General features: G+C 48.0%; 1 protein-coding gene across 6 annotated transcripts; it reads right to left on the reverse strand.

Annotated features, from left to right (window-relative positions):
- Window positions 1–17,676: 17,676 nt before the first annotated feature.
- RBBP6 (RB binding protein 6, ubiquitin ligase) lies at window positions 17,677–49,917 on the reverse strand. Of its 6 annotated transcripts, XM_072878548.1 has the most exons (18): window positions 49,224–49,917; window positions 41,436–41,535; window positions 39,420–39,458; window positions 38,724–38,760; window positions 33,841–33,885; window positions 31,355–31,443; window positions 31,140–31,236; window positions 30,174–30,313; window positions 29,074–29,246; window positions 28,215–28,318; window positions 27,464–27,825; window positions 26,283–26,379; window positions 26,126–26,204; window positions 25,970–26,027; window positions 24,439–24,804; window positions 23,980–24,081; window positions 20,798–22,546; window positions 17,677–19,668 (listed from the first exon to the last, which is right to left on the reverse strand). In XM_072878548.1, the coding sequence occupies exons 1-18, from the start codon at window positions 49,387–49,389 to the stop codon at window positions 18,099–18,101; spliced, it is 5,373 nt and encodes a 1,790-aa protein (XP_072734649.1). In that variant the 5' UTR covers window positions 49,390–49,917; the 3' UTR covers window positions 17,677–18,098. The 6 variants fall into 6 exon arrangements, with proteins under 6 accessions (XP_072734649.1, XP_072734651.1, XP_072734652.1 ...); XM_072878550.1 differs by lacking the exon at window positions 39,420–39,458; XM_072878551.1 differs by lacking the exon at window positions 33,841–33,885.
- Between the last annotated feature and the right edge of the window lie 21,560 nt (window positions 49,918–71,477).

Genomic DNA, 71,477 nt, shown 5'->3' on the forward strand with positions numbered 1-71,477 from the left:
CCCTCACGCTGCCACCCACTGAGGTGACACATATCTCCTTGATGCTCGAGGGCCCGGGAGGGCAGGACTCAACAACTCCGGTGCTGTCAGCGTGGGGGTGAGTCGGTACAGGGGGAGCCAGAGCCCACGGAGTGGGGTCCCCAGGGTGCCGCTCACGGCCTCCCTCCGTGCACAGGCTGTGGATGGAGCAGGAGCTCCTGCACCAGTGCAGGTTTGCAGCCCCCTCCCCACGCCGCTGCTGGGGTGCCCAGGACGTGGCGGACGCAACCGAAAACAAATGCGGGGGCTCGGGTGCAGCCCACACCTTTGCCCCGGCCAGCCACACCGGCCCCGCGGCTGCTTTGCCCACGTCCCGCGCCGCACCCCAGCCTCTCGCTGCAGAGCCACGGCATCAGCCGGCCACCCGTGCCCGCTGGGCTCCCCGCTCTGCCTGCAGCTAAATGCAGGGCGGGCAGCGGAGAGGGCGGGGGCCACCCTCCCCAGGGAGCGGGAACGCCTTCCCACGCCTGCCTGCATGCTGCGGGCAGGTTGCCGGCAGCGCCGCTCCAAAAGGTTGAACGCGGGCCAGGGCAGGGATGATGCTGGGATGCGGCAGAGCAGGGCCCGGTGGGCACGTGGTGCCAGGAGCATGGTGGGGACATCTCACCTACCTGCTCTGCCGGCGGAAGGGGAAGGAGCGGAGCGTGCCCTCTCCTCCGTGGGGAGAGGGGTCCCCGCGTGCTTGGCCGGCGCTGCCCCCGCACGAAGCAACCCGGGCGGACGCCGGGTACGGGCTCATTCGTGGAGGCGAAAGGGAGCGGCCGGCTGGAGACCCGGCATTTTCAGGAGCTTTTCTTCCCTCTCGGCAGAGATGAAGGAGCGCCCCGGCTTCATCTGTCACTCCAGCGCTGCTGCACCGAGCCATAGGCGCTGTGTTATGTCCTTGAGACACAGACCGATGCCATCTGGGCAAAATGCCACGAGATCCCTGGAGACCGGGGAGTATCGCGCTGCATCCGAGAGCCGCACAGAGCGCCGAGCACGCCGCCGCGATCAACAAACATTAACTGCTTTGTGGCTGGGGCGAAGCGCGGGAGCAGGGGGTGCGCGGGGGGACGGCTCGGCAGGGAACCGGGGGGGCTGGCACAGGGTTAACCCCGCGCTGGGCGTTCCTGCGGCGAGGGCAGCTCCCACGCACGGCTGGGGGGCAGCGGGCAGGTCTCGGTGGGGCCGGCAGGACGCGGAGCACTGATGCACCTCGAGGCTACAGGACACGGATGCTCGGAGGCCTCCATCGCCGTCTCCGCGCCAGTGGTGCTCGTGGATGCTCTGCCCTGGGGGGTTTCACAGCTCCCCTGCGAGGCTGTCTGGGCACACGGGGCTGCCTGAGCGTCCCCTCCCACAGCCGCCCCACAGGCGGTGGCCATGCCTCCACCACGGAGGGGAAGTCATCCAAGGGATATGTGCACCGGTCGTGTTGGCATGGGGGGACCAAATGCCCCGACCTGCCCAGATGAGCAGGAGCAAAGAGGCACCCAGAGGGTTTGTCCCCAGTCGCGGGAGCGTCCCCGAGCCTCAGGCAGCAGCTGAAGGGCAGGTACCCACCCCTTGCTCCTCCTCGCCTTCGCGTGGCTGACGTCCCGCACGTGGTGCCAGCCGAGCCCCTGCCACGGAGCACCACGGCCGTGGGTGACCAGCAGGCACAGCCACAAACAAGCAGCTCCAGTGTGCAGGTCCCCACCGGCACCCCAGCCACGGAGAGATTAAAAGAAAAGCAAACGAGGCACCGAAACCGAAGGAGGAGCGAAGCCATTCAGCGCAGAGGGATCTCCGGTGCTTTTCCCGAGGCACGGGGCAGCGCCAGCGGCTCTGCCAGCGTCCCCAGCCCTGGCTGTGCTCTGCGCTGGCACAGGGCAGGCGGCAGCCGGAGCTGGGGAGCCGCATGCTGCACGAGGCAGGGCAGGTTTGCACAGACACCCCACTCCCTTCTCCCGGGAGACACCCAGGAAGAGTAATCTTCCCTAATTTATGGCAAATCTTCCCTGATTTAGGGAGTGTAAACCCCTCCAGGTTCCGGCTCCAGAGCAGCCGCCGCTGTGAGGCCAGCAGCTGGGCAGCCGTGTGTCGAGAACTGTTCCTTACACCGAGCTTTACTTTTTGTTGCTTGGCACTGAAACTTCAGTAGGAGATTTTTACAGTTGTTGCATCCTCCCCGCTCTTTGGGGAGGAGAAGCTCCGGAGAACAGCCCGCTCCCACTGCCTGCACTGATGAGCGGACTCAAATCCCCATCAGCCGGCTGGAGGGCACCTGGCAAAGCAGAGCGCACGTGGCCACGGCGAGCACCGGGACCAGGGCGAGCCCTGGGCTCATCCTGCAGCCCCTCCCGCGCAGTGGGACAAACCACCCCGGATCAGCCCCCGGTAACGACGCTTCGCAGCAAATCGCACCTTCGGCCTCTCCTGGAGCAACCCTCGGTCACTGCATCTACCAGGGAACTGCAGCCCACTAAGAGGGGAGACCAGAGGAGAAAAGGCCTGACCCGCTCAGCTGCCGAAGAGCCTTACGCTGCCCCGATGTGCCCGGCATCCCCGCCGTGCCCGGCACCCTGCCGTGCCCGTTCCCTGCCCGCAGCCACCCACGGCCACGGGTGCAGCAGGAGCCCAGCACAGCACGGCGAGGGAGACGGGGGCAGCGCGAGGCAAATTGCTTCCGTATTTTAAAAAGGAGAAAATTCAATATTTGGGGGAACAAAAGTAATGCGAGATAAGTACTAGTCCTGGCAACCCGAAGGATACTTCAGGCTCCGTAAGAGGCATTATTCAGAGCGGGCTGGTTTAACGTCTGCAGTGCTGAGTTATTGCTGAGGCAGACCCAGCCTGTCCATATTAATTTTTATGGGTTGATTTGTATCCGTTTCTCTTTTTGTTTATGAATTTGAGCCCTCACTAGGAGCAGACGACGTCCCCCGCACAGAGCCTCCCCAGAGCCGCAGGTCCGGCTGCCTTCACCCAGGGACTGCAGCAGCACGAGGGTCCGACACGGCGATGCCCGCAGGAGCGATCTTGGTCCCTGCGACACCTGAGCCAGCTGCACCCGAAACCGAAATCGTTCCATTTCTCCGTCACAGCTGACATCTGCCCCGACTGCCTTCGTGCGAGACCGAGATCAATTTAAAAATCAGACTTCAAACAAATTGCAACCAAAGCAGCCCTGTGCCGTCCCTCACTGCAGAATTCCTTCCCCCCTTGCTCAACACCCCACGCGCGAGACCTCGAACCTGGTCCAACACCAGGGCAGCGGGCAGAGGAGCGGGGTGCTGCACGGCGTGCGCCTGGCCGCCGGCGGGGAGGGTGCTGCCCATGGCCCGGGGCAGGGACAGCCGCCCCAGAGCCACCGGCAGGGCCCTGCTCGGCACCACGGGAGAAGCCCCGTCCTCCTGGCCCTGCACAACCCCCGTACAACGGGGACCTGGGTCTGTGTGGGGTGTGAGGAATCCCCGGGGGAGCCAAGGGCCATCCCCGCCCGGCCGAGACTTTACGAAAAGGGCAGTGGGAGTGAGCTGGAACGGGAAAATGTCAGATAAAGCCGAGGTTGAACGAGTGAAGGGAACCGGAGTCTTTTTGTTTCTCCAGTCCTCCTGCTGCACTTGCCGTGGCCGGCGGGCTCAGCTCCCGGGGTGCTGCTCCCCAGGAGCACTGCGCTCCCCCGCTGCCTCCGCCCGGGACCCTTCCTCGCCCTCTGCCCCGAGGGGTCTCGGTGGAGGCAGAGCCGCGGGTCGCACCTCTTACCTGTTCCTCTCTGCTCCGGAGATCCCCGGTTACATTTTCCTGGGCATGATTTGACAATTCTTCCATTACCTGCATCGAAAGACAACACAAGCTCACTCGGCTGGAGGATGGCGGGTCTCTCCTCGCCGCCAGCCGCCCCAGTGGCCCTGCAGCCAGCAAAGAAGCCGGAGGCTCTCATGGGGTGCAGAGCACCCGGCCCTGCCCGCTGCCCCCAGCCTCGGGCATGCAGACCCCCTGGCCTAGGGGCAATGGGGAAAAGCAGCAGCAACACCCCAAAGCCTCATCTCGGTAGCCCACTGGCCAGTGACAGCGCAGCTTTGACATGGCCAAAACCTGATAAGGTGAGAAAAACGTTTTCTGACCAACCCTGAGCATTTACGGGTGCTCTGCGCCGTGGGAAGCCACGTCTGCTCCGAGCAGCTCGGGCTGAGGATGGGCTCAGATCGCACCCGGCTGTGGCCAACACAGGGCATCCAGCCGAGCCTCCGTATCCCTTTCCTACCCAGGCCCTACAAGAAATAGTGGTGCTGATGGAAGGGATTTCACCGAATCTCCCTAAATTAGAAGGGTTTAGAAGCCAAATATTTCTGCACTTACTCTCAAGAATGGCACTTGAGGTGGGAGGTTTCCTTTCCCTTGCTTGGCACTTCAGATCCCGACGTTATATGCTAAGACAGAAGAAGTGAAACGTTAAAAGCACGCTTGAGGGACGGGGACACGCGCCCTGCACGGACCTGGGAGCTGCCGGGGGACCGGGCAGCGCCAGCATCGGGGTGCTGGGCACAGGGGCCCCTCTCCTGCCCCCGCCACCAAGGCTGCACGCAGACGTCCGTCTGTCCAGCCGGAGACCCTGCTTTCCCACTCCACCACCTTCCCAACGCAGGACCCGCTCCTCCCCGCCCTGCCTGCGTCTCACACGTCCTTGGTCACCGCTGCTGTGAAATGGGCACATGGAGGATTTCCTGCAGCCCTGGAAAGAACCACTGCGTATAATTAAAATGTACATCCAGTTAATTACTGATAATAATGTATTTCCCTCTCCAATACAGGCTTCTAGCAAAGCTTTTGCTGAGGACAGCAAAGCAAAATGCTTTGTTTCCATTAGTTTTTTTAAAGCGAAAAAGCCTAATTTGTCTTAACATGACACCAAAAGCCAGCAAAACATTCGTCGGCTCCAGCCTGTGCTCACTAACAATATCTTTGCAGTCACATACCGAGGAGATTCAATTATCTGGCAGAACATGTCCCAAAGGCATTTAGATAATTGCAAACATAAGTACAAAATCTGCCACTAATTATTAAAGAAATACCAAATAAGGAGACCAAATGATAGAAAAGTAGCATTGCTGGGTGCAAAAACCATTCACACATGCTGAAGGGACGGTGTTTTCACAGGGGCGCGTCTCTGCGATGCTGAGAAAGCCCGGACGCTGCCGCGCTGGGGGAAAGGCACCGCCGCCGCAGCCCCTCGCCCGGCCGCAGCCCCAGCCCCTCGCCCGGCCGCAGCAGGGCAGGGGGGGCTGCAAGGGGCCGGGGAGCAAGCCAGACCCCCTCTTCCTGCACAAAACCAGCTGAGCTGAGCAAATAGGGGAAAAATGGTCCAAGGGGCAACGTGAGGGGTGGGGGACGAGGTTCCCCGGCACCAGCCCCGCAGCCTGAAACGCACCTTTGGGTGAACCCCAAACCCCCCGGGGCAGCCCCGGCCGAGGCAGCCTCCAGGCACTGCTGCTCCCAGGCACAGAGGTCCTCCACGCACCGAGCATCACGGTGGGATTTACCCCCTTACACCTAGATTTACTTTGTATTTTCTTTAGAACTGCATGCTCTTTCCATCAACATTTTGGGAAGCAACAGTTCCCTGAGCAGAGATTCAGGAGCAGGGAGACGCTGGCAAAGCGGCCGGGGGCTGCTGCACCATTGCTGCCTCCTTCCCCTCCCCAATTACCTTTTGCACAACGCGATGCAGAGACAAGACCCGCGTTCTGCGGTACCCACAGTGACATTTCTGTTACCTACCCTGCGATAACAGCAATTACGCTGAATATAGGTCATAAATGATTTTTGTTGAATATTCAGCAGCTTGAATCAGAAAACAGTCACATACAAATGGATGGTTTTCCTATCTATCTCCTCTGTGTAATAGCTACAGATTTCCTTCCAATACGCCAGGCAGCAACAGCAGAAGCATACAAGACGCTCATTAGACGACATCAAAACATACATCAGAGCTTCAGCGTATCCCACACCGAAGAGCAATCCTGACCAGGGAGGAAAGCACTGCTTCGCTGCAAACATACACTCATCCCAGGCTCTAGTCTTCCTTGTAGCTTTTAAAAGAAAGGCTGTTTCAATAACCTAATGCGGGGCTGCTGGGCTCAGTCCTCTGGGATGCCCAGTACCTTCCTACCTGCTCCTTCCCGTCAGCCTTCCCGAGCTGCCGGGGCCCTCACAGTCCTCGGGGGACACGAGCCGACATCCGGAAGGGGCCCCGATGTCAAAGAAGGATCCCAAACGTAACCCTGGCCCCTCTTAAGTCAACATGAGTTTGGATGCTGCATTGAGCAGAGGCAGGATTTCATGCTGGCTGTCTGGGACCGTCCTGCCGCCCTGCCCGTGGCACAGCGGAGAAATCCCGAAGCCCAGGAGAGCCTCTGCTCGCCCGGCCCAGCGGCAGCGCGGCGGGTCGGGATGCTGCACCCAGGTGCCCGCGGAGCATCGCCTGCCTGGCTCTGTCCCGACCCGCGGGATGGCAGAGCATCGGCAGTAGGTGGAAAGTTGCAGCTGTCAAGAGCTGGTATTTCCAGCTCCAAGGAGAAGTTGGATGCTGTTTAACTGAGATTTATTTTTAAAAAAAAAAAAAGAGAGAGAGAGAAACAAGAAGAAAAAAGGAACAAACACCAGCCCCACACTATGATTTGAAATGAGAATGTGTCTGCTTATAATTCAGTGCAACTGCTGGTTATCGTTGCTATCTATAATTACGGACGGCTTTTCATCCCTTGAGGTTCAGCTTTCTTGCCACCAGTCTTCCGAGTCCAGTCATTTATCCTTCCCGTGCTTGCAGACGCTCTTTGGATCTGTTCTCTCTTTGCCCCTCCAACTCCTCAAGGCACACCGGGGTCTGACCGGCTGCAGGACAGTCACAGACGAGACCTTCAGCCCTGCCAGGCTCCAACAAGAAACGCGAAAGATCTCTTTGGAAACAGCACGAAGCTCCCATTTCGCCCTCTCCGCTGCCTGCCTGGTGCGTGGCCGGGAGAGCCGTCCCTTAGCGCAGAGCTGCGCTCCCAGCCGGGGAAGGAGCAGGAGCACAAGCGATGATGCTCCACGCGCCGCCGAGCCGAGGGACTTGGAAGGAAGCCCATGTTTGAGGGCTCCTAAAGGGAAAGCAGCTTCTCCATGACAGCGTTTTGGCAAAAACAGCGTTATTTAAATACAACAGTTTCTTCCGTCAAAGTAAATAATAATTAAGTAAACCCAATTAAAATCAGGAACGCTCCAAAATATTCTCAGAAGCGTCTGAGCGTTTGACTCGGCTCCTCGCGGGAGGAGCACGGGCTCGTTTCAGAGCTGGAGGACTCGGTGGGCAGGGGACGTGGCCAGCGACCGCCAAGCACCGGGGCTGGGCACGGGTGCACTCGCAGGAGCGGCCAGCGGGTTGGGGCTGCAGGCGGGACGCGCCGGGGGTGCCTCTGCCTCCTCCCCCCCGGGGCCGCCACACGTCAGCCCGTCTCAGCTTCCAAGCGCGGTTTGCTCCCGGCCCTCGGGGTGGAGGACACAAACTCTCAACACGGACAGCCTGAACGCAACCGGCAGACGAGCAGCTCCGGGGGCACAGCCCAGCCCTGGGCACCCTTGCACCTTCAGGCTACCCCGCGTCCGCAGGGCAGAGCGGGAGCTGCCCTGGCCGTCCGCACCTCTGCCCCGTGCCCCGGATTAGGGCCAGCTGGGGGAGATGTCCAGGAATCAGCCAAAACACCCAGGGAGGGATCCTGAATGCATCGGAAGAGGGACCCGCGTGCATCCACCTCTGCCGGGCTCGGCTGCCGGGCTCGGGGCTGCAGACCGGGCAGGGGACGCTGCGAGAGCCGAGGGCATGCGCGTCCACGAGGCACATAGCACCGAGCAGGATGTATGTCAAACAGAACATAATTATATCTCTGCGGTGACTATTTTTTCACCGTGTCCTCATTTCCATGCCATCCTTAAAACAATGCAGAGTGTTTTCATCTGCGACACAGAGTTATTTCATTTGCTCAGGCATCCTTTTGTCGAAAAGGAGCTCTCCTTTCATCAGCATATTAATAATAATTAATAATAATAATAATAAAAGAAACCAAGCTCTTTTTTTTTGAGAATGTCCTTAAAAAGCCCAGGCATTTTGGAGAGATGCCAAGGTGCTTCCTGAGCTGCGCTCAGAGCAGGACTGCGGGCAGGAAGCCTCCCGCCTCATTTAGTCTCTGCTTTGGTTCTCAGCTTGCAGAAAATTGATGAAGGCTGCTGGCTTGGCACCTACAGACGTCAGATACGTCTGCAGACATCTTTCTTTATTTTCCTGTGAAAACATCACGATGCGTCTGTGCTGACGGCAACACTGAAAACAAACAAAAAAACCCCCCTACCTCCAGCAGATCCCAACCCAACGAGCTGCCGGGGTGATGCCAGAGCCGGCCACCCCGCAAGGCCTCAGCCAGGGCTGACCCGCACGGCCAGGGACCACCGAGGGCACGGGCTGAGCCCTGAGCGGCAACCCAAGGCTGGGAGGGCAGCCGCCGCGGGCAGCCACGGCCGGCAGCACCGCCGTGCAAAGGCAGATCGCGTTCAATCCTCGCCTGGCCTCGCCTTTACCAATCAACAGTCAGCCAGCATGACAAATAATTGTTTGCAGCTGTCATTAGCTGAAAACAAGGCAAATCTGCATATGCTTAATCTTAATTAGGCAGACTTGGCAAGGAGCCCTTGCTCGTTGCTACCAAACAACCATTTCACTCACAAAAGGGCGACAAAAGCCCAGGCGCGCGCACTCACACACACGAAACGTGGATGGGAAAACCGCCTGCAAAAGCCTCATCCTGCCCCGGCCCTGCGGAGGGGCGACGGGGCGGGAGGGTGCCTGGCCAGAGCTGCCCGTCCCGCCTCCCCCCGCCGCCAGCCCGGCCCGGATGGGATGCACAATAGCAGAGCTGATACAAATTAAAGCCGAGAAATTTCACCACCGAATGCATCGTTGCTGATTATTCAACCCTCGTTTACCTCTCGAAGGAGCGGGCGCTGACGGACCTCGCGGAGGCATTTCCACTCGAGGAAGAGGAGAGGAGGGTTGGAAGGACCCGCCGGGGCGGGCTCTGCCGGCAGCCTGGCGCGGGAGCAGAGCTGGATTAGGGCTTTGAATTTGTGAGCGAAGCCCTCGCTGCGTCGGGAGGGAAACCGGGTCACGGGCTCGGCAGCGAGCGCGTTCAGCCCCTCGTGCCCGGCGGTGACGTCAGCCCTGCCGAGCCGGGGCAGCACCGGTGCCGAGCGTCCCCGCGGTTCAGCAAACGCAGCCGAAGCCCCGGAGTCCTGCCAGGCACCCTGTCCTCCACACAGCATCTTCCCTTTCATCACATCCTCCTCCAAAACCCTCCCGCCGCCTCCCCTGCCCAGAGGAGCCTGGCACAACCCAACGGGGTGTTCTTTTGCTGTTGCACGGACGATGAATGCAGCCGTGATGGGTCTGGAAAGGCGTCATCCCCCACGCGCCGCAGAGCTGGGACCGTCTACGAGGGCACTGCGGTGCACCTGGCACCCGCGCTGCCGGCACGCCGGCACCACGTGCCCCGCACACCCGCCCCGGGCCAGGCACTGCCAACTCATCCGTTGCACGCACGATGAGCTGCGACGAGCCCACGTGCAAATCACCGGCCCCGAGTCGGTGCCCTCAGCCCACGAGCTCTTACCTGGGAGCTGACGGGCAGCAGAGCGAGCGGAGGCACCGACACCCTGCGTCCTCGCGGCACGCCCGGCGGGGAGATGCTCGCCGGCGGAAGGAAGCGAGCCGTCAAGGAGGCTTGAAGGTGTTGGCACACAGCATCTGGGTAAAAAGATGTAAAGTCAGACCGGGAACAGGAAAAGAAGTTTCCTGCAAAGAAACACCGTGCTGGTGGGAGACAAAGAAGATGCCCCAGAGCAGCACGGGGGGTGAATCTCCCCGAGACCCGCGGGAGGGGGCTCAGCACCTCCGCCCCCCCGGCATTCCGGTTTGCCTTTCCAGTCCGGCCGGTGGGAGAGGCATGCCGGTGTCCGGCCGAGGCGGCCGGCCGGGTCGGTGCCATTGCCTTGTTTGCTCGTTTGTCTGGTTTGGTTTTGTGCCAGGGAAGAGCCAACGGGACTGAACGTTGCTGGAGAAGCGGTGTAACGCCAGGGATGGGCTGCAGGTAAATGCTTGGAGAGCCACCAAATATTTAGCAAAAAAGCCCAACAAGGTAGATTTTGGGCAAAAACAAGCTTGTTGTTTTATAAGCTGGTGCCCCCCTGGACAAGGCAGTGAGAAGCGGCTGCGCTGGCTTTGCAGTGCCTAATTTTATGCTTTTATCAATTTACAGTATATTCTACACAGAGGGGAATTAAAATAAGGCTGGGAATCATCAAAACATTTCACTTTTAATTGAAATTGACTCCAAGATTATACATTAGGGAGGCTCAATGAAAGACATTACACCCAAGCAAACTACTCTACCGGCTGTCTTTAAGAAAATACCAGCGTGTCGGCTCGCCGCGCGGCCCCGGCTGCGGGGGGATCGGCGCAGCTGCGGGCTGGGCAGAGCGCTCGACAGACGCCGACAAAACCTCGTGAACAGCTTTAGTTCGGCAAAAAGCACAGAGGTTTGAATGTTTAAAGCAGAAACCTCCCAGTGCTTTAAATAACTGTAATTAATGTATTCAATGCAAGCGGCGTCAAAAACTAAGGAGTGACAGATAACGAGGAGCCCACGGCTTCCCGTTTGGCATCCAGAGAGAGAAATCCATCTGCAGACGTTTAAAACATTAAATGTGTTTCGGAAGAGACAACGACTGCTGTATTATTTTATTCTGCCTTCACATGTAATGTGTTTTTCAGCTAGAGAGGAACAGATAAAGATAAATGCACGTTTCAGGTGTAAGAGCACGTTGTACAGACTGCAGCCCGTCTGCAAGGACCACAGCTGCGGTAGAAAAGAAACAGAGATAAGGAAGAGGCGTTATCTTCATAAAATATTTCCTATCAGATTATATTTACAAATAATTTGAGCACATGGATGGGGACTGGGCGGGAGGATGGTCTGGACAATAAAAATAGATACGGGAAATAGAAAAGAAGATGTGAAATTCGTAACTGGAAGTAAAGACCGTGTCCCTTCTGAAGTTACAGGCTAATGCATTAAATACCTGCCCCTCTCAGGGTGGTGGGGGAATGGGAAAGTCTGGGCTGTTTCTCCTGTTTCTCATGTATTTGATCCTCTGACATTATCAGAAAAGATTTAATCAATATTGCTGCTGAAAATTGTATTACAAAAAAAAAAAAATTAAACCTCAGCTCAGCAATGTTTTGTACAGGTCCGTAAAAACAATTTAAAGTACTGGCTTAGATTCCAATCAAAATGTAAATTGCAACAAAAATCCTAACTTAATCATTTGCAAAGCAAGACTTAAAAAAAAAAAAAAAGGATCTTACACACTTGCTCTGTAAGCGTAAGCAATTCAGGGGCTGACTCTGCCCAGGCGGATTTGCGCAGCATTCACAAAGCTGGAGATTTCTGCTGTTACCTCCACAGAGGAATTCTGCAAACCCACGAATCGCTCACACAGTGCAATTCCACAGCCGTAAACGGGGCTAAATAGCTTAGAAATTAAACAGCGAGTGGAAAAAGCCCTGAAGTTTCCCAAACACAAAACTGTTTGCAATTTTTCACTTCGGTTCGAAATCACTAACTTGTTCCAGTGAATTTTCCCAGCTCCAGAGACCGATCGCAGGAAATTTCAGCGGTGTTTCACTGGGCAGCGCGGGCAGAGCTGCTGGCTGGCAGGTGGGAGAAGGCTGTGTCTGTCCCCTGGCTGGACGGGCGAGACCAGGGTTCGAGGTGGCAAAACCAACGCCTTCCGTTTGCAAAACCCGCCGCATCGCGTGATCGCAAGTTGGGTGTCGTTCGGGTAGGAACCGCTCACGCCGGGAGTGGAGGAGCTCGGGGCCGGGGCGCGCACCCGGCCGTGCGGAGGGAGCAGAGGGACCCCCCACCCCCCCGCCGGCCATGGGGGGGGGCTGCTTCCCCGGCCAGAAACGGGGACCGTGTCTGCGTGGGTCACCTCTTAGACCATGGGCCGTAATTAGGAGCTGAGCAGCGTGACGAGGCAGCCCCGTGGCTTTTGCACCCCAGCCCCATCCCCAGGGGTGGTGGGGCCCCAGAAGCAAGCCGGGGAGGGGGTGGTCAGGGCTGCCACGTCCCCACCAGCCCTCCTACGGGGCTGGGACAAGAGCTTTGCCCCAGGACCACTCTTCTCCCTGTCTCCGTAAGTCAGCTCCGTCCCTTGCTGCCAGCCCAGCCAGACCTCCCAGGGACTGGAACCCTGGCACCCCACAGCCACCCCCAACCACCCTCCCAGCTGGAGCCCGGCTTCCCTGTGCAAGCCCTGGATTAATCGTCTTGGAGCTGGAGAGCAGGCGAAGCTGTCCTCCAACTGGTCACGAGCTTTACTGCCTGTTTCTTGAACAGTTAATTACTCATCAACCCCGGGCAGGAGTCCAGCTCCACTCCCCTGCCCCAGCCGCGCCACGCTGGGACCCGTTGGGACCCTCGCCGCCGTCACGCAGCAGAGCGGCTACGTGAGAGTGATGCTGCCAGAGCCGGCAGAGCCCCAATAGCTTCCAGCAGCCCCCACCGCCGAGCGCCGCTCTCCCTTTTTAACTAGGGAGCCTCCTTCCCCCGAAAGGTGCGCTCCCCCACCAGCTCACCCAGCATCCCCCAGCCCAGCGGGACTCCCGAAAGCTCCAGGCTTTGATTATCTCTTCCTTTTTAATTAGTCTCATTCAGAGGTGTTGCCTCCTTCAACCTTGGGCTGCCCTTGCTTTCTCTTTCCTGGCCCGTTAACTGAACCTGGGGCAGCAGCTGCCTCCCCCAGCCACGGGCTGGTGCCCACCAGGAGGTCACCTTCCCTGCCCGGTCCCCTCCTCGCCAGCCACTGACGCTGGAGCAGCCCTGGGGTGCGACCGCTGCCCAGACCTGGCCCCGCTCCCCGGCCGGCTGCGCCCCACGTCCTGCTCCAGCCGGGTTTGCAGATGGAATAGCTTGACGGCTGCTGTAGTCATGCAGGATCTGTGCCGAGTGGACGGCTAAGCTCACAATATGATTATTTTATATTAAAATTCTTCCTATGGAACCCAGTTCCAGGGCAACGATGCAAAAAGCAAATCTCAGTTGATCCCATTTCAATATAAAACCCAGCCTCTGAAAAACAAGCCCCTCAGCTTGCTACGCCAGAATACAAGAAGCAGTTTGGCAACCATTTCTTTAAAAGCTATGCTTTCTGCCTGGCATTTAGGTTCAGTCAGGAACTTCAAAAAAAGTTCAATAACAAACCCCACAGTCTTGGAAGATACCAGGCTGCATACAGAAATTAATCTCTATTTCCCTCCTTCCACAAACCCCAGTATCTGACCCCAGATGATGAGTGGGGTTTGCTGCACGTCTAAGCCCTTTAGGGTGCAGATCGTTACACGGACAGGACAGGTACGTGCTGCTTTTGCTATTTCAGAAAACCTACCAGATACTAAAGAATACACAATAGTGCCTTCAACTATGGTGGCTGACCTGTGGGGTGACAGGGGACTGCGAGGTACATCAAACCCCTGACAGCCAGATGCTTCCCACCCAGAGTAAACATCAAGATTTTGTAGACTCAGACCCTCTTTGGGACCTCTTCTCAGCACCAGGGTTTGCCTCTGCAAGCCCTGGGAACCGAGGACCGACAGCAAAGAACAGCGTTCTTCTGGTCTTTCAGTTATCCAAGCTGCAGCTGCACGTACCGTGGAGCCTCTCCGTTCGTTCTGGCTAACTGTGGCGATTTGGGATTTTGCACGTTACTGTTTCTTTTTCAGTGATACTATCAGTCACAGACTCAAATTACCTGTTTCATTCTTTGCTCTGGGGCAGACCAGGTGCCCAGTGCGTTCGTCTCCATCACCTCTAAGGAAGGAACCCTTCTGCTTCCTACAGCATCTCCCCTAACCCACCGTTCACTTCTTTGGCTGTTTCCCATCAGACAATACAACCCACGCGAACAACTGACAAAATTCCCACCACCCTCTTCCTAATCACACCTACAAAAACCATTTGGAATCAGAAAAAGCAGTTGGCAGAAGCTGTCAAGAATTCAGCTCACGCAACCCCCCTCTCCCAGACTCCCGGGGTACGCCTGCCTTCTGCTCAGCGCAGGAGGGTCTGCAGCCGCCGGCAGAACCAGCCCAGCCCTTTACCGTCCTGACTGAACATCGCTATTGAAGCCTACCCCAAGTTTCGCTTCCTGCACCCTCAGGCTTCGTACTTCCACGTCAAAGCCCAGGATCGATCCCTACCCCACGCACGGAGCGTCCCAGCCGCCCGGGCACGGCAAGGGTCCCACGCGCGCTCTCCCGGCTCTGCAAGTCTCCGTCTCGTTCCCAGAGGCGTAGGGAGCGACACGGCTGCGAAGCTTCAGGCTGAGGGCAGGAACGCCAGCCCTCCAACCGCCTGGGCAAGCCCAACCGTTGAGAGGCACTACAGAAACCACGGGCACCACCACCACCACGTGTTCCAAGAGAAAGCGGCTTCACCTCCATTTCGCAAGGAGCCCACGTGTGAACGCTATGCCGGAGCGTTCACGTGCGACAGCACCAGCAGCCGGTTCTCACCCGCGGCAGAGCTGATTTCCACCCCATGCTCTCGCAACCCGGGTTTGCGGAGACAGGGCCACGTCCAGCTCTTGTTCTTCAGTTTGCTAATGACCGTTCTTCATCCTATTATCTCCCCTATCATCTCCCATGTGTTCATATGCTATAAAATATGCAGCCAAATTTGGACCGATATTACAACGAACATGTAAATACATTCCAGGTAGGTACAAGGCTTGCTCTTCAGTCACCCGAGACCTAACGCCATCCCTCAGTTTCCAAAAAGCGCTTCAGCCGGTACCTTTACTGTTCGAGTAGAAGTTTTATCTGAACATTGTTTAACAGTCTCTTCTCTAGCCCGTGATCCTTGTGTTCTACTAAACCAAATTTCCCTAAAGCTGGTTACAATCAACCTTTTCTGGTGAAGACTAAGGAAAAGCCCGTTTGCCGCTCCTGTTCCAGCCGTTACTTGTTCGCTCCCATTAAACGATGGATGTAAGCTTTTCCTTCCCAGCCTTTCCTTTTAAAATGCAAACCAGTTTCTTAATTTTCTCTCTACCCATGCACGACATCATCCTGCGTCTTATGCCCTCGTCTTCTTTTTCAGAGTTCCTTTAGTTCAGAGCTGTGGATGACAACCTACGAGCCTGTTGCCCACTTTGGGGCAGTTTCTCTTTGGTCATTTCCACTTAAGGAAATGGAGGCAAGATATCTAAGAAAAGGGATAACAAAAATAAATGGATTTTCAAACCACCTTCTTTCCTGCCTGAGCTTTTCCAGCTGAAGAGTTGCTGCCTCTCGGCGTGTTCGAACCGTTCCGACACATTCAGCCTCAACTGAAGATGGGCGATGAGGTGTGCTGGCCCAAGGGTTCTCTGCACACAGATGTAGGGATCTGTGATCATTTCCGTGGAACGGACCGCGCTTACCTTCAGCGGATGAGCAAGCAGTATTGTTCCCGAAGGAACACACTACATTTACTCAGTCCACATCTGTTTCTTACATCTGAACGACGGTCAGAACCTACCCGGCTCTGCAGCATGCCTGCCTTCACCGCGGTTCAAACCACCTTCACTGTATTTCACCACCTGAAGGCAAATGCGTTCCAGGAGCGTTCACCCTCACCCAGAGCCCTGTTCGGACACATCCCTTCACGCTACTGTAGGCACTGTGTAAAAACATCAGCAATTCAGCCAAGAAGACTTCTAAACGTGACTGTAAGTAAAAATCACCTATTGGGGCCTGAGCACAACTGCATTCCAGGTGTCCAGCTCAAAAGAACTTGGAAAAAAGTAATTGTAAGAAACTCCACGTGCAAGGTAAACTAAATTCATAGGAGACTGAAAAATCATCAGTAATGCTGCTATAGTGCTCTGAAAACAGAGAGTTTAACTGAGCATTAAGAGAGGCATCGACTACGGCTTTTTCAGCACAAGGTTATATAAAAATACACAATTTTGCCCGCTTTTATGGAGCTAATCCATAAAGCAATGTCCAAAATCTTACTTCCATGCAAATTTACTAATTATTCTGAACCTTGATCCTAAAGCATACTTAACACATTCCAACTCAAGTAAGAATCCCGTTTCACCGAGTCCTAAATTTTCTGTGTTTCATTAGGCCAAAAGTATGTTCGCAGAAGACAGCGCAAAATCCATCTCTTTTCAGCGGCCCCACCATCACGAGCACAGACCATGTGCAGGGAGAGCCTGAAGCTGCCTTAAATTCCCATACATCTGGTGTTCGCTTGGGCGATACGGGTTCCCTGGGCCACACGTGGGAAGTGCTGGATGAGCGCACCTCACCGCTATCACGGACCTCTGCTTTTTGATTCTGGGAAGTAACAATTCGAGTGGCTTCATCAGGAAGCCTGCTTTACCTTGGGCAGAAAACACCCGAAATCCACCAAGAATGCCTTGACATGACAAGGTACAAGCTACTGGAGGGGAAAGCCAGTCCTAATTCTGGTTTGTTCTTGTTTTAACCATCAGAAGTAGCAGACGCTCAGTCTCTAACCCAATATTTACCATCTGATAGTCACCCCCACCGAAAAGCAAGATTAATCATTATTTTACTGTTTCTGTACTACTAAATACCCCAGTAACAGTACCTAGAAACAATGACACTTTTTGAAGAAAATAGTCTCTGCAAGCAGGAAGCCCTGAAACCGCTTTAATTTACAGTGCTGTCACACAGAACTCTTCAGGGGCAAATCCCACAGCCAAACAGTCCAGGCCTTTCCCTACCGAATCCAATTATTACCGGGATGTTATGCCCTTACTGCACGAGAAATATTTCTTACCATGCTGGCTTGCTAACAGTTAAGCAACACCCACCACTCCCACTTTTTTTTTTTTTTTAAATTACATCTGTCTTAAAATTATCAAGCTAATTAAAGTTACATTTTCTAGATTTCCTGTCATTGTTCAAAGTAGTTGAAAGCAGAAGCTTGCCTTCCTAGTGGGCTTTCTTCTTCTGCCAAACTCATCTGCTGAAGCCCACATTTAATGGAAGGGTTAGTTCTGCATCAGGTAGCACCGCCAGATGAAAACACTCATAATAAAGCTTCTATTTAAAAAACACAAACACCTTGGTGATCAGCATCATTATGAGAGCAAATACGGATTACAGGGCATCGTAAAATATGTATAAACGTTTGCTGGCAAATGACAACAGCTTTCTAAAGAAACCCGAACAATGTCCACATGTGACAGCTTCATACAGAACGTTACTTTAAACGGTCAGGACCGGCTGTTAAGAGTGGCTGTGTCTGGGGCCAGACGCTGCCTCTTACGATACAAAACCAAGTCCACTTGGCCCACAAAAAAGTGCACCTCTCGGCAGCACCTCCCCACATCGCATCAGTTCCAAAGGTTTAAAGTCCTCCCAGTCTTTTCAAAATCAGACCCGCCGACACGTTATTTTTCACCCACGTTAGCGACCAGCAAGCTTTCACAGGTAGCTTTTTTTGTCACTAGTCTTTTCTCCGCTAAATGTTCAGCTATCACGGGAAATCTCATCACATTGGATAGTTTACTGAAAACTTTTTATTGTAATCAAAAAGTGACATAACAGGGCTGTAATGTATTCTGCAAATCATTCTGCTGATATTTTATAACTGATACCAGCTTCTTCTGCCAGGCAATTAAAAAAAAATTCAAATGTGAAAATTTTCACAGTACAGTAAACTCCACCCAAACTAATTAACGGTGGTTAAAAATAAGATGCCCCAGCAAAACCTTTCATGTTACATGGTCACAACTCACAATTCTGTACAAAATGTTCACTTTTATAAAGCTCTGATGTAAAAATCAAATAATCAAGCAGCAATATTTTAAGTGCAGCACAGGGTCTTTCATGTCATTATTTACAACGCTTGAATTCGTTTACATTTTAACAAAATTTAATACAGATGACTTAGGAATTAAGTCATTTTTTATTATCTGTCATTCTATGTAGTGACAGATTTCACTTTTTGGTCATCTTTATCTTTATCTTTGCTCTTCTTGGATTTTTTCTTCTTGTGTTTGTGTTTTTGGCTCTTTTCCAATTCCGTTTCGTTGCCAATGTGTTTCTTATGCTTCTTGTGTTTCTTATGCTTCTTGTGCTTCTTCTTTTCTTTTTTCTTTTTCTTTTTCTTGCTGTCTTGACTCTCTCCTGAGCTGGCACTGCTGCTGTGGCTTCGAGTCTGACTCTCAGAAGGGCTCTGACTACGGCTGCGGCTAACACTGGGACTGCTTTGACTTTGACTTCGGCTTGCTTCAGGCTGGTCAACTGCAGGAGGTGCGGCTGCTTCCTCTTTCACCTTGTCAACAGCCTTTTCTTTCGGTTCTTTCGGGTTTTTTCCTGCAGCTTCCTCATCTTTTGCAGATACATTACTCTCACTGTCACTTTCATTGTAGTCTGGTACAAAGGCAGCCTCATCAGTCTCTCGAGTTAGATCAGAAGAGAGCCGTGAGGAGCTGCTTACCTGAGGCTTAGGCTTGACAACACTTTTATCGGTTTGTCCAGTCACGTTCTCTTTCTCATTTTTTACTTCTGGCGATTCTTGTCTCAAAGGTGGTTTATTACCACCTGGCTCTTTCTCTTTATTGCTCTTTACTTCTGGTACATGCTTCTCTTTCTCTTTTCCTGAATTTTTATCTAGCGGTTTGTGTTCCTCCAATGTACGCTTGGAATCGTGAGCAGCTTTGTGATCAGACTGCTTCCGCTCACGCGGAGGACTGTAGCTGCCCCTTTTGGCATCTCCAGCGCCCTTTTTGGACGGCTCTGCTCGTTCGTCTCTCGGCTTACTTTTCTGTACTGATGTAGATTCTCTGTTTCGAGAAGGGGAGTCTTTTCTCCTTGCTAATTCACTCTTTTCATCTCTACGCTTGGAACTAGAATGATCTCTGTTGCCATCATGGTCAGATTTTTTGTCTCGGTTAGGAGTAAAGTCTTTAGCAGTGGATCCACGGCCAGTATCATGTTTCTCTGAAGATCTGCTGTCTTTGGAAGATTGAGAAATATTTTTTCCATTTCCTTGCTCAGTTGCACGTTCTGAGTGGTCTTTTTCTGGCTGAACACTGCTCTTTCTCTTCTCAGAAGTGTCCTTGTCTGACAAAGAATGATCCCGGTCTTTGGTTTTTCCTTTTTCATTTGACATGGAACTTTTTGAACTTTTTGCCTCGTGCTGGGAGCTTTCATAACTCGCCTCTTTTGTAGTTTTCTGTGTTTTCTCCAAAGGCTCCGTCTCTTTTTCATTGTGTTTTATGGGGTTTGGTGGCTTAGCACTCACATTTTTTATAACACTAGCAGGTTTTCCTACATTTGTGGGCACCTGTGTAGTTTTAATGTCTTCCTCTTCAGACTCAAAGTCATCTTTATCCCACTTTGACTGAGGGACCTGGATCATAATAATGACGTCTTCAGCAGGGGCTGTTATATCATTATTATACTCCTCCATGGTCTTAATGACAGTTCGTTTTGTATCTGGCTTTTCTTCAGGCTTTCTAACGGGGCTTCCTCCAGTAGAACTAGTGCTAAGAGGAAAAAAGCATACATTAATAATGGGTGAGATACACACACCGCCATCTTTTGTCACATTTTATACAATGGCTGTTGTTTCAATTCTGTATCTTCAGTATTTTTTCAAAAGATGTTCAATTAAGGGAACAGACAAGAGAAAGGATGAGTCCACTAGCTAAGATTATGAGCAATCAATTAATTTAGTATCTTCCTACTATACATTTAATTAACAAAGACACAAGATTATCAGATTGGGGACTGTCTGATCTGGTAATTCCTTCATGTCCTATTTCTACCAATGGCAGATAAATTAGATATACATTCTTGTTTCAACATGTAAGCAAGCAATTGTGGAGAGGTATACACAACCAAAGTTTTGTCCTCATGTCCCAGTGTTGTTCTTTAGAAAAATGTACGTTTTAAAAACTGTTTAGAATATCAAGACACTATCTTAAGCCTCCAGCGATGTCTTGAATGTTTTGAGTCCTGCTTCTTTAGACGCTGAAATGTAGGTAATAACAGCTCCACACTAGATCACTTTTTCCCCCCCCTCCACACGTCACTCAATGGAATATAGAAGAGAGATCTCCACAGTAAGTGCCAAAAAAAGTTGGCACTGAGCTGGAAGCAGTGTAGCTCTGTCAACATGGCACTGTGCTCAAAGCTAAAATCAGTACAATATATTGGCAACCAAGCTGCTATTTCTGCAAGGTATAATTTCATGTCATACTGACAAAAGTAGATCATTACAGTAGCTTGCAATTTTTGGAATGCAAAATATTGCATGGTATAGACATGTCTGTTATCCTTGCCTTTAGCAGTAAGCTGGATTTGAAGGAAGACAGAGGGGACTCCTCAAAGAGTCAACATGTAATGAAGAAGAGGAGGGGAAAACCAGTCCCAGAAGTAAGGGTCAAACACGTCACCAATGAATTAAGCTCATTAGCTTTCTGTGCAGTACAGATTGCTTGTTTTAACAAAATTTGATTTTGACCCAAGTAGTTTAACAGGAAAGATCACAGATTATTCACTCATTTAGCACAGATTTAGCTGTTCCTTTCATTAGTCACCATAAAGAATTTTACATTGGGGGTGGGGGGTGAGGGGAGGAAAGAAAGAATAGGAAAATAAATTATCAGGTACCTGGTGTAATCTACAAGAGTTGAACTAGATCCATCAGCTGCTGTTACTTTTCTTCTGACTTTTCCCTTTGCTTTTTCTTGTTTAACTTTGCTGCTGCTTGGCTCAGGTTTCTCAACAGGTTCTTTTGCAGGTGGCACATTTTCTCCACTCACAATCTTTTTGCCAGTTTCTCGGTTAAGTTTAATCTTTTTTGCGGGGTTGTTAAGAAAAGCAGATTTATCCTTTTCTGGAGTTCGCTCTCCTTTTTCACCATCAGGCTCAGTCTTCCCCTTCGGCGATGTTTTCGATTCAGCAGTTTCTGGTTTAGAGGTCTTTACAGAAGTGGCTTCATGTTCTTTATCAACCTTTTCATCTGCTTTTCTTTTTCTTTTTTCAGGTTTTGCATCAGAAGGTTTGCTTTTTTCTGCAGGTTTTTTTGACTTGTCCTCTTTGTTGAAGGGCTTCTCCGACTTGGTTTCTTTTGGATGGTCTTTCTTTGCCTTCTCCTCCTTGGCTGGTCTGGTTTCTGGGTGATCTTTTGTCACTTTTGGGTGAACTTTCCGTGGGGTACCAAGAGCCTTCTCATCCTTTTGAGAGGAAGATGTTTTAACGCTGTCTGTCTTTGGCAACTCCTCTTTCACTTTCTTCACAGGAGGTTCTGTTCGAGGAGATTTTTCACGATCGGCGTCCACCTTCTCTTGGGAAGCTTTAGCTGGTTTTATTGTATTATCTTTCTTAGGAGGAACAGCCACTTCTACCTTCCGCTTTGTCTTGTCGATTTTTGCTTTTGGCTTGTCCTTCTCTTTCTTCTCCTTTTCAGACACCGGTTTGAAAGCAATAGAATCTGCTTCCATAGGTTCGTCTCTCACAGGGGTGGCATCATCTCTGCTTGGGAGCATGAACAGAGAGTCTGTTTTAACATCTTCCGCTGTAACTGGTTCTCTTGGTTTTCTCGCACCTTCCAATAACTCAGCACTGGGAAATCCTTCATTCTCATCCCCTTTTCTCCTCTTCCGGTGTTTTTTGTGTTTATTTCCTTTGCCATCTCCCAATGGATTTTCCACCTCCTTCTCTTTTGATTTTGTAGGATCTTTGATGCCATGGGTCTCTCTTCCAGAAGGTTTTTCAGGGTAATTTCCAGCAATATTACGATTTCGGTGGCTCTGCCCACCAGGATAATCCTCCCTACGTCCCCGAGCATACGGCGAATTCTCTCGTCTGGTCCCAGGTGGACCAAACCTATCTGGAGAAAAGTTCTCTCTATTTACTGGAGGTCGAGGTTGAGCGCCAACAGCATAGCCCTTGTAAAACTTCTCATACCATTCTCTATAGTTCCTTTCCCATTCTCTGTATCTTTCCTTTTCAAAGGGATCTCTAAAGTCAACAGATCTGCCATAGTAAGCTTTCATATCATACGGTGGAACTTCTCTGTATCTGTTAAAATACTCCCTTTCTCCTTCCCCTTGAGGTATAGTCCGTTTAGTGGGAGACTGGCCTCTAAATACTGGAGACCTGGACCGTGAATGGTATCTTCTGTATGGGGGTGACCTCGACCTTGAACGGTGATAACCATGCGACCTTGACCTAGAACGGTAGTTACGACTCTTCCCTTTGCCTCGTCTTGGATACGGTGGTGATCGTGAGTAGGAACGAGAATGAGAGCGACTAAATGATCGGGAGTAGGAGCGAGAGCGGGAAGAACCTGATCTTGACTTGGAGTACGTATATGAACTTCTAGAGTAAGATGAAGCACTATAGGGAGACTTGGACCTTAAAAAAAACACAACACAAAAAAACATAAATGAAGTTAATTCAAAACAGTCACTCTCCCCAGTTTTTTTCCTCCCAAATTTGGTTTTTTTTTTTCCTCTCCATATGCTTATGTCAAAGCTTCTTTCAGCTGCTGACATAATACTACTGCGAACTGAAGAACTTGATAACATGTAAAAGTTTCTGCTTACAAGACAGAACAGCTGCTGCTTTGTTAGTGTAAAAACATACAGGAAGGGTAAGTCTATTTCTACTCACTTCTATCACATGAACTACCATAGCTATTGATTGATTTAAGGTGGTGTATGCTGGCCTCTACTGGTACGTGAACGCGCACATTTTTCACTACTCAGCAACTACATGCAGTGCAAATCATTTTTGTTGCAGTAAGATGCAAAAAGAGCAAGTCTTAATGGCTACAGTGCAGTATCAAACATCAAGAAAACACAACTTAGCCTGAAGACAGTAAAGCTCAATTTTAAAATGCCAGCTTAGTCTATTTAACTTCACTACTTATTTGGCAATTTGTACAGGATGCAAAATACTTGTCCTGCAATCCTATATACAGGACTACTTAATCCACACTTCTAGCCAGATGTGCTAGCAAACTTTTGCACATAACCCTAGCTCTAACCAAGGCTAGTGACCGCATTTCAAGAAAGATCATAACTAAAAGCTTCTAAATTCAGCCCCTACTAATATGGCTCAATGCCATTACTCTAGGAAAGATAATGACAGCATTACTAACAGAGAGCTATTCAGACTCCTGCCCAACCGATTTTTGGGGATAGAAAACATCAGCTACCCTGAGCTTTTTCTTCACAAGTTTTTTATTATTTTTTAAAGAACCTTTTCACATTATTCTGCATATGTTCATTAGCATCATTCCTCCTCTCGAAGTCCTTCACCATTTTAAGATTTCCTTAAAAACAAGTCTGATCTTTTAATTCCTAAGGAAAATTTAACAATGTCAACAAAACACTAGCGAAAGCCACCAGTTTGCAGTCCAGGTTAAAATCTCTCCGTGTATCCACATGAGATAAACAAAAGAGGAAATGAAGACAATTTCTCTCACATATCTCCTCCGAAGTGCTTTGAGGTAACGGTTACAATCAGAATAGGGAGACGCAGAAAATCCAGCAACTACACCTATTCCATTCCCAGCCTCCTCCCGGCTGTCAGGAGGTGAAGGATGTCACTGCAGAGAAGCTTTACTAAAAGAAATACCTGCTCCTTAACAACGGCTGCCAAATTAGAACTATCAGTCAACTGTAATCTCTGCCATATTTGAGCTAGTAACCTACATATGAAACTCCTATCTCTGCTAATCCCTTGAATCATCCAATCCATCTAACGATAGAGAGGTGGAGTGGAACTCCTCCTGATTCTTCTAGACAATCTGCTTCTCCATTACGGACATGTAAAGCAGTTACCTGGAAAACGAACGCCTACGCTCCTTTTGAATCTTTTTATATTCCATCAATTCCTTAGCAAAATCATTTGTAAACTCATCAAGTTTGGACTTTTTCTTTTCCCTGTTAAAATAAGTTTGACCTTTATTACAATTATAGTTTGACCTTTATTAAAAAAAGACATCAAGAAACAAAACATGGCCAATATGAGAAAATGTATACTGCATGCAAATGCAAAAGGTGAACATCCTATTTAAGCAAAAACAGTTTAGAATTCCTACAAGTTTTAGGGAAAGTTTTAGAATTACATTTGTCTTGTTTTATCTTTGCATGTTTACCATCTGCAACGAAAAAGTATATTGGAAAAAACACTATGTCATTTTTGCTTATGTCAGATGCACTTTAGTGTAACTGCAGTCTGATACGCTATCGAAATACAAAAATGAAAAACAACGCAACTTCATTGAGCCAAATACTTACTCCTCTTTAAGTCTCCGTTGTTCTCTGTAAAACTCCTCCCTAGATAAAGGAGGTGCTTGTGTCGTTGGGATGGTATTTGAATGAGCCGCTGGTACTGCTGTTGGTACCCAAGCTGATGACATGTTTGCAGGAGCTGGGGGATATCCTGGAGGGGGGACAGTGTACCCAGCAGATGGAGGCTGACCAGGTGGAAACTGAGGAGGGAACTGTGGTGGTGGTACCCCCGGAGGAAGAGGAAGTGCATGGGGTGGTGGAGGATACAAGGGAGGTGGAGGCACAGGCACAAAGACCGGTGTCGATGCTGGTAGTGTTGGGGCCTGAGTCCTTTGGGTACGTTCACTGTGCGGGCGTCCTCGATTTGAACTTCTAAAGAAACCCAAAAACATGTGTCACTCTTTGCTACACTCTGCCCTGATTTTAAAGAGGAAAGCGGAGGAAGCGGGAGCATGGTGGCGAGCACTTCTTGGTCTCAGCTTAAGCGTTTTTCTCCCTGCTTGCTGTTCATTTGACACTACACTCACTTCTTGATCCTCAGACTTGCCTTCCACATCCTCACCCCCAACAGTTCCCTCAGTCTTCTCTCCTTATACTCAGCTTTGCGACTGTGGATGGAGGCTGCCCATGCTCAAGAGACTCCCACCTCCCATGTGCCAAGTGCCCACCGCGCCTCTGCCACTCCTTGATACACTTAATCCTTCACACTGCTGATCTTCAAAGGACTGCACAAATATTAAGTAATCTTCTCTCGAACTTCTTTTAACTTCTCCCACATACACTTCCTATGTTGTTGCCTCATGATGATGCATTTGGCCTGTTCTTGTCCCTGAATCGTTACTTTCTTGATTACCGATTTTGAGATTTTAGATAATCTGTGGGATGGATCCTGTTTTTTGTTTTGATTTATCTTTAAGACTTTATAAACACAATGCACCTTTACAATCTATCTATAAGAAATATATACCAAAAGAAGGACTAACTTGACACTGCAGTAATAGATAAAACAGACTTCTCTCTCTCCAACTGAGAGAAAGCAGCTTGACTGTTTGAGATGACTAAATCGAAGAAATTCAAAATTGTCATAAAATAACAGCGCTGACTTTTCCAATAATTTGCTCCATTGGTATCAACTAAGTTGTTCAAGAAAGAATGTTGGAGGCTGATTTCTATTGGGAAATCAATTTCTTCAGCCCTATTCAGCCAGTAATCAAAAGACCGGCTTTCCATCTGATCTTTTAATTATATTTAATTTTTATATGTAATTATGGTTTCCTCAAAAAGTGTTCATTTTTCAGAGTCCTCTTTTCAATTATGTACTGGAGTTTTATTTTAAATAATCTTCCTGCAAGCACAGATCCCCTTTGTTAAAGCCAATTCAAATTAAGCCATTTAAAAATTAATTACCACTTGTATTCTCCACAACTATCTCTGCATACTTATTTCATTATAAATGAGCTGTTGTATAAGTTATGTGTTATGGCCTAATTTAACAGGTTACAAGTAGTAATATATTGAATTTCTGTAGAATACTTACAGTTCCCAGCATGGTCTGCCACCTGCTGAACGAATGGTACTGGCTCTCATTGGATGACCTTTTGGAGTGGGGAGAGGAAAAAGAAAAAAAAAAAAACCCACTCAGTTTATCTGAAGATAATTTTTTAGAATAAATTCTGAAGTTATAGTTACTTACCAGTTGTGGGTATTGATTGTCCTTGAGGGCCCAGAAGACTTGGTAATGCTGGTTGTCGCAGTACAGGAACCTGATAGCCCTTGTGAATAAATGCATAGTTAGAAAATAAGCTCTACTAAAATACAAGAATCATTACATATGTTGAAATAAAATTTACCTTCTCTTCCAACAAACTGCTGATTGACAGAGAGGAAGATTTAGAAAGTTCAGCAGCGGTCACCAGAGCAGCAGGAGGTATAACAGTATCGGCATCACTACAACAAAACCACAATTTTTTATTATTCAAAAATTGTTTTGAAGTGCTAATTGAATATAAAGTCCAAGGTGAGAAAAGGCTGACTACTGCAAATGGAAAAAAAAAATTAAAAAATAATCTTCACCAGATTTACAAATGTGAATGGCCGATTCCAAATGAAGCACTGATGAGAAGTCTGTTTGGACTACTGGCATTTAAAGAGGAAGCTCACTGGAAAAACATTTTATTAAGCTACCTGCATGTGAAAGGATTAGAGCAGGTATAGCCCACACTCTGAATCTCAGTTTTGGAAGGTGCAAGAACTGAAATTCTATTAGGAAATGTTTATGTGCTAGCTCAGAGGCTGCCTTAGAGGTTCTTTGGAATTGTGATCCTTTGTATTCAGCGGTACAGCTGAGCCTGACAGTCTTCTGGACAGAGTGGCTATTTGCATTCAAGGCATAAAGTTGAAAGGATACAAGCCCTAAACAGTAGCACAGGTTTCTAATGTACTTTCATATGACTTCACTGGGTTGCAAACTTATACTTTCATGTTTGGAAATATTTCAAATTTACAGTGTTTCAATGCTTATTATGCATCACTGACTACACAGCGTATTACTGAGGATGACTCTGATGATAGAAATAGTGTAGAAAAAAGTAATGTGAAAACACCTGGTCGATTTTACCTATAATCGTGCTTTTACACTTTTAATGAAAATATTATTTCCTCAGTACTAAAGAGAAATTAATGCACTCAAGAAGGTTTGACATAACTAAATGGTTACTTTAGGACTTGCTAGCCACTTAAAATCAAAGCTCTCCTGGGAAAAAAAAGTTCCTCTTTCAGGGTAAACCTGTACTGAATGACTGATAAGGGAACCAAACAAGAAATACTTCTGAGAAAATTCTTGCATGGGGCACACTTCCAACTTTGAATAAGGACACTTTGATAAGTAAAAACAAAAACCAGAACTTCCACAATTATCTGGAACTGTCACTAATGATATATAAATCGCTAGCTGAGAAGCTCAAGAAGAAAAAAATCTAACTTAAGCATTTTGGTGTCTTTTATATTCACGTTGATCTACAGATTTACTTACCGAAAAGGTCCATCTGGCTTTTCACCACGGAGAGATAGGGACACTGCTGGAGGGAGATCAGAAACAACAACAGAAGACGGATTTACTGGCAGCCCAGCTGCCACAGATGACTGACCAGGGGCCAGCGATGACAAAGCAGCAGCAGAACGAGAAGCCAGAGAAGCTAATGGTATCATTAGTGGATCCTGCTGTCTGGAAATCGTTGGCCGGAGTAGAGGCTGCAGGTTGCGTGTTATTGTTTGTCTCATTAGGGGTGGTGGAGGTGGTGGTGGTGGTGGTGGCTGCTGCTGCTGCTGTTGCTGCTGAATCTGCTTACGGAGCCTTTTTGTGTAGCCAGTTTCATTTTTGAAGTTGTTCACAGCCTAGAGGCAGAAAAACATTTACAAAAAGGTAATATGAAACTTCAGTAGGTATGCAAAAAGCCTCCACAGAGTAAAATTACTTGTGTATTCCTGCAAATGCTATTAATCCGAAAATAAATCAACATACAGATATATGAACACATCACATTAACAGTAACAGCGAATTTGAAAGCGAGGCAATCATGTTAAACGAAAGTGTGACCTGAATTTGCCAGATTGCCTCTAAACAGTTATAAGCTTCTGTAACAATAGATAATGTGTTTGGAAAGTAAATTTTGCCTTATTCAATTTAGCCTTGCTTAAGGAGACGTAAATTAATATTTTCTTCCCTTTCAGCTTTTTGCAAATAAGACTTTTCTTACAGTTTATGTAAAAGTCATCAATGTTACCTGGCGTAGGAACTTGTTGGCAATTAAAGCATCAGGTGAAACATCTGTCTGATGACATGTTGGGCATGTGTGTTCCTCAGACTCCAGTAACGCTGTTCTAATACCTGTGAATAATCAGAATCATCAAAATAGTTTTTAGCCAAACTAAGGAAATTTTTGGGGTTCTAATCAATTATAAAAACACGTATATATGATTAACAGGTGACTATGGTCTTAAATTGAGAACATGAAGCTATAAATGTTCAACAGTGTAAAAAATTTCTAGTATGCAGCAAGTAACTATACAGTTTTGATATTTCACTATTGTAACATTTGAAAATGTAGAGTAGGCTGTGTCTTGATGTTTTGACTAGTCTTTTTTCCACTATCTAGTACAGTGAGAAGTCACCAACCTCAAGGTTAATGCATAAAACACATTTCAAAAAACCATTAGTAGGTTTGAGTTCTGAAGGTTTTAACCAACTCTCCCATGGAGAAGATTGTGGATTAAGTGCCTAACTAGTCATTTGTTGCAGACCACAGTGAGTAACCAGAATTGGATATGTAATTTTGTTTGAGAGAAAGGGCTGTGGACAAACGAAATGCATTCGATACCCAATACCGTAATCACCCGCACGATTATGCACTCTTCTCATGCTCGTCCTCCCGCATGTAAAGAGGATTTAACTAGATACATAAAAAGGGAAAAAAGCTTTCTGCCTTTTTTTTTTTTATATCTATGAGAAGAGTCCTTTCCTATTCAGGGTATACTTAAGTATTAAATGGAGCTGATAACAAAGTTATTTTGTTATCTCCTATTTCTGCTTTCAGAAGATCAGATTTGATGTTTTGAGTTAACAAACATGGGAATAACACTTACATTCATCACAATAGCTGTTTCCACAGCAGGGAATAACAACTGCATCCGTCATTATATCCTTACAAATGAGACACAACAACTCATCTGGAATAGGATCGTCTTCTTCTGAGGAGGAGGACGGGTCCTCTGGTAAGAAGGGAGGCTTTTCCTTCTTTCCTATAGCATAAGCTTCCCTGGAGGGAGGGTGGGGAAAGAAAAAGAAAAAAGTTAAAGATGGGTAAAGGGAAACTTTTCCAAGCTGTGTATTTTATCAGAGGAAGATAATAGATGGAATTCTTCTCACTCCATATTAGCCTTCTAAAAGACAGGCATTTAGTTTAAACTACTTTTCTACAGCTGCAACACTAGAAGAGGCGGGGGGGGGGGACGGGGACGACACAACTTTCCTTCTGCAGAACTCTCTCATTCATTGGATCAACTAAGAAATTAGCTCAGACTAAAAAAATTTTTTTTTGACAGCTAGAAATCAGATGAAATTAATTCCCTCTCTCCTTTGCCAGAGGGTAAATGTAAGTTGCAGGCTGAGGATAAAGCTAGTCTCCGAGTAATTACATTTTATAACTGAAAGAAGTCTATGTTACAGCTTCTACAAAAGGAGATCCATGACAGAAAAACAGAAGTGCTACCAAGTGCATTTTAAAACAGCCACTGTTCTCAGCGCACAGTAGTATTTTCTTAGTTTATAGCAACAGGAAAACTTCAGTCTGTTTCACACGTGAGATGTGATAAAAGTCAGAGGGGGAGGAGATCTCAGCCCAACAGCTATTTGTTAAATGTTGCAAGAAGCCTTTGAAACATAAAACAGAAGCAAAACGAGCTTTCAAAGAGAACGATTCCAACTATAAACACTACTGAAATCTTTTGCAGAAATAGAGATTCTTAGCATACCACAAGTTTAACCAAATTCCAGGGGTATGAACAATAGGACCACCCTATTTTAATATTAGAAAGCATCACAGATTTTAAGGTTAAGATACAATGACAATGCCTCCTCCCCCGCAATTACAGATGCTGGCCAACTTGGTTGCATTGCCACTCAGGCATTTACGCATGTTTTCTCTTGTTCACTTTTTGGTCAGTCTGATTAGCTCCATACTTACGCATCGATAGTTGGTATTGCGTATTTTCCAGTGTTTGTCAGCATAGCACCCTTTGTATTGGGATCTTTCACCTCCATCATGAAACTCCTTGGAATTCCTGTGCTCTTTTTAATTCTGGGAACAGACTCAAAATTTTTGTCCTGTTAAGAAAAGAAACACAGACGTATCTCACCTAAAGACCCACACTTAAAATGAGATTTCAGTGAGTATTTTAAGCAGCAAAAGCCTTTAATGCTCTCCTTTTACCTAACATAAGGGTTGCTCAACTAAAATACTTATTTCCCTAAATGAATATAGCCAGGATGTTCCAAAGGCTTGAGCAGTGTTTTGAACTCAACAGACATTCTCTGGCTTCACTTCGGGCTCCGTAAGGGTGATGTATCCCTTAGCTCACCATCCACTCAGAGAAGAGACACAAACCCACTCCTCCTTCAAAGTGCAATTCAGAGCGAGGGCTTCATTCGGTGCTCTGAATCAGTCACTGGGGAAACTTATATTCACCCTCTCTATATGAAGGTTGAGTTCATACCTCATGCATATACATTCAGTGACTAATGTTAAACGGCATGAATCTTCAACCACAGACTGGTGTAATTAAAACACGCAAATATTCAATAGATGGGGGTCAACAGAAACACCTTCTTTTTCTACTAAATACTAGAAACTGTCATTAAAAAGAGTTAAAAACAGATAAAATTTTGAAATATATAAAAATATGCATTAAAGTTCACACAGAAAGAGCTATAGACATATTTAATGCCTGCAACCTACAAAAAAGGAAATTTTACTTTTGTAATTCCAGGTTGCCCTTGAATTTTGAAAGGCTTTGCAACATTGTGATATAACTTCTGCATTTCACTCCAAAAGAAACAATTCTTAATAGGAATATTCATGTCTTTGTTAAGTAACTGCCAAGGTAAAAAAAATTAAAAACTAAGTAACACCAGAAGTCCCCCACAATCTTACCCCATTTGTTGGGCAGTTCTTTATATAGTGGCCAGGTTTCCCACAGCGAAAGCAAGTATATGACGGAGGAGGTGGACCCAAGGGTTTCTTCATGTAACTAAAAGTTTTTTGGGAAAGAAAGAAAAAAGTATGCATGTGTGTCTCTGGTTAAAACAAACATCTCTACAATTTTTCCATAATCTTCAAAGAACAGATTTGACATTATCAACACTTACTTGATTGGATCATATTCATGGCCAGACTGTGTCATCATAGCTTTTATTTTATCTTCTTCGGAAGCATTGGCTTCAGCCAGATTGGCAGTCTGTTTAACAGGTAATTATTTGACACACACATTAGAAACACATTTAAGCCCACACAGCCAAAGACAACACCACTCATCCAATCCTGTAAAGAGCAGCACAGCGCTAGCTGAGGTTGCATGAAAACAGCTGCTTATATAAAATATATTTGTCCTGAAGATTCCGGGGAGTCCTTACGCCATTACATGATGTTTATGTGCCTGTTAACCTACTTGAAAAGAGCATTCTTGGGCACTCAAAACCTTAGGCTCTGTTTGTACCTTACGTAAAGACTTGTGTAACCAATCCAATTTTCTTCAAAGCGGACTGAAGCTATGTGTAAAAAAAATTATACTATCCAGTATTTTTAAACTGATTTTTAAGCTCCAGACTATTTGAAGGAGAAAATATCCACTGTACATTTAATTTAGAAATATGTATGCAAGTATCATTATTTACAGTTTGCAGTATTAAAAGGACACAAAACTTAAGAGCTGGGAAAGTTGTTTCTGCTTGCTGAAATTCAGCTTCTGACACAGAAGCATTAAAAGGAGTCAAGCTTTTTATAATCCCTCAGCAAGACAAAAGATTCTTTCCAGTAGAAATTCGACCGTCATGTGCCATAGGCAGTCCAAACTGCATGTTCCCCCCCACTAACTTCTTCATATTAAGTGGTTTAACTACAGTAAGCAAAACCTGCAGTGCTTTCCAGTTGACTGTGTCCTTTTAACATACAAATTGTAATATAAACCTTATGCAGAACTAGATCTTCAAATTATTGAAGCCAGCTGATTTTTTTAAGCAGTACTTGTTAAAATGTTGTTATTACACACTAGTCCAGATACAAGCAGGGTCTAAGGGAGTGACTGTAAATTATTTGGACCTTCAAGCACCTATCATTCAGATCAACCACTCATGTTTTTGTTTTTATATGCATTCATTCACAAAAGCAACCAACTAGTTTCAACATTTTATTAAATGGTTGTTTCATATACACAGTTTTTTCTCAACAGTAACATAATCCAGATCGACATCTATGAAATCATTTCCATTAACATTTACAGAAAACTTTACAGATACTTGACTAATTTGTTTGAACCCAAACGGTTTACAAAACACATCCAAAAACCACAAAACATTAGTAGGAATAGACCAAAATTCAAATATGGCATTTAATACATAGTAATAATAAAACAGAAAACTGTTAACACATTGCCTCCATGCTAAGCCAGTCTGCACTAAAGAGGTGAGAGTAAGTAACAGTTTTGAGCTGCTTTATGTTCTGTTCCTGTATTTTTCTGAAATATTGAAATTTTCTCGAAAGCTTCAATGTGTACACCACTTGGACAGTTTTTCACATTTTAGAGTAAAACTTCACATGAGTTTACAGAACCAAGGACACATTTAGGGACAGCACTAATGGAGATCAATTTCTTTTGGTGGCTACCTTCCAAACTAATTTTTTTTTTTTTTTTTTTTTTGGCCAAATGTACACAATTTCATTTCTGTAGTGAGAGAGGGAAGAAGTTACCAGTGGGAAGAGATTGCTCTTTCTTGGAAATGAACTTCAGCCTTTGTTTTCAGAAGAAAGAACTAGCTACTCTGCATTAGGCCCTGCCTTCTCTAATCTTTGCAACTTTAAAGACTAGTAATTTAACTGGCTAGCACTACACCTTTTCACAAAGTGCAATCACTAGTGCTTTCCCAGACAAAGTTACACATCGTTGAGCAAAAAATGCAAGCAGTTCCATAGCAAAACATGGCATTACAACAGTTTCAGAAGGTCACATCTGCTAATATGCCACACATACACATTGGTATATTCCTATAAACAATTAGGTACATTTACACAATTTACACAGTCTGCGTTCAAACAAATTAGATTGTGTTGTCCACTGTATAGATACTACAATTTATGAAGTTGTGCAGCATTCAAAGAATGGGTCTATAACTATAATGACTAGAAATGCAAAAATAGCCATGCAATTGTCCATGTTACAGAAACGCTTCTATTTTGGCTGTTGCAAACCCCCCTCAAATGTCCATAACTTACAGCCAATTAAATTCTTCTGTAAAAATTGTGTTAGTTTCCAACGCAAAATTAACGAAACGTATGAAAAACGGTAAACAGCTTCTGAAGTGCTTCTTCTTTGTCTTGAAGATGAGTAATACTGCAACATTATGTTGAGGCTGATAAGGTACTCCCCTTCTATCTTCCCAAACTGGGAACTACTCTTTACAGGATAGTATCAAAATATACACACATTTTGAAGTTAAAATAAATACTTGAAATTATTAAAAATTTAAGTTTTGTTCAAATTACAACAGTTATCCAGCTATAGATCACAGTATAAGATTTAAAAATATGAAGCAAACACTTTTTTTTTTTTAAAGTATTTGACAAGAATATATATATATACCTTAGTAAGCTGGGCCAGAGAAATAGATGCAGAAGAGTCATCAATCTGTTCACAAAAAATTAAACACATATTCAAGTTCTACAATCAAAACATAGCAATAGTTAACCTCTACTGTAGTCTGAAAGTCTGCACTATATCCTCTGAGTGTCACTGAAAGAGGCATTTCCAATCTAGTGTAATTTGTATTTGTTCAAAACAAAGTCCAAACCTACAACAGCTTAAGAGTGCCTATGTGGTTAATGAGAAGAAACTAAAATAACCCAACCCGCTTAAGATCAACTTATTGCTCCAGAATACCTCAGAGAGGGACCCTTGTCAAATGCTCACAACTGCTTAGAAGTCGAAGGGGTAAGTAACCTGTCAATTTTCAGCTTAAAAGGATTTTTTTAAAAAAAACCTAAGTTTATTTGAGAAGGACGCATCACTACAGGAAACTTATTTTCAGTGTAGTTTGTCAATTAATCAGTTAATGTCTCATCATTTATAAATGCACATGGTTATGCTTTTATGAACACAGTAGTTGCCTGTCAGAATAAAGCACAGCCATGTCAGCCCTGAACCATGAACTCTGCCCCTCCTGTCAATAAGTTTAGAAAATGCCAAACTCGCCATAGCCCACAAAACCCAAAAAAACCACCAATCCAAAACATCAGCCAGAAAACCCACCACTTTGTCTAGAAAAGAAAAACCAAACCTGCTTAAATTAAAAGTGTTTATCATGACACAGTAGCCTATAAAAACTGAGAAAACTTATTTCTTGTATTTTATTAGACCACACACCATACCATCCAAATCAGTTTGGGAAGTGTGAGAATTTAATATTTTCCTTGCTATCAGACCAAAACCAATTTTTATAGCAGCCCAGTAGTAAATGAACAAAAGCAAGAAAGTGTAAAGCATCCTCTTGATGATGAAAACATGGATTCTGAGCACAATCCTGTAATTTTTTTCTCCATTTTCTTCTCCCTCCCAGCTACCTACTGGAACAGCTTGCAGGAACAAAGTCCCCACACCACGACTTCATAATGGACTGCAGTGTTTATTGAGAACTAGTACTGAAGGGCAGTTTTTCCAGAAGTAAAAAGGGTAACTCTTATCTAGCTCCTTTTCCAGTATATTGAATTATATTATGCCACAAGCAGCAGTTAAGCTTACACCAGTAAAACATTATCAGAAAGACACTCGAATCATTGCTCATTATGTCTTAAGTTGTTCAAAAACACAGAATAAAAGTTCACAATGTAAATTGAACAGCTGTCCTCAAGAGGTCACTAAAATAATCAGAAGAGAGATTCAAACCCTTCCCTGGAAAGAGCTCTTGTCCTTTATTACCTAATGTAGTGGAAGAATTCAAGGGAGCAGTGTTAGCAGACTCTGGGGAAGAAATACCTACATGCAGAAGGTGATTCCTCACTCCAATCAATCATTCCTTCTCTCTGTGTTTAGGAAAGCACATACAACATTACCGTATCACTAACTAAAAAGTTCTTGAAAATGTGCCTTTGGAGAGGAACACCCAGACCTGGAAAGAGAGACCTTCTTTCCATTGCAAGTCTTACCAGAAGATTCACCCTTCCTTCTTTTCAGAAGATTTTGTACCTAGTTCTGTTAAAAAGGAAGTCTGATCAAGTATCTTGAAGCTTCATGCTCCATATGCCACTCTTTTACATGTGGAAAAACAGGCCTATGTTCTCTCATGGCAGGCTCAACCACTATCATTCTGTGGTTTTTCAGAAGCAAACAAGAAATTGGGAAAGCTCTCTGTTGGAGTCTGGCATTAAACAGTCTAGTATTGGCCAGTAACTGAAACATAACAGTTCATAAACTATTAATTAGTTCTTGTATTTTTTTTTTAGGAAGCAGTTATTATATGGCCTGCAGGCAACAGTCTAATTTCTTAAAGGAGGTGATAGCACTCCTTTCTACTAAACAGTTATCAAAAGCAGCAAATAGATAATTAATGTTCTATTTAGCATGTTTGCCCAACAGCCATCTTCCAAAGATCCTACATTCTTGTGTCTTTTTTTTCCTTTAAATGTCTACTGAAGTATTTCCTGCCAGTCCCTCAAATCAGTCAAGTAGAAACAACATCTCCATGAAACTTGTATACAACCCTACAGTAATAATGCAGAAGAATTGGGGGGGGGGGGGGGAAACAACAACAAAAAAACAAACCCAAAAAAACCAGAATTGTCAGTCAAAGTATTAACTCCCAAGCCAAACAGAAGTCTAAACAGAAACTAACATAAAGCAAGTGGGAAAGGGGACAGAAAATAGGAGGAAATGGCTAATCTCACTGCGGGAGTGCTACATTTAAATTACAGTGGTTTCCTAAGACCCCACAGCTTGGCTAAACTAAAAATTCAGCCAGGAAGGATCACCGTTGTGCTTGACGATAGAACAATGGGCATGACTCTCTGCATTTCTGCAGCCTCTAAGGACAAATACTAACTAGAGATCCTTGCAGTTACTGAAATAGTAACACTAAAACAAAGAAGATCCACTTCCTTGATTTGGCTGTAGTAACAGCAGGACAGCAGCACAAATTTGCAAGTGTAGAATGACAGCTAACATAAGAGCAAGAATGAAGAAATATGCAAAGTATAAGCTTTTGTGCATCCTTTTTAAAAAAAACCTTAACTAGTTTTAATTTTGCTGCTTTACCATTCAGCAATAATTGGCAAGCTTTCCAGTGATTTATTCCTACCACACTAAGATCCGGGTTCTGCTTTGAAATACATACAGAAATATGTGTATTTAAAAAAAACCAACAAACCCCCACACTTTAGACCAAGGCCTGAGTTAGCTTTAAGAATAAAGCTAAGCATGTTTCCAACACTAGAAGCACCCGAGGCTGCAGTGCTTTTACAGTGAGAGAGAGAGGGGACTTGTAAAGAGAGGTGCAAGGCTTCCACCCTCCCTATGGCTACCCACAGCCCAAGTCAGGGACAGTCAGAGCAAACAAGGGAATGTTTTATCTTTGTCTTTCATTTACTTTAATTAGTTCTAACTAACACTAAGTCTTCCCTCCCACTCCAGGATTTTTGCCCTTTTTTGTTTTTTTTCCTTCTTTTTTGAGACACCTATGTTAGCTTATGGTAAGATGCTACTTAGAAACGTAATACAGACATGCCAGGGAACACACGAGGCTAAAAGAATGTTAACTTTATTTATGAACATGTGATTTGTGTTTATACACATGCTAGTGAACAAAAAGAAAAATAACTGTTTTCAAGAAATAAAAACCCATCTGAATTAGATCAAATACTATAAACGTGGTTTACATAAATGCATTACATTAACTACTAGGGTCACTGGGCCAGTTAAACTAACTCCAACTCACAATGAGAGGCATTCATGTCCAAAAAGGAATTCGAATCAATTGGCAATAGAATTATGGATGCAGATTTAGACTTAGTGGTTTTAGACCTACACACAAAAAGTTTTCAATTTTAAGTTGATTGTATACCATTCCACGAGAATCAGAGGCTGTATTCTTCACAGAACACAGACCCAGAGTTCATGAATTTCTAGATTAAGTTATCCTAACAGCTTATCAAGTGATCAGATCCAATGATCCAGGGTTAGTGTAATGCCTCACAGCATTCTAGTGAAGAAAAAGCAGTTATACTTAAAATAAAGATGAAAAATAAAAAACACCAAATAGTAATTTTTATACTGTAAGGACTATCTTGAAATGCGTAGTTACACATAGTATTCGACCCAAGCGGCAAATCAAGATCTAGACCATTACCAGTCAAGTATTTCCGTGTGTTACTGATTTATATTCTAGCAGCAGAATGACAGTGTTTTCAAACCTAAAGAAAAATGCTGCCCCTTTCCAAACGTAAATTCAAAGCGGTGGTATACTAAAGAAAGGCTTAACCTTTGGGAAATTAAAGCAGCATCCAACCCTGAAGTCACCCAGATCCAAAAATGTACTGCAGGCAGAAGTTAAGAAAAACAACAGGGATTTTACCCACAAATGCACCAGGCTCTAACCTTGTGCCAAAATTCGTATTAGATATTTCCATTTGCAGACGAACTATTAAACTAAACTGCTTCATCAGATAAAGTGGAAAGATCAAATGCAGAACTTTAGAATACCACTTTGTGTAGCAACGATATTTAAATTCACGGCAATCTATTAAAGACATTGATGTACTCCGAGGGGCCCAAACAATATCACTTCAGTTATACAGTTTGAGGAACAAATACTCAAGTATTTAAGGACATAAAAAGGAATCATTTAGCTGCACAGAGCTGTCCTCAAAACCTATGGGATGTGTTGGTTTTGGTATTTGTTTGAACCCCCAAGTCAAAAGTAAGAAACAGTACCAAGTTTAACAATAATGGTTTCTCAGTGGTTTTTGATAACATTTTCAAAAACCATTCGGCAAAAAAAGTATTTAAAAACAAAAGCTAAGTGATACAATGTGAAAATGGCAAAAGATACACTCCAAACAATTTTTATTGCAAGAAACAAAAAGCACACAACAACCTATACAAACATACATATTACTAGCTATAGACAGACAGATGTAGAACATGGCACCATGTTCAGTTGTGCAAACCTTGAACCTACATGATCTAAAAACGATCGTACATTATCTGTACAACACAAAGTCATACAGGAAATCTTCTAGCATATTCAATATGAAATACAATGCATTACTAGGCACAAATACCAATATTCACATTAGAACTGTGCAAATGATGGCATTACTCAGTTTTTACGATGCTGAATCAAATACATTGTATTTACAACATATACTATGTTTTACTGGAAAATATATTAATGTTTGGAAAATTAATAAAAGGCTACATTGTTTAGAATTAAGTGCAGTGTGTAGAAAAAAGTGTGAGATTGTGTTTTTACATACTGCTTTTGATGTTCCACTCACTGGCTCAGGTCGACTTCTACAAGAAGAAATAAAGGTGATCAGAATTTAAAATACAGCACTTGTACCCAACATAAAGCAGTCAAAACAGATCATAAAACCTGAACATCAAAACATTACGTTCTGATCGTCTAGTGAATGCGGAAATTTATTTGTATACATAAACTGTTCTCTCTTGGTACATTCAGTGCAACTAAAAAAACCCCCAAAAATCACATTTCTACTTTGTCACAAATTATTCAAACTTACAGATATAGAACACAACAGTGCAAGAGGAAGTCCTCAGATATTTTGTCTCTGCTATGTAAGTATCAAAAATACGAAGGCTGTACTACAGTTTTGTGTTCTTAAATAATCAACCATCAAAATATGAAGGTAACTTTAGCCAATCCGTATATCCCTAGCATTACAAATAGGTACCAGCTACAGTACTTTAGTTTCTAGGAAAGAACAGTGACAGTCTAGATACTTTGAAGTGCAAGTTTACTTCAGTGAAAAAAATCAGCCATTTGACAAAGAAATAACAAAACTGTCAGCAGCATCGTCTTTAGAACAGTGTTTCTTTGTGGAAGCCCAAGCACTGTGTTCAGATATCTACTATATTTAGCCATGAAAGTGCCAAAATACTAAACGTGTTACATATGCTATATTGACTAAAAATAGTAGTAGAAATGTCACCTGAAAGCAGTTTCTAGGATTTTGTGCGATTTAGGAGTCCTGTGACAAAAAAAAAGGTCTTAATTGCCAGAATTTGCTTTAAGATAATCTTGAAAATGCTACAGTATTTTAGGAAATATTTATTACATTTGAAAATTCGCTGAGATTCCACATACTCATTGATCTGTATCTGCATGCTACTCATCATGAATCAGACATGCAACCACTGATGTCGTTAACAAACAATTCATACATCATCCAAAGTGTGCCATGAGCAGAGGCAATTCAAAGGCTGCCGTGGAATTTATGTACGAACAGAAAGGCTCATGCTTCCTGCCACTGCTAGAACACCACCAGGCTCGCAATTACGGCCACGTACCTCCTGAAGGTGAGGAAGTACAAGGAAATACTTTAGATTACCACACAATGGCTTCTTCATCCATTCACCTTGAAGAACATACTACAAGGCGAGTAACGTGTTTTTGAAGGCCTCTCCACCACTACAGCATAGATTCACCGTTCCCAAACATTAGCCACTCTACCAGTTGTTTCTGCAATGTTTCCAGCTGAAGGAATAGAAAGCTAACCTGCCTAGTTAATTTTCAACACTAGAACAGCAGTGCCATTCTTTCCTTATCCCCACAGACAGGTATTTATTTGATCTTTGATGCTAGCAGCATCTATCCTCCCATTTTAGGGCAGTATTATAATGCTAGGAGAGGGTGCCATCCAGCCAGAAATGGAGGATGCATTGACAAGACAGCACTAAGTATACATATTTAAATTAACCCCCAAAACAAGGCCATGTTGATAAGCTTAAGGCTGTGGCGTCCAGCATTACTAGGTACTGCCTGAAAGCACTGCAACAACTACTCCGGTAATATGCCCAAAGTTTACACGCAGTGCCACATAAACTCAGGTTTTTTTGCTTGCAAATGCTCCATGGGTACCAGGATGCTGCTGTACTGTTTGTTCGAGGCACGCTGTAACTCAGTCTACTTTATTTATTGAGAACCAACATTAGAAAGACATGGCAAAACCACAAGCTAATAATATCTACTAATTGTGGTGGAGAGGCATACCTTAAAGAAGGCTGGAAAACATGACCATTCAAACAATGCTAACGTGGCTGATATAGAACTGGACTGTATGAATACATAAATGACAGCACTAATCCTGGAGTCAGGATTGCATTTGAATATCTGTAATTTTAATCAATACATCCAATTCTCTGTCCTCTGTAAGTCTTCGGAATACAGAATTAAAACCTAGAGCACAGATCTCAGCTTAGGGTAAAAACAGACTTAGAAAGATAACTAGTAACATGGTAACATGCTAAACTGCTTACTGAGTTTCAGGTTCGGAAAGGATTAACTGTTCCTTCATCGTACTCACACAAAAGGCAATACACTTAAGGATATGGTTCTTTTTCTCTTGCCTGGAATAGACATTGTCTTTAGGAAACTAATAGGCATCACTTATGAATGGAACTTCTTGTTTGCATAGTTCGCCAACCGGCAATCCTTGGTCTTTCCTCTATAGCTAGTGTGCAAAAGCCCATATTTGGGGCATAAGAATACCTGCCGTATCCTGCCCCCTGTCCCCAAATGCAAGAAATAGTCAAACACTGAGAATCAGACTCTTCCAAGATGGGAACAAATTATAAGTTTACACTACAGTGCTTATCTGTCTTTATTATAAAAGCAATAAAAGCAAACACATATAATAAGGAATCTCCCCGCATAGAGGAAACAGGATCTACAACTCGGGTCTCAGAAAAACCAACCCCAAGAACAAAGCCAACAGAATAATCTTAAAAGTTACCATTGTTGGAGTTTGAACCCCACGTCCCAGCAGGCCTAAAAATGTAAGTCTACTTTGGGACAGATACGTTAAAATCTACCCCATGACAACAAAAACTAACAGCAGCTTTAACAAGAGAGACAGAATCTGAATGCCTCTGTAAACTAGTATCAATAAAAAAAGTTAACACACTAGAACCCCCAACAAAGAATACCATGCTTTATGGATACTTACATAACGTATGTTTTGCTGGTAGCTTTAACTCCTCCAATAGGGATTCTTCTAACAATTACTGATGAGTTCTTAGGAATCAGGGCATTATCATCTGTGTATTCTGAAAACAACACAAACACAGAAAAAACATCAGTCAATTCCTAAGAATGTATATTAATATGTAATTACATAGCACTTCAGAGAATCCCTTTACAGACATAAAAGCAAAATGTTATAGGTAACATTGCGTTTTTATCTCAACACGCTAACAGTACATTTCAAGAAATCTTCAGGTTTGATCAAACACGAGCAGCAAAATATTTTTTTTTTAATTTTTTACATAGTTTGAATGCCAACAGCAAAATGGTCTCAAAGGTCACTAAAGGAGTGTCTGCTAATGCACAAGGTTCTTTCCTGATCTAGCTTAAGTTGCTTTTGCTTCTGTTAGGCTACAAAACCAAGAGATCTCGGGAGAAAAAAAACAACCACAGCAAAGTCTCACTTGCATAAACCAGATTCCAAAGTCTGACTAGCTTGCCCTGCAACAACACAGGCACTTAGCTGAAGCTTGAAAACTCTGCGCCATTGCTTTCATAGCTGTTACCCAAAAGGATTCACCCATGCTGCTAGTGCTCAAGACTGACAGAACACAGGAGAACAGAGCCTACCACCTCTGCTTATTTCTTGGAGCTTAATCCATCAACAACCACACTTCTCAGCTGCTCACTGCTTTACATTTAAAGGGAAACAAAACTGGCAGTGCTAGAATTTGGATCACAGCAATTTGGGTTTTTTCCCGAGCTTGCTTTCACAAGTAGGGCAGAATTGGCTCCAACTAAAGTGGGATCTCCCCTCTTAAGCTAATAATCTAGTTCAAATTAACCAAAGGGACGTGAATTCTTCCGATTCACTTTTTGCAGAGCAGAGACTCAAACAAAATTACTTGTGAAGACAGCCTTGAAAAGCCTTTAGAAAACAGCGTGTGCCTGAAGCTATCCATGCTTTGCCTTGGCTTACACCATGTTAGTCTTCTGAAGAGGAAAGCCTTCTGACCTTTTATGTAAGGCCCAAACAAAAAAAAAAACAAACCACCCTACATGAGACACTTGGACTGAGTAAGCTTAAAATGCAAAGATCTCTCCATGAGAACGGTTTTTATATTGTACTTACACAAGCTAGATATGACTAAATATTTTAAAGCACTATCAGCAGCCATTCCCTGTAATCTGCCTGCAGTTTTAAATACTAAAAGCCCTTACCTTTGCAGACCGAATCAGAATGATGGTCTGAAAACCAAAGATGCTGTATCTCTAGTCAAGCTCTGTCAGGGTGGTTTTGCTCAGTGATTACACACAAAACAGGAATATTTCACAATTTATGCTCCATTTTTCAGTATGTTGTTCCTACAAGGAGGAACCTCTCTTAGACCAAAACACACCTACCAGACGACATCATTTCAACAATGAAATGAAATTTTTATTTCTATTTCCAAATGACAGAATGCTTCTTCAGAAAACTGAGAAATCATTCAGCTGAAACTAATTCCTGATCTTCACCAAAGAGCAAGTTTCCTCTGCCCTTCAGAGTAGTTTCAAACTGCAGGAGAAAGGACTGCTAATGATGAAAACAGAAGCTTTTACAGAAGTCACATATCCTGAAACCAACGCCCAGAGCTCTTCTCAAAAGGAACATCTAACCATTACACAGCCACCTGTCAAGAAAGGCCTGCACTGGGACATTTTGGTGAAGGAGGAGCTCAAACAGTACCGAGGCCCAGACACACAACTGGGAGATCATGCCAGCTGCAGTTCTAGAAGCCCAAAGCAGCTGTTTCTACCTGCCAAAGGGAGTCATACAGGGTATTCTCTCCGGTCCAGATCACAAACCACTGGACTGAGATTTCAGAGACAGAGGATAAGCAACAGCAGCTCCACAAAAAGGCAGGATTTTGCTATGCCTGTGCCAAACTGAGGACTGCGGTAGTTCTGCAGAAGATTACAAGTGGCAGCACCTCTCCTAGAAAGAGACTGCATATATGAGGGCAGGAACCAATGCATTTATTCACAAATCACGAAAGCCTGCAGAGGTCAAGTTGAACAGGCACAACAGGTGTATAATACAAAAAGAGGAATAAGACCTCTTTTAGTATTTTGTGACAATTCACTGACCACGACAAGAGAAGCATTGACATCTGCCTTCTGAATAGCCCGTCCTTGCGTGTGTACATATATAGATATATGCTTGGTTTCAGTTGGCTTGTTAAATGCACAGTGGAGAGAGCTACAGCCATCTAATAACAGACTGATATAAAAATTAATTCACCTTAAAAGTCAATCAGTACACACTTAAATGGATCAACTGAAGAGTGACAATAGCTTGGTGAAGTAAAGGCTTTATTTGTATAGGACAGTTTTCACGGCACATGTTTGTACTTGGTACTTGTATCCCACCAGCTTGGTCACTGTGTCAGAGAATTTGTGGAAGAGTGTTTACATTCAGCAGAGTACATTGCTGAGTTAGTGCTGTGAAGGGACCTGATACCAGTTGGCTTTAATACATTTATTTTTCCTTCACCTCAATTAACTGAATCCATTTTGGTGATGAAATTTTATTAAAGGTGAAGTCAAACAATGTAGACTAAAAAGTTAACTACTTTTTTTTTAATAGGAAAGGACTAAAGCTGGAACGCTATTCCTGAAGTCCCTGGAACTTTTTGTTTGCTCGATTTGAATTTAACAGATGCCAGCTTAGTCTAACAGCTCTCAGACTAAACCGGCATCTCCCAGCAGGAACCTGTTCCCCGCGAGCAGTAACATCCCCTAGCAGAGACTTGGCAACAACCAGGACCTGCAAAGCAGCGTCCCTCTGCCTCGCCACATGACTCCACATCTGCAAAGCGCGCAGTGACATCATGCTCAACAAGGCTCCTTTTCACACTTGTCCAAGCAGAGCTCCCATAGAAATGTTCAACAAAGCTGGAGGTAACAACATTGTTGATTCCTACTCCCTTATAGCACAAAACCTGTTTTACCGCCAGTGATTGCCAGTAAGTTGCCACTGGGATTTTGTCAGTCTGACTTCTTATTAAAAATAAGGATTCCATTAAGTCAGAAAGCGTGCAACAGCAAACGAAGATGTGGATGTTATATTAAAGTCAAGAGCAGAAGAGACGTGTCTAAAACTTGCTATCTATTCTACAATAAAATAGTATGCTTGAAAGAGTCAAGGGAAAGAAGTATTTCAAGGAATCAATGGAGGCAGACAAGTTAAACAATAGCGACTTTGCTGCCTCACACTGACTTAGCAATCTGAAATCAGCAATTGCATTAGTGTCCACAACCTTCCTCCTGCAAAAAAGTACAATCAGCTCAAGTTATGCTCTGACGTTTATACTGCTTTACATTTAATGCACAATTTAAAAATCCCACTTTTAAATTCATCTGTAATTCTGCAAATCTGCTAGTTTTAACAATTTGTATGCTATAAACAAGTTACTGAAAAAAGTTCCTGATTTTATGGCCTGCTTTAATCCACCATTTTGAGTCTGACAGCATTGCAAAAGCATCTATCTGAGCACTATCTAGAGAAGTATTTTCACCCAGATAAAGTATAGAAGCTCATCCGAACAGAAGCCTATATGTGAAACGACAAAGAAAAGCCTTTATTAGGCTTAGACGCCTTGCTAACCAGCTATTATGCTACTGGGGGAAGGATTTGCAGAGTAAGAGATGAAAATTACTACTAACATGCCAGACTGTCTCTACCAGAAAACAGGGTAACTCCCAAGCACAATTTTTTCCCTAGTGCTTAAAAATACGCTTTCTCATTATGTCATTTTTTAACTCTGTTCTAATCAACACTACTTGTCCACTTTGCGACAAACATATCATCTATGTAGCTGGCACTGAAAGCACTGCCTCAAAACATCCTGATTAATAGACTGGACTGCTATTTCTGGATTTTCAGCTTCCACCAGAATAGGTGTCAATGATCTCATCTACAATTGGTGTATCATCATTTCTTGAATTAGCTAGTTCAGTAGGCCAAACGGTTCATGGAACTTTCATTTCCATCATTATTATACAGTACTGTGCTCCAAAAGAGCACCTATATTGCTTTGAAAGGATGAGTCAATAAAATCTAACATCCTTTCAATCATTAATCTCATTATACAGACCACCTGATGCCTTCATGTCTTACTGGCACCGCTTGCCATTTCAGCGTGTGACTTGGAAAGCAAAAGCAATGCTGGAGACAACGTGGTCATGAACCAAACTGAGCCTGCCCTAAGCACCTGGCCAAGGGACATTTACCTCGCTGACAGCACACCCTCAAGAGGTCCCAAACCTGCTGGTGACAGAGTCAAAGCAACTGACTCCCAGACAGGCAGTGCATGAGCTGCACTCTAACATCGTGCTTTCACGATGGGTACATGACTTACCCTCAACCCAGCCAGGGAAACAGGGAACTCCATACCCTTTCTGAAAGCTCTACATAATAATGCTACATGGCAGCCCAAGAATTCATTGCACTCTGAGGTGTAACCAAAGTAATCCTCCATACTAGCACTGCAACACAAAATGGCGCAGTGAAGGGCAAGGTTTAAAAGTCGCTTAAATGTTGTCTCTAAAATGCTATGTTTGCACAGTGTTCAAGACATTCCAGTAGACAGACAGACATCAGCTGTGAGGCCAAATGATTTCATTCAGAGTTAGCATGAGTTTGTTTTGAAGACATCACGTTGTGGCATTACTAAAACTGTCAAGTACATGCTGCAGCACTGAACTCAAGCAAGTTCTGAGTTCAAGAGACAGTCTTGTAAGAGCAATATTCTTCCTTAAAACTATTCATCTAAGATGAGTTCAGAGCCTCCTTTTTGTTTTGTCTTTTATTTTATTTTATTTTTATTTTGCCTGATAAGCAGAACAGCACATTCTCCAAGTGTTTCGAGTCAGAATGTTAGAGAGGAGGAAAGAGTACTCAAAAACCTGAGTTTGGGAACTTGCAGTTCTTCCGCAATATTGTGAGAACATCTATTCTAAAAGACAGGTCAAGAAATTCACATCATATTAAAAGGAGGCAAGTTTAAATGCATCATTCTTGAGCATAGGCTTTTGGGGGGAATTCTGCCTTTATAGACCATGCTTCTACAGTAAGCATGGAAGAGGATGCACACACACCCCCGCCTTTTAAAATAGGTCCCAACCATCCATTTTGCCTTCCCAGCATCTTAAAAAGAGTCCATAACATCATTTTCTTCCACTGATATTTAAAATGCTGTTTACTTTTAGCTTATATTAGCATTGCATCTATTACTAGATTTTGATTATGAAAACTAACAGTTCCTGAACTGGAAAAGGTTAGAGTACTTGGAAAAATCTGAACAAGTACGCCATCTTCACTCAAGGTTCACTTTGCTCTTTCCAAGATCATTTCAATGTTCAGTCAGGGCTCCTGCACAGACAAAGTTATAAAAAACCAATACTTCATGTCCACATGTAAGAATTCCAAACATCCCACTTAGGCAGAATATTCTGGTCTAGTTTTTTCCTTTATCTTCAGAAGGTGAGTTTAAGCATCTACATCTGATTAATAAAAACTGAAATTCACGGTTACGCACATAAACCAAAAATTCAGCATACATATATATTGCACTGAAACGTATTCTCGAGCTTTGCTCTGAAAACCACTAGGGGATTTTTGTGTTTTCACATGGAAAACACCCTTACGAAAACTTCAGTAAGCCTCTGTGTCACTAATATATAATTTAAAATTTTATACTCGTTTTACAAAGGTCAAAGTACAACACAGCCTACCTAGAGGGGGGATCTTGTCCCTGTTAAACAAGAGCGATGCTCTTTAAAGTATGAAAGACACTCGTTTGTTAACTTCACCTGTAGGCAGCACCACATTTAACAGAACTTAGTGAAGCAGATGCTTTTTCTTCACTGGATTCTGATTACGTATGAAAACAAACCCACACACTTTGTAAAACTGGTATTATGTATGTTAGAGTAACACTTTATGGGGTAACGTATTTATGAGCATAAATTTTTCTTCTAAGACTTTGCTTTCTGTTCCTCACCTGCTATAACAGAATCCACGTGTTTGGCCTATTTCAAAACATTTTTTCTTCAGGCGATAATAATCGGGCTCCATCACAGTTTATTACCATCCAACATCCTGGTTTTAAGGCTCTGTTTTACACAGATCCAACTGTTACAGGAGTGAAGTCAGCCAGCTGGCCATTCAGCCTGCTAGCATTTGTGAAGCTGAAAGTACATTAGCAACTGAAGACAAAATTCAGAGACCCTTCTGCAGCAAAGCCCTTAAAGCAAATTAAACATTTTTCAAAAGCTTTTGACAATTTTATGCAATACTACTAGAAAAATCCAAGACTTCTGAAATGTATCTCTACCTAGGCACATCATGCAAACCAATGGCATCCCTAAGACCTCTAACCTTGTGCTCTTAAGCCTCTTCACAGACATTCTCCTGAATGTCTTCAGGAGACAGTTTAAATATCTATAGATAAACAGTTCAAAATAGTTTGAATACCTGTAGTTAAACAGCAAGCTTTAGGTCCAACCACTTTAAAGGCTAGGGCTGAATTTACAGTTACCGCAGCATACATATTCTGTTTAAGTTTCAATACATCAAACGGGAAGAGAAAAAACCACTAGTACACATTTTAAAGAACAGACTGTTGTAAGAGTGTCACAGAACCACAGAAAAAGATTGTAACGTTTAAGGAATGAAAACACTTTACAATTCTTTTTATTTCTGAAAAGTCACATCCCAAAGTCTTTAATCACATTCAAACTTATCAAGATGGCAGATTACCAAACTGAAGTATCATACTAAGTAATACGAAACCGTTATCATCTCTCAGAATCAAGCACCATTTATTCGATTTAAAAGAATCTGACTTCTCCAAGAACATTTCTTACATAAATTCACCATAAATGTTCTGCCATAAAACTTCAGTACTGCGCTGATACGGTTAACACGTTCTACCAGGAAAAAAAGGTCAGAAATGAATGATTAAGTGATGCTCAATAGCATCTGAATGACAGTGTATTTGGTGTAGAAAAGAAGTTACATTAACACAAAATTCCAAAGTATAATTTAGATACAGAGAACACTCATATGCAAGACGGCTTTAAAGGGTCTGCACAGATTATAACTCCCAGATACACTCTTGATCCAAAATGTTGCTAGTGAGCAGTTTCTGCAACAGGCACACAACCAGTTTTCCAATGAAGTGGGGTACAAGAAGCTGAAAACAAAATTAAGTCACCAAAACCACTTTCTTCAAATTAGCCATCTGTTCTATTTCGATCACTTCCAGCTTTCTCCGCCAGATTTCAAAGAAATCTGGCAAGTTTGTTATTATAAGATATCCTCCCACATTTCCTCATCATTTTACGTGGAAGAATTCCAGGAAACCAAAACTTTTGTAAGCACGATACGTCGCGCATCAACCACGTAGTCTTCCACGCCTAGCTCCGCGTCTGAAACACGGATCCGAAGGTAGCTGTCAGAGCAGCAACTCCGAAAGGGCAGCTCTGTGAGGCCCCCAACACGAGCCACGGCTACCGATCGCGCCCGAACCGCGCTATCGCTTCCCACCCCGCTTAATCCCCGGCGCCGCTGGCCCTCCCGGTCCCCCCGCACGCCGGCGGGACGGGCCCCAGGCTGACTCACGCTACGTGGGGACGAGCCACAAAGAGCAGGCCGCGGCGGGGCGGTCTGCGCCGCCGCCAGCCGGGCGGTCCCCGGGGCCCCGCGCCCGCCGCCCCCACGCACCTTCTTTGGTCTGGGCGTTGGTGATCTGCAGGTCGCAGTCGGCCGCCTTCAGCTTCTCGCGGCCCATGATCTGGCGCTTGAGGTCGCACAGGGAGATGTGGAGGCCGTCGAAGGTGACCGTATCATAGTTCAGCTTGGAGGAGAACTTGTAATGGACGCACGACATGGTCGGGGCCAGGCGGTGCCTGCTCCGCGCCGGCGTCCACCGCGGCAGGCGGCGTCGCGGCCTCCGCGCCGGTTAGGGCCCGCGGCGGCGCGGGGAAGGGCCCACCGAGGGGGCCGGGGCAAGCGGCGCGGGCTGAGCTCGAGCGGGCCGGCGGCGCTCAGAGGCCGCGGCGCTCCGCCATGGCCAGGCCCCGCGGCCTCAGGCAGACTCGGCCGGCGGAGGCCTCAGGACTCCATCGCGGCGGCGCTGGGAGGCCCCTGTCCCCGCCCCCGCAACGGCTCCGGCCCGCGGCCCTCAGCGATCGAGCTGGGCCGCGGCGGCGGCGGCGGCGGCGCCCGCCCGGCTCCTCCTCGCAGCCCGGGCGGGCGGGCGGGCGGACGACGGGGAGAGGCCGCCGCGGCCCCGGCTCGGCCTCCGCGCCCTCTCTCGCACGCAGCGCTCGCAGGCCCGACCGCTCGCTATGGCGACTCGGGCGCCCCCGCCTCAGCGTTCCGCCGAGGGGTTTCCCGGCCGACAACCGCACGGGCCGCCGCGAGCGCCTCACTGCGCATGCGCAACGGCACACCGCACCCACCCCACCCCCCGCGCCTCACGTGACCCGGCGCAGTCGGACAAAAGGCCCGCCCTCTTCGGCCCGGCGCCGAGCGCCCCCTAGGGGAGAGCCGTTAACGCTCGGCGTCACCGCCCCGCGCCGCCGCTGTCCCCGCTGTCCCCCCGGCCTGTCACCGCCCGCTGTCCTGTCACCCCCCCCCAGGCCTTTCACTGCCGGTGTCCCTCCTGTCACCCCCCGGGCCTGTCACTGCCCAGTGTCCTGTCACACCCCCAGGTCTGTGGTGTCCCTCCTGTCACCGCCCGGGCCTTCACCACCCAGCGTCACCTCCCGTCAGCCCCCGGGCCTGTGGTGGCTCTCCCGACAGCCCTGGGCCCGTCACCACCCCGTGTCCCGTCGCCCCCCGGTGTCCCCTCCTGTCAGCAGCCAGCCAGGGCAAGACAGCCTGGGGAGATGCAGGGGGCTTTGCCGCGGGGCCAGCGAAGGGAGGGGACATCGCTCCCGGCACCACACGAGCTTCAGGGGGCTTCAACCTCCCGCCTTGCCCGAGGGAAACAGCAGCAGCGTTTCCCTTATTTCCCACATGAGTGAACAAACGACGCAGCAGGTCGTTAGGTTCCCATTTCTGCTCAGAAGGGGCCACCCCGAAGCAGCGTTTCGGCGAAGCCCACGCTGCCGGTCACCCGATCGGAGGAGCCACCCCCGGTCCCGCCGAGCTAGCAGCACCCGCGGGGAGGTCTTGGGAGTGTGCTGGCACTCGTGAACGGGGCACAGATGACAAAAATGCCAAAAGAAAAGAATACTATTATACCTTTGTGTCTGCATCTCAAAATGTCCCACAAAACCATAAATGGCTGACGCTACAAAGCGGTTATGCTCCTGGCACGCAGCCAAGCATCACCCCAGTATCACAGACGTGGCTGACCGGGTGACCGATACAACAAGCAAGGGCAGATTTCAGCCGAACCAGATATGTTCTCTTTTTCAAAGGGAAGGATGGTTAGTCTGGACTAGAAATGAGAAAGAAATTAATTAGAACAGGGAACAGAACTTGAGGAGCAGGAATGAGGAAATTAAATGCTGTGTGTAAACAGCAAAATAAACCGCATGAGGACAGAAAAATCGTTATCATCTTATAGTTCTCATTATGCAGGCAATGACTGCAACTTAAAATATCTATTAATGTTTCATTATGCAGATTATTGCTTTTTAGGAAAGGAGCTATTTGTTCTTTCCACAAATCTACGACGCATATTTTACTTTCTTTCCAAGCATCCAAGTTTTTTTACAAGATCAAGTAATTTATACTGTGTGCATTTCTGTATGAATCCTTGTTTTTCCTTTACCAGTTATCTCCCTGCTAATATACTCCAGAAAATTAAATTATACAATTAATATTAGTCACCTTCTTGTGGATTTCATATTTTTATCAATGTCATGATTAAACCCCCAGCTGTTTGAAGTTGTGTACTGGTTGCACGTCCAACCCATTTATTCAAACTCACAAAGTACAATCTTTCACTTTAAAAATATTTATTTTCTAATCCTCTGGCCACAAGTGTTTGCAGAGAAAACCTTTTGAATATCAGCTGGCACAGCGCTATGTCAAACAAACCAATCCAAAGACAAGTACATTTTTAAAGTAAAAATAGTGAAGACTAACTGGCTTGGAAAAAACAATTCTCATCTAAAATTTTAGGCTAGGAAACTTCTGATAGCTGAACCCTACAGGTAACATTTAGGGATTTCACCAACTCCAGGAGGAAAAGGATCCGCATGAACAAGGAGACTGCCAGGTATATGGGGTCCCCAAAGTACACAGGTTCTGTGTAAAGCGGTTTGTCTCCATTAGAGAGGGGGGAGTAGATTGTCTTTGATTTTGTTTGCAATAATTAGAGAACGTCAGCATAGCCAGATTACCGTTTTTTAAACCAGCTTCCACATAAGTACCAGACCCGTGTACTGTGGATCACCTGCCGTATAAATTTGCCCTGAATCAGACGCGGACACGGCCATCCCGTGTTGATTCAGGCAGCACGCACCATACCGTGTTTCTGCTGCCCTTTGGCTTTTGCCGGCTGCTGGACGGCAGATGATACCTGATCTGGGTAAGGTCTGCTGGGACAAACTTACCTCTTCAATAAACTTCAGAACAAATCTGAATCAGCAGAGTTTGTGCCAGCTCAGCACATTGCATCGTGTAGTCCCAGACCTTTTGATCTGGTACTAGGCGTCCTAAAACGAATGCAATGGCTGATGAAGGCCTTAGGTCTGCTCGCACAGCCAGGAGATAATGTATCCGAGGTGGCTGATGGCTTTACACCTTCCAGCTCTCCACAGCGCTGCCCAGCCCTGCCCTGCCCAAGGTTAATCCCCCTCCAGAGTCCAGCAGAACCGGCTTGGTTGCTCCCTCAAGCATTTCAGCCAAAATGGCTTGACCTGGTGATGATCTGCAGCTCAGACTGTTCGAGCTAACGCTGCTCATGGACCGAAGCAAGATAAGGGATGCTCCCACGAGCAGCCGAGCTGTGAGATCGGAGGAGTAACCTCTGGCAGGAGGGTGAGAGCAGTTAAAGCCGGCGATCGGGCGGCAGCCACCTGGCCGCACCCAGGGGAGGACACGCGACCAGACCCTGACTGCCCGGGAACGCTGCCGTAGCTTTACTTAGCCAAATTTGTCTTACGTGCCTGTTAAATGATGTTTACCACACTCAACAGAAATGCTCACGTCATAACAAACGATTAGCTTGCCGTTGCAGCACATAAGAAAGTATTCTCAGTTACCCACATTTATAACTTTAAAAAAAGAAATCGGGAACCTCCTAGGGAGGCAAGGAAACACCCTGTGGCTTTCAGAGGGAGCTGGGTTATGTTCTGAAAGTCATTCAAAAAGGAGAGCAGCATTACAGCTTGGTGTTCTCTGCATACCTGTTGGCATCAAGACTATTTTTGTAGCTTGAAGTTACTTGTGTAACTCTGAACTCTTGCTTTCAAATGCATTCAGCAGTAAATTGTTCTCTAAGTTCTGCAAAACAACCTAAAATGTAAGTTGCCCAAGTTTTGTTGTCACTATTTTAGGTCATACTCACACATTAGTTAAAAAAGAGCAATAAAGAGAAACTATTCGCTTTACAAGGTAGTTTCAGTGTTTCACCACTACAGATTATTAGGAGCTGTGTAGGGAACTTCATCTCATTTACCACTTTATTGATTTAGAAGCAGGTTATCTATGTACAGTTCTGCTGCGCTGTACTGAGCACCTTTTGCTGAGCGCAGTTGTCTGTGCTGCTTTAATTCTGAAATACACAAGCGCTTGGACGGAGGGCTGAGACAGAATTGTTCCTGAGAGTCTGCCAAGTACCTGTCGTACAACTGAATGATACAAAAAGAAATGACTCCCCCCAAACCAGGAAGGACGAATTATTGCTGAGAGCTTCTGAGCCGCACGAGCAAATCTGTTTAAAAGGACATGCAAATAAGCAGGTTGGCATAGGGGGAAGGTATGTATTTATGTATTTGCATTTCCTTCTTCAGTTTGTTTTGGCAGGAGCAAAGACTCGACTTTTTTTTTTTTTTTACTTTAGCTGTGAGTTCTATGCAAGAGAAGAGGACCTTGCATTGCCACGAGTACTCAGGGCTTGAGCGATCCGAGAGCCCAGATCACCGCCTGCAAAGCCGAGAGCTCCCGTGGCCAGTTTTGCTGGAATATCCACATTGCTCTCTAAGTCACGGTTCCACAGCTCCGTGCCATCAGTCCAGCTTCTGAGGTAGCACAGCTGCTGTGGGCAGGCGCTGGTCAAAGCTAAGCTTTAATTAAGAATGACAATGTCATTAATACACTTTAAAAACCAAAACAAAACCAAACCCAAAACTCTGATTCTTATCTGCTCCTGCTCTCTTCTACTTAGCTCCTCCACGCTCCATGTGCGTACACCACAGACAACACCAAACCGTGTCTCACCACCACATCACACCAACTCATTACCATTGATAAATTCCTACATTTGGAGTGCAATGATCAAAACTTGGAGCCTAGAGGATGGTAAACAAAGGCATCTAATTAGTCAAGAGGAATATCATGCAAATGTCTGCACTTTTGCATTGCTGAATAAAGGAAGAAAGCAGATCTTGGAACCAGCACGCCAACATCTGTACACAGTCAGTAAGCACATTAGGGATGGCAACACATCACACTCACCAAATTTCCATCTTAGTCTTTACATCCACAGAACATTTATGTTAATTGCCATAAACCAATGTACTTCCCAAGTGCGGCACTCCCACCGTTGCTTGAACTCTGGCTGTCTTCACTCAAATGCTCACAGACTTTAAGAATAAGAAGCAAATTGTCATAATTTAGTATAATCCTCTGCATAATGCATTAAAACTCAGAGCAGTGGATGAATCACGCATGATCTTTTCCTCCACCTCTAAGTCTGGTCCCTTGGGCATGATGAGGATACTTCAAAGACTCCAAAAGGTTTTGGTGCTACTCCTTTGTGAAACCAAAGCCAGCAGCCAGATATGGTGTTGTGGTCTTCTGTGAGGAGGTCCTCACTTGAGCTGGTTCCAGTTCCATATTGTAGCTGTGGGATTTGATTTCTGTACAATTCTGTTGATTTTCTCTCACCCACAAGCTCAAACCTCTGACCATCCTGGATGTAAGCCAGCCGCGTGCAGCCAGGATCTCCCGTAGGCGTCCCCAGCTGTCTGTGCAGCACACCTTTCCCGCTACAAAGCATAAAAGCACACAGAGTTGGATCTTTCTGGTTTTGTAGAGGACTTTTAAAAACAATTTTTTGAAGGGAGAACGGGAAGGGGATTTTGTCACGTAAGAGACAAAGGACAATTAACATCGGGTCAGGTTCTGCTGATGAGAACAGAGGAGTGATAATCTGTTTGCAGAGGGAGTAGAGACACCCGTGCTGGGAGCACGCAGAGCCCTGATCGCCTGCTTGCACTTCATTCCGGCACCTTTCGGGGTTAGAAAGGAGGCTGAGCTTCCCAATGGGCCTTTTTTAACCCCTGAGATGTTTTCCGGGAGGAGTTACTGAAGCTTTCTAACTTCTGGCTTCATGATTCCCAAAGCTTCCCAAGAGAGAAATGGCTTTGCAAGGGCAGAGGGAGAATCCCAAATGCCAGTGCAGCACGAAGGAGGGGAGGCACACGCCTCGTGAGAGCAGCCCTAGGCTACCCACCCCTCCAGACTTCTTTCCTAAGACAATAGTATCAGCTGAGAAAGAAATCCAGACTTTTCCTTACCTTTGCCACTGTAACTAGAAGGGACTTTGTCAGAAACAGACCAGAGCTAATCAGCACACATCCTCTTGTTTTTAATAAATATCCTGTGCCATTGTTCTGATTCAAGACTGAAAAATGGGGTTTGGGGCACTACCTGGCAAATACGTGTGAAATGTGCTGGCCCAATAGCCCAGCTGGGGAGCTGTGAGTCCTCCAGGTATTCTCAGAACAATACAGAATAATTATGGGATGAAGCAGCAGCATTCTCTTATTTTGTGCCCTGCCAACATCCCTAATTGAACCATTGGCCTTTCTGCTGGAAGAGTGCAGGAGGAGCTTGGCCATGACATTTGTACCCACGCCTGGGAACTGGAGAAATACTGCAAGCTCCTTTTATCCCACGGCTGCCCAGTGGATTGCCCAGCTTCGCCATTATCTACTTGTCTGAGTTCAAACTAGTTACCAGATGTGGAAGCTGGTTTTGTTAAAGCTCCTCAGAGCCTTCTCACCCACCGGTCTCTGCTTGCCCTCCCATAAACTGTCCAGTTACTTTTTAATTAAAAAATCCATTACAGTTCCAGGACAATCCATTAAAGATTAGGATCCATCTGACTCGTTCGTAATGGTCAGGGCTGCACCACCAGCCAGCCATCTATAACCAGAGCGATAGCCCTGCACGGAGCAGGGCATCAGGGTGCCGGCGCTTGGATGATGTATCAGCGTTGTCCGTCACCACACCACCGTCGCTCTGCTGATGTACGGCTTCTGGGGCGGCACCGGCTGGGACGAATGGGCCCGGGGACCAAAGCAAGATGTTAGCTATTATTTTAAATGCTGATAAATATTGCGGATATCTGTGAGGAACTGTTCTGCAGTTTGTGAAGTGAAAGGGAGAAGAAATAATTACAGGCAAAGGAGAGGGACCTAGAGATCCTAAGACGCTGAATAGCAGTTGGATTTCACAGGACCATCTTTGGTCTTTTTGGCAATGCTGCATGTATTTCCCAAGACTAATGGGGGATTTAACTCTCCCCACAGATTTGGTACTGCTCTCGCAGATGACCAAAAATGCTCAGATGTTTTGGGATCACTTGTCCCTACAGCTCTTTGGCAATGTAGCATATGAACAAAAATGCAATGCCTCTGCTGAAATCTGGCATCCAGGCAGTGGGGAAGAAAATTTCGTGTGGATTTGGTCCTGGCACTGCACAGAGGCACGCAGGAGCTGGATGGTAGCAGACACTTATTTCAGCCTAGCTGTGTCTGCAGGGGCAGACCATGTCCCTGCTGCAGGCAGGCAGCCTCTGTCCCTGCTTGAGACCCCAGTGCAACAGAAACTCGTGCTCTAACGCATGAGTGCCATCAGAAAACATCCAGCAAAGCATCATTACGGGTCGGGCCTCTTCCTGACCAACCTGCTTTTTGGGATTGTTACATGGTTGTGCTTTTGATCTGTAAATTGCTTCTCAAACACTAATTAAGCCTTGAAGTGCGGTAGAAGACAGGAAAGTCTGTAACTCCAGAACTGCTGAGAGGCACAGGAGTAAGATGGCAGTGCCCGACGGTTCAGAGGGTTCCCAGGCTCTGCATCACACCTCCCTCAGCCCATAAATTGGGACTGCTAATTCCCTGCCGCCCTGCGTGGCACCGGTACTTTATACCTGCGCAAAACAGCCCCTGGACACAGAAAAAATGACACCTTTCATCCCCCCGCTGCTCCTGCTTGGCTTCCCCAGGAAACCCTTCTGCAGCCTCTCCCTTCCCAGCCCCTGCTCCTTTCACCCAGGCAGCTTTACTGGCTGAAACGAAACCCATGTTTTTGTCTTGGCCTCCTCAGCTGGAGGATTCAGTGAGCAAGTGGCCCGTCTCCATCTCCAGCTGGGCACAAGTTGCCATCTAGGGACCGGGAAACCTCCGAGCCCCGGGAAGTGTCGGTGCCCTGGCTGGAGGGGCTGCCTGGCCGCCCACCGAGGAGCATCGTGGTGACGGTGTGCCCAGACCTCAGAGCCGATTGCTCCCACCACCTTTTGGGGACACCCGCCCCCTCCCAGGTGCCCTGCTCAGAAAACCATACTTTGGATTTTCTTAAGATAGTGTTTTTTACCGTGGTTAGTGTCCTGCCCTGGCTGAAGATGCTCGTGGGCTCTCCCTGCCTTGCTTGCAGGGTCCAGGGGTGGGGGTGGACTCGGACACCTTGGTGGCTCTGCGTCACCCTGTGACGGTCTCTGTGGAGTCAGGATCTTCTCATGGGCATGGAGAGCCTCCTGTCACCATGTGGCACATTCCCACCCATGGTCCAGGAGCCCCACGGCCAGCTGAGACCTGGGCTTGCACAGATCCCCTCAACCAGCCCGCAGGCAAGACCAGAGCTCACTGCCCTGCAGGGTGCTCTCAGGGTACCTCAGGGTACCTCAGGGTGCTCACTGCCCTGCAGGGTGCAAAGGGTTTGATTTTTTTTTAAATGGAAAAAAAAGACATTTTGTCATGTTTTAAGTTAATCATTTAACATTAGACCATGTCATTGTGGCAGAGACAGGCGTGTATTCCATCTCTTTGCAAAAATGTCACCTAAATACCAGAGGGTTAGGAGGCAGAAGAGGCAAGGAGCCTCTCAGCAATTCAAACGTGAGATCAAGACGAAGTGAGGTTCTGCTGCGGTGCCGAGCCAGCAGCACAGACCGACAGCCCCTAAACGGGGAGGGCATCGCCCAGCCCCACCGCCCCGCAATACCCAGCCCAGGACTCACACAGCCAGGATGCCTTTTTTTCCTAGTTCTGTTCATAAAACTTTGGCATCTTAATAAAGCCCATGTTTTATGCATCATTCCTGCCTATCAGCACTGCAGGTGTTTGAACCCCAAATAACAGAAGTTCGGGGAGAAAACCAAGGCTGCTGCACGCTGCCAGCCCCATTACCCTCCCACAAGCAGGCAGGGAAGAAGGGAGGCACATTTCCAGGATTTTTCCTCAGGACAATGGATGGAAACACAGAACCAACAGCTGACCCGCGGTGGAAACCTGGCCACAACAGCCGTCCTTTTGGGCAGAGCACGCCTGGGTGTTAGGGCCCTGGGAAATTCTCTCGGCACAAGTCCGCAAGCGCCGGCACAGCCCATCTGCTTTGCTTCCTCAGTTGTTTTCCAAAGTCCTCTCGCAATTTGCAACCCACTTCAAGTTTCTGATGTTTGCCAGCTCCCTTAGGCTTGAGGGATTTAAAGTTGAGGGAAACTGCAAAAGTCATGCTGAAATACAGAAAATAAATCCAGAAACCTGCTTTTATGTCTTGGGAAACAAACAAACAAGGAAGTAAACAAGCAAAACCCCAGCCTGTAATTACCAAGAGAGCCAGCAGATCCTGGGAGCCGCTCCCTCCACAGCTCTGCTTACACCCTCCACACACCGCAAACCCTACGTGCCCGTGTAGACCAGTGGAGTTGTGTCGGCCCGGTTTTCAGGGGATCTCAGCCCTGGGCAGTCCCGCTGCAGCCGGGAGGAGCGGTGGTGCGGGCGCCCAGGCAGACGATGCCATGGCTCAGTCCCGGGTGCCAGCGCAGCCCCGCTCCCCTGCGCCTGGCCCGTTCTGGGCCAAGCCCGCCTGAGCCCACGCAAACCCTGGGGGGACCACGCCAGTGTGTTCACAGGAATATAAAAGTATAAAAACCCTAGATGTGAGCCATGACGGACAGAAGTAAAACAGTGAAACTCTCCAGTGCAATTTTAAATCTGGCCATCCTTTGTCATGAATTTACATGGATGTCTGAATTTATTACCCTTTGTACTAAGGAGAAGAAAATTGACCCTATCAACGAGTCAGAAAGAAGGCGAGAGCTCATTCCTCAGCAGGGGTTTGCCATCGTCACAAAATGAATCAGGAGAGGTAAAGCAGGACAAACAATTCCTCCCTGTGTGAACAGTATTCTGGAGTAAAAGTAACTTTTTCTGTAATAATCAGAGCTAATTTATCCAAGAATTCATAAAAGCCATATAAAGAACTTCATCAGCAAGTTTTCCCCTAACAAGCCTGCCCTGAGACCACTGCTGCTCACGCCTGAAAGCATGCAAGACTCACAGTCCCAGCACCGTGCACCCCACAACGGAGCCTGTCCTGTCGGGACCGTGCTCTCCCTGGGGCACAACCCCAGCTTAAAGCGAGATCTCCTCTGCAGGGGCTTCTCCTTTGATCCTACCCCAAAATGATGCCATGAGATGAGCCCACCTCTGGGTCTGGCATTGCAGCGCAGACCTCTGCGACCCGACCACCGGCCAAGCAGCGGAGCAGAGGACTCAGCCTGAAGGCAAGCACACCAGCATTTCTGCCGAGGCCGGCAGAGTCCAGCCCTCCCGCCAGCTTGTTGTGCCCGGAATCGTGGGCGCAGAGAGGGATCACACCGCTGGTGGGGACGTCTTGCCTTCCTCCGGGGAATCCACTGGCTCTGGGAAGACGCCGGCTCGTTATCCCACCGTCACTGACGCTGCTCGGCACCCCCTCTGAATCTCATCCCTGCTCTCAGTGTGGAGAATGCCAGGGGTGACCTTGCTGCTGAACGAATTTCGAGTCACTAATTTTTCTGCTCAGTGAAAGAAAAGGCAAAACTAACTCGCCATTGCCACCTCGTGAAAGAAGGAGCCCGATGCCTTCCAGCAACAGCAGCAGCATGAAATGGCTCTAGGGGCTTGTGGCCCCGCTGAGCCCGGAGGATGGCAGCCCACGGCCGGGAGAAGACCTTCACTTTGGGTCTGTCCCTGCTCCAAACGCTTTCAGCAGTGGGGAGAAAATGTCTCTGGACCCTCCATGGGCTGGGTTTTGGGTTTACCTCTCACTTTAGGGTTTTGCCTACCTACCTCCTCCGTGCCCCGAGGCAGGACCTCTGCCTGTTCCCCTGCGCGCAGAGCTTTTCCATGGCCCTGATGGGGGGAGCCGCAGCGGGAGGAAGGTGCTGTGCTAGTGAAGGCCTCTCCGAGGCGTGGAGGAGCCTAAAGGTCCAGAGTACAGGTTCCTGGGCTTCTCCCATAAAGCACCATTACAATGCAACGTTCGGAAGATGGAGGCAGCCACCCAGAGCGTCCTCAGTGTGAGCTGGCCAGACCTGCCACGTTTAGCCCCGGCATTTCAGTCTGAGACTCGAGGCTGCAGTAGTGCCGGGAAGAGGGACAGGCAAAGGTGTTGGCACTTCAACAGCAATCATGAAGTAATGCAAAATATCTGTTACCCCTCAGTTCAGAGTCTGCACTCTCGAGCAGGGCCCTTGCCTGCCTCCTGCACGGGCAGGGTCACTTCTGCACCCAGCTGAGGATGGAGGTGCAGGCACCGGAGGAAGGACGGAGCCGTGCCTCCCACCACGCTGCTGGTCAATACCAGCCCCTGTGGCTCTCACGCCCGCGCTGGAACACATGGCAGCTCTTCCCATCACCTCATTTTCGCTGGCATCACAGCAGTCCTGAGGAAGGACTTTTGCAACTGCCCAAAGCCAAGCTGAGGCCCAGGCAGGCCCTGGGGGAGACGGTGCCTGTCCACCTCCTCCGCCTGCCAGGGGCCTGGCTGGCAGGAGGGGAGCCGGGCAGTCTTACCCAGAACAGGCTGATGCTACTTGAGCAGACCAACGTACGCCAAAATACTCCTCAACAAAGCAACCAACAGCCAGCCCCACTGCTGGCAGCGCCGTCAGTAGGCTCCAGAGTCACCGTGGCACTGGGGCAAACAAAGAGGAGCCACGGTTCACAGAGCTGGTGTTTCTGTCGGCTCCCGAACCTGGGCAGCGGGAGAATTTCTGCAGCAACTGGAAAGCAACGGAGAAGGGGGTCGCACTTTGCCTTTTTTTTTTAAATTTTGTTGCCTTTTTTTTAAATAAAAGGAGTTTTCCTGCTGCCCCGCCCCAGCCTCCCTCCCTCCCGCAGCCAGCTGCCCGCCGGCCGGCCCCGGTCCCCGCCTGCCACTAGAGGTCATTTTAGCACCGGGATAGGGACCGGCGGCGGCGGCGGCGGGCGGGGCAGCCCCGGGGCCCCGCGGGGCTCGGGGCTCAGCATGCGGGCAAGCGCCGTTCCCAGCTGCAGAAGCCCCCCAGACTCCCGGTGGGCGTTTGCTCGTGGGTGACCCGCAGGCTTTCTGTTCGCTGGAGTCCCGTGTCCTCCAGCGGCCGAGGGTCCGCGGCCACCGGCGGTCCCTGCGAGCGGCTGCTGCTGGGAAAAGTGCCGGTGCCTGTGGCGGTGGTCGCTTGCGTGAGGAAGGGCAGGAAACACCCCTCGTCAGCACACCCAGCCACTTCTAGTAGCAAAGTCAGTAACGGTTTAGGCACGAGGCAGCCCCACGCGCGTGGCCTTTCCCGGTGCCCTCGTTCACGCGAGGGCAGAGGACGCGGGGGTCCGGCACGGAGCAGCCGCGGCTTTGCTGCAGCATCAGAGCCCTCTGCCCAGAGAGCAAACGCCGCCGGGCCACAACCACCCGGGAGCTCGGCAGCTTCGGCACCGCTCCCCGGTGCCGCCGCGCTGCTGCCGGGCTCCCCAGTGGAGCACCAGCGGGTCCGTCCCCATCGGTGCTCATCAGCCCCTTCTGCTCCCAGGGCCTTGCCTCAACCTCTCCCGCCTCCCCTAAGCTCTGCCCTCTGTGCAGCCTCTTGGCCGCATCCACCCACGCACATCAAAGCAACCCCAGCTTTCTTACTAATTCTCAGCTTCATAATACATTTTAAATCAGAGTTAATTAGAGGGATCAAAGGCCTCTTCTCTCTATCCTCTCGAGCCCTCCTTTCCCAGCCCCGGCCAGGCCTGGCTGGCTGTGCACGGCAGCTATCGCAAGATACAGATGCCAAGTTTGAGGAGATGGAGAGCCAAAATGGAGCGCTTTTCCTCTGCAAACTCCCTGCGCGCTTGCACTAATCACTCAGGAGACGGTGCTGAGTTTGTGGAATTGGCTGATGATGGGACTGTGGTGGTCGACTTTATCCCTTGGACGCTGCCTTTCTTTGAGTCATCTTAGTTCTGAGTCACCAGCAGCCGCTAATCCCTTAGAGATAACGGCCTCATCCAGCTCTTTCTACACAGGTACTTTTCCTTCTGCGCTCACACTTCAAAAAAGGGAATAAATATGTGCGAGCTGAGGTCCTGGTGGGAGCACTCCAGGACACGCTGCGGGGTCGCTCATCACGCCAGCACTCGTGTCACCTTGCGGAGCCAGGGCTCTCAGCCACCCCTGTGCAGGGGGCTCAGGGGCTTCTGCCCTCCCCAGAACCGCTGCTTGTGTGAGGGTACCCTGCGGGTAAACCCTGCCTGTCCCTATCCCCCCCCGAGGCACGGGCCTCCTCTCTCCCCCAGCACGGCTCTGCACCACCAGAAGCAGGACCGCACCGTGCGGACCCACGAGCCTCCCCTGCGATTGCTACGCCACCCTCAGAAAGGGCAAGCAGAAATCAAGCATTATTTGTAGCCTTCATTTTAAAACCTTCTACGTATCCTTTGGTAAATTGTTCCCAGAATAATTTCACCGTTTTTTAAAATGTGTGTTTTATTTTCAGCTTAAGTCTGTCTCAGTTAAATAGACTGTCTCGGTTAAACAGTTAAACATTTGTTATGCCATCCATTATCAAAAATGTCCACGCACAGGTACTTGGAGACCACAACCAAGTGATGTTTTAACCCCCTCTTTGACAAGATACATAGGCTCACCTCTTTAATCTCTTTTTGTGGCAGATTTTCAGACCTCGAGCAGCTCTCGTAGCTCCTGCCAGGACTCTGCAGTTTGTTAACACCTTGCTGGCAGTGCAGACACCAGCACTGGCCACAGGACGTTACTGGTCACGCTGGTGCTGTACAAAAACAACAATCTCTGTGCCTGCTGCTTTGGTATTTCCCTGTTGGTACCCAGGAATCTCATTAGCCGCAGCATCACTGGGATCGCGTGCAGCTGGTACCCACCCTGTGCCCTAGAGCCTGTCACAGAGCCACCGCTCTGCAGGACACGGTCCCCTTTGCCCAGCCCCTCTCTCCTGGACGCGCGGCCTCACCCCTCCGCTGCACCGACCGCAGAGCACAGCCCGCGCAGGTGCGGGTGGCACCGACCCCTGGGAAACGCTCTTTGGTTCCCCCTTTTTTTTTCCTCTCTTTTTGGTACCTGCAGGTATACATGAAGCATTCTGCTGTTGCCAGGAGAAACACCTCTTTCCAATCTCACCCGAGACCCAGGTGCAGGAGGAAAGGCTACATCCTCTGTTGCAATAAGGCACATCTGAGCATCGCGTGCTGCCTGATCTGACCCCAGCCCATCCGTGCTCCCCTCGCAGTGGGGACCCGGCAGTGGGCTCGGCACCCCAGCGATGCCGCTCTGCCAGTGCCCAGCCTTGCGGATCAGTGCTGGGGCTGCCCTGCAACGGGCTCCCTGCAGCTCAGCCGGGCTGCGTTGGCCTCGCCCGTTTCTCAGGGATGGCTTTCTCCTTCTGTGCCATTCTCCGTAACCCAGGGAGTGGAAGCCACATTTGTATGCAGAGTTTAAGAGCTATTGGGCAATTAAATTGAATTCTAATTATTGTATATCACATATTAGCAATTTCTACCATGCTAATATTAATTGCTAACAAGACGATAAGACATATCAGGCAGTCACGATGGAGCATGCGTTTGCTTGCTTGGGAGAGACGTGTGGAAGCAGAGTGTCTGGAGCGAGATGCAGAAATCGCTGCAGACATGGGTATCCGACAGCTGGAAGACGTTGCCTGGCCTGGGAACGCCAGGGTTTGGCATAAGCCTTCAGCCTCCCCAGGGCTGGAGATCAAAGCAGGCTGAAATTTCCAGTTCTCGGGCTTGGCTTCCTCAAGGAACAGGAATGTTTGCAAGGTCACTGGTTACGTTGAAGATGTGCACAGGCCCTCCTCCCCGTCTCAGGGTGTTTGAGCGTATCTTGTTGCATTTATGGAAAGTTCAGTCGACGAAGCCAATGACCGGTTGGTTGTCGAGATGCAACTCCCTGATCCCTGTCCAGAGCCGCTCTCCCAAGCCCGCACAGAGATGTTCCTCCAGACAGTGACAGGGAGCCGGCAGGATGGGCATGGGGCAGGAGACCGAGCTCTTTGTCCCGTGCGATCACGCCTGTCACATTTGAGGCAGTCGCTGTAGCGACCTTCACCTCTGCCAGGCTGGTATCACAGTTAAAAGGCCACTGGTGGCTGTGGGGATGGTGGCCTCGGGGAGGGACACGGACGTCCAGCTCCAGCCGAGCAGTGGGGCTGCTGTTCTGGTTTAGCAGGACCTGCTCGGAGCTTGCCACAGACGCTCCGGCAGGTGCCGGGCTGCCAGAAAGTCCTCGCCCTGTCACAGCCAACGCGTTAAACAACCTTACATCACCCGGGGAAAACCAAAGAGATCAAAGCCGAGGCAGCTGGAACAGCCTCTGTGGATAAGCACATCCCTTTGGAGAGTTACTCAAGGACAGAATGAGCCCAGCAGCTGTGAAATTAACCCAAACAGCAGTCTTGAAAGGGCCTGTGGGAACAGAGAGCTGCTAGCTTGGAAGGAAACCCTTCCCAAGGAGAGGGGCTCGGCCGCCGCTGCTGCGAGCGCCGGTCCCTCGGTGCCCCTGGGCAGCGGCCAGCCCCGGGGCTGGGCTCGTGGGGGCTGCGGGGAGGAAAGCCGGGCGGCCGGGAGCAGAGGGATGTCCCCATGGGCCGGAGCAGCAGCTGCGATAAAATCCTCGGCGTGTTTCTGTGCCAGGAGGGAGGAGCCGCTCCGGAGGCAGATGGAGCGGGCTGTTGTGCAGGGGAGGCTGCCAGCACACGTGCGGAGCTGGGGCGAAGCTCGGTGGGCAGAAGAAGGGCAGGGGCTGCTCCAAGCATCCCCTCCAGGACGTGCATTTCCACGTCCCTCAGCCTGGGCCCCTCCTGCCTTGGGCTGTGGCAGCTGCCCAGAGGGAGCTGCCTAGAGCAGGCTCCGTTCACCTGGAACAATAATGATTTAATATCAGTTTCCTTTCAATGAGGTAATTTTGTCCCAAGGGTTATTTATCTGTCTATTGAAAAAAAAAAAAGCCCTGTGTGAGTCAGACAGTCTGCACTACAAACCCATGATAAATTACATTTGGACATATGCTAAATGACATTTACCAATAAATTTATGCAGATTTCTCCTGTAATCCTTCTCCTCCATCAAAAGTAGTAATACTTTCTCTAATGCAAATGCACTGCTAAAGCCTCGCCACATCAAACAGGAGCTGTGCTGAATTGTTAAGAATTCTAAATTATAATCTTCATTGTGTTCATGAATAATCATTTCCTATAGATGATTATTTAACAATGCCTTGGAAGAGCCTGACGGCTCACGCCTGAGCCTCCTTTGAGGTACGGCTGTTCCGGCTGCTGAGGTCCATCAGCTCCGACGAACCTTGCAACCAGATTTCATGCTCATTTCCCTTCTTGCTTCATGCATTACTTGTGTAGCATAAGATTTAATGGGCTCCACTAATGAGCCCAGCAAGGGAGCAGAGCGGCGTGCTCCGCGCTGCCGCAGCAGATTCGCAGTCGCGCTGGGTCCTGGGCCGACCTCTTCTCTCCATCCAGCCGAGGCTGCAGCCCCTGCTACCAAAGCCATTCCCCTGGCTCCGCGCAGGCTCCACCATGGGATCACAGGGTAATTAAGACTGGGAGGGTCCAACGCCCAGCTCAAACCATGACCATGGCATGCATCCACGTTCTTGACCAAAACTTCTGCCTGCAAAACTGCGGCAGCAGCTCCTTCTTCAGCTTCTAATGCAATTGTGTGCTTGTTGGTTGCGTTACAAGGAAAGGCTCCCGCTCTCCGGTCCCTTCTCGGAGCTGCTTTTCAGGAGAGGGCTGGAGAAAGCAGGTGGAAAGGTCGGGGCACCGGACAAGGTCTGGAGGCTCGGTGACATCTCAGGCATCCAGGGCTGAAAGCAATTACCCCGTAAAGCTACAGAGCGTCTGCAGGTTGGACAGACCAGAGATCACAGTGAAAACCACCGGGTGCCGGTGGGTGGCATGCTGGAAGTGCAAAGCCCTTTGCCACTTCTTATCCGTGGGGTTTATATTTTTAATCATTTTTAAAGATGATTACATTTTGAGCAGCAATGATCTAAGCTAATGAGCAGCCTGCCACTTCGTGGCTCGGCAGGAAAAGTCATATTGCTGGAGTTGTGGGGTTTTTCCTTCAATCCAAAACACAGACATTATGGAAATAAATGATTTCTTTTCACAGTTGTTCAATATAATTTTCTCAGTGCTGGGTTTTATGAGATGCTGCAGCTCATTAAAATAATGATCAGACCTAGGAATAGGACACAGGCGATGCACAGCAGCTGCAGCAAGTCCTGTGTATGTCGTGACGATTTTACAGCAAGGCTTTGGCTCTCTTGCTGCTCAGTGCTTTCGTCACCAGAGCACCCCTGTCCCTGGCAAGCGGGGCGTGGGGCTGGGCCCCGCGGGGTCCCTGTGTCTGCAGGCAGCAGCAGCGCGGGGACCCGGGCGAGCAGCCCCCGACCCGGAGCGGGGCTTGCGCTGGACCAGCCACCTCACACGCACTGGTGTGCGTGGCTGTAATTTATCCGTCCCGCTGTCAGCCCACAGCTCGTTCCCCCTGCCTTGAGGTCTGATGCCAATTAGTGGATGACTTGGCTCTCGGAGAGTGAGAGAACAGGATAAGCTGCTGTAGCGGATTGATGCATGGACTCCGATCGAGGGGTAAATCGAAGACCCTTTATTGAACTATTACATGGCTTATATACTTTCTAATTGTTTGTACATGTGCTACTGAGAGAACTCTTATTGGCTTATATGTCTTGTTCACGCGTCCTTCATGCGTTCCTTCAGCTAATACAATTGGCTATCTTTTTGCAACTTTGCAGTTCCTTTCTTCACAACAAAAAATCACGCGCTCGCCTTATCTCTCTCCAATGCTATCCACTCCTACTCCTGACACACAGCCTCCTTCCCTCAGGCATAACCCAAACTCTCAGTACTTCAATCTTGTTAACCCTTTCACTCCTGCTATGCCTAATTCCTCCTCAAGCTGCTGGTCTGTAATTCTGGTGGTGGAAGGAACTAGGACTCTCGTGTTTCTTTGGTCTCCTTCTTGTTTCCCTGGGAAACTGTTCTTTGTGGGAGAGTTCAGGGACCCACGAGCAGCAACATGCTGACAGAGATGTGCCCATACCCTGGGAAAAAGCGCTAACAGAGCAACTAGAATAAAATGACGAAAAACGTGCAGGCTGCAGCACAGCAGTTAGGGGCACTTGTCTCAGGCAATAAACATTAGTTGCAGGCCATAAAGGTGCAATTCATTATTATCCGCAAAAGTTCTGGAGCCAGTATCTGCTGCCAGAATGGCTTAAGGAGCACCACTGGGTGGGTGCTGCTGGCGGAGGGGCTGGGGGCACCAAGCCGAGCCCTCAGCCACGGCTGAGCACGGACTCACCCGCTTGGGAAGCTCCTCCTGGGCCTCCCTGGGCAACCCCACCGCTCCCCTGGCACCGGGCCGGTTATTTGCAGCCTCTTGATCTCCGCCAGTTTTGTCTCAAAGTGTGAAGGCAAATTGTTCTAGCTGCAGAGGCTGTAACCACAACCAATACGGGCTTCCAGGGCCGTGGCTTTTCACTGCTTTGCACCTGAGCAGCTCGGCCAAACCCCCAGTGCCGCTCCGGGAAGCTGCTGCCGTGCTCCTCAGGTGCCAGCGCTCCGGGGTCACGCTGTGACTCCGGCCGGAGGGGACCCAGGGGGGCGAGCGGGTGCAGGGCAGGGCTGCAGCAGGACCCAGCTATCGCCCATCAGGGTGGGTGCCGTGGGAGGCTCTGTCACCTTGGACGAGCGGGTTTTCTCATCGGAGCCACCACAATAGTAAGTCTTCCCAAATTTGCCTTTTTCACTGAATAAACAGCCTGAATACACCCAGTCTGGGGAATCAATCTCATGCTTTAGGAGCGCATAAGGTAAGGACATGACAGGATTTGCAGAAAGCACACCTCCCCCCTGCCATTGCAGGCAAAGCAAGACTCCTGCCTGCTCTGCACGGCTCCCTGCCTGCTCGCTGCCCCGACATGCGGCCGCTTTGGTCGATACAGCGATCCCTGTATCGCTGCTGGCACCATCGTGGCATGTCGTAACTGTCCTGGCGTCCAGGGGGTCTCAGTTAAGCCCGGGCAAGGGGCAGCGCCAGCATCTTAGAAAGTTCCTCTGCTGCCCGAATCAGTGGTGAGGACCGGGGAGGAAAGCAGCGTTTCTGCCCCGCTACGGCACGGCTGCAGCAGAGGATGCTGACGGGCCTGGCTGGGTCATGGGCAGCAGCGCTCATTGCACTCCAAGGGATGGGGCACAGTGGCCACAGCCTCACCGGAGGGCACTTGCTCCCTCTTCCCTTCCTAGGATAAGAAAAACTGTCCAAAAGGCACCTTTCCGAGCCCAGCAGCAGAGGCTGCAGATCTGACCTGCTGTTCAGAGTCCGTTCCCATTTGTAGAAGAACTGGGACTTCTGCTTTCCTTGCTGTCTAGAAAGATCACGCTGTATAAAACGCATTTCATCCCTCCTTTTAGGATGTTTAACCAGCGCCAAAGGTGATCCTGTATCCCCAGGCAGCCTGCATTGAGGGTTTGCAGATTGTTGTTGGGGTATGAGACGCTTAAAGACCTCACGACAGCAAGCCAAAGAGTTCCTGCAGGGTTTCCATGATCTGAGAGGTTGAAAGGCACTTGAACCCCGAGGTGAAAGCCTCTGGGATGCACTCTGAGAGTGATTTATTGCTTCTCCACCTGCCCGGAGCCAGCTTGCTTCCCTTCTTCTGCTTCTATTTATTTTTCTCGTTATCCTGTGAAATAACTATGAAGAGGATTTAAAATTCAGAGTCTTGCCCCAGACCTTCCTGCCACAGGGCAAGCCACAAAGCACGGGCAGGCTTAGGGGCCCATGATTTTACAGCTTCCCAAATCAGGAGACTATTGTCATATTACCTGCTCTGCAAGGTAAGCTCCTACCTGCTGTAACTGGATGAAAAATAAGCTTGGAAACGTGCAAAAACACCCCAGGAGGGCTGGTGGTGGGGCCACGGAAGGGAGAGCCCAGCAGGTCTTTGCATCTTCCCAAAGAAGTCTGCAAGTTTGGAGGCTCGGCTTCCATTCTCACCCCCACGGGGGGACACACACATCGCTGTGCAGGGGGAAGCGAACCCCCAAGGGCTGGGGCCGAGATGGCTGTGGGGTGGAGGGGAGCTGGGGGTGTCCGTCCCGGCCCCGCGGGCAGTGGGATGCAGGGGCAGGGGGTGAGGCAGGTGCATGGCTGCCCGGGGGGCTGGTTTCCATTCCCCAGCCAGCCAGGGATGAGGGGGCTCAGTAAAGCAGAGCTCCCCCCGAGCCGAGCTCCTTGGCTGCGGCTGCGGCGTGCTGGGCTCTGGAATCACCTTTGCACCTTCCAGCCTTCTGCGGCTGCTCCTGGGGCGTGGGGTGAGCGGCCAGGGCTGCGCTGGCCAGGGCTGTGCTCACCCCCCTGCACCCCGTGCGCCCGCAGGGCACCGGAGAAAGCCAACAGCAAACCTCAACAGCAGCAAAAGCAGAATTAAAAAAAAAAAAAAAGGCAACAACAAAGAAAAAAATCCTGCGAAAGCAGCGAGACGAATTGCCAGCGAGGCGGAGCAGTGCTGCAGTGAATTTGCAGAGGCGCAAAGCTGGTACAAATCAAAGCAGCGCTCAAGGTGCTCTGAACTGGCCGAGCTCACGTCTCGGGAGTTCAGCCAAGCCCTGCTCCCCCAGGAGCACTGTACCTGCCCAGACCAGCCCTGAAGATCTCCCACTGCAGATGTACTGCTGCTCATGCAAGAAACTGTCCCCAGAGCTCCCAGAGCACCCATGGGATGGGTACCCCCCCGTCAGCGATCCCGCTATCCAGGGCCAAGCTGCTGGGACATGCCGGCCACCCTTGGGGGCAGCTCCGGTGGCCTCTCGCCTCCGGAGGAGTGTTTGGAGACGTCCCCAGACCCACAGAGGTGGAAGCGAACGTCCGAGGGACAACAGGGCCGTGCCGGGGCACATCACGCGGTGCCACGTTATTTCTTCCTTGTGCAGCATCCATAGAAGCCCAGGCTGCCTTGGCCAGGAGCCGTCCTGGCCGCCCAGGTTGTGCCTGGCAGCGGCTTGACCGTGCGAGGAGCTGCATCGGCTGACGCTGTCCTGCACCCTCCGGGCATGGCGGCTGGGCGGGGGCTGTCACTCTGTGAAGCTCACGGGGTTGCTCCGGGCATTCCAGCCTCTCGTGAGCAGCTCCAGCACACCAGGACATGGTGCCCCACCGCCCCACCACCGTCCCAGGTCCCCAGCACCCCCAGAGAGCCGCAGCTAGCATCTCTCTAGTGACAACTTAACCCGTGCTACTGCTGACTTCAAAAAGGAAGTTTTTAAAGATGCGGGCTATGAAATCTTGGCCTTTGTATAAACATTTTAATTACAAGTTTCCGGGACTTCTTTCCTAAGATAAACACATTTTAATTGCAAATTGCTTCTGCTGTCTTTAACCATCCCCTAATACTGCGAGCAGCTGTTGTTTTTAATGTTTAATGAAATTGTCTTTGGGATGAGCTGGGATGCAGTGGCAGCCCCGCTCTGCCGGAGCAGGGGGTGGGCTCCTCCGCACGCAGTGGGGACCCGGGTGACACCAGAGCGCCCTGAGATTGCACTGGGTGAACCAAGGTGACGGTCAGGGACGCAGGAGAGGGGCAGCTCCTTCATCCTGCAGAGCCGCCCATAGCCGGGGAGTGACCCCGGCACAGGACACCTGGCTCTTGGCGCACAGGAGCTGTGACGTGTCCCTGCCAAAAGGGATGGGGTCACCTGCAGCAAGCCGTGTCCCCCCCCGCAGGGCTCGGGGACTTCGCTGCTTGCAAAAGCCACCAGCAGCATTTCTGCCCCTGCCTTGCCGAGCCGGAGCTCGTACGCCCTGTGCCCCTCCGGCGCTGGGAAGGTCCTTCCAGCCTGGTGTGTGTGTAGGCTGGGACAGCACGCTGCCGGAGACCTGCCCGGCTGGCCCCAGCCCCGACACGCAGCCGGGTGCTGGGTGGCTCTGGGCAGTTCACGGCTCAGCCGTGGCCACCCACGGCAGAGGGGCCGGGCTCAGCCACCTCCCCAGTTGCTTCCCAACGAGTGGCATCGCAGTGGCAACGAAGCAGCCACGAGCGGAGGCACCGTGTCCCCTGTGCCACCGCTGCCGGTCCTCGGAGCAGCCCGGCGAGGAGGAAATGCAATTAGCTGTTAACGTGAGGCATTTCACGTGCTGTCGCTTGTAGGTCAGGTCTTTGCGGCACCAGTTTGGCAGATCCGGGCCTTAA

The sequence above is a fragment of the Ciconia boyciana genome, chromosome 13 (assembly GCF_034638445.1).
Source record: "Ciconia boyciana chromosome 13, ASM3463844v1, whole genome shotgun sequence".
Taxonomy (NCBI): Eukaryota; Metazoa; Chordata; class Aves; order Ciconiiformes; family Ciconiidae; genus Ciconia; species Ciconia boyciana.

Excerpts from the sequence above, each read along its gene's own strand:
- RBBP6 (XM_072878548.1), bottom strand. The coding sequence starts at position 49,389 with ATGTCGTGCGTCCATTACAAGTTCTCCTCCAAGCTGAACTATGATACG. Across the intron at positions 33,886-38,723 it reads TGAGTGGAACATCAAAAGCA|ATTGATGACTCTTCTGCATC; the intron begins GTATGTAAAAAC and ends TTTTGTGAACAG. Across the intron at positions 29,247-30,173 it reads GCAATACCAACTATCGATGC|GGAAGCTTATGCTATAGGAA; the intron begins GTAAGTATGGAG and ends CCCTCCCTCCAG.